The sequence below is a fragment of the Lytechinus pictus genome, chromosome 3, assembly GCF_037042905.1.
Source record: "Lytechinus pictus isolate F3 Inbred chromosome 3, Lp3.0, whole genome shotgun sequence".
Taxonomy (NCBI): Eukaryota; Metazoa; Echinodermata; class Echinoidea; order Temnopleuroida; family Toxopneustidae; genus Lytechinus; species Lytechinus pictus.
Genome location: NC_087247.1, coordinates 40,393,717 through 40,459,082, shown reverse-complemented (window position 1 = coordinate 40,459,082; position 65,366 = coordinate 40,393,717). Strand labels below are relative to the sequence as shown.

The 65,366-nt window shown below is 34.9% G+C and overlaps 2 protein-coding genes and 1 long non-coding RNA gene across 3 annotated transcripts; all 3 read right to left on the bottom strand.

Moving 5' to 3' along the window:
* Positions 1–8,077: 8,077 nt before the first annotated feature.
* Positions 8,078–11,364, bottom strand: LOC135153751 (uncharacterized). The gene is made up of 3 exons (XR_010293255.1): positions 10,806–11,364; positions 10,430–10,508; positions 8,078–8,124 (listed from the first exon to the last, which is right to left on the bottom strand). It is a non-coding gene; the product is annotated as an uncharacterized LOC135153751 (long non-coding RNA).
* A 2,843-nt stretch (positions 11,365–14,207) lies between these two features.
* Positions 14,208–35,605, bottom strand: LOC129255623 (pendrin-like). Its single transcript, XM_054893967.2, has 14 exons — positions 35,499–35,605; positions 34,364–34,590; positions 33,636–33,809; positions 30,771–30,923; positions 24,264–24,346; positions 23,813–23,966; positions 22,479–22,592; positions 21,728–21,805; positions 21,009–21,104; positions 20,336–20,512; positions 18,934–19,155; positions 18,201–18,354; positions 17,607–17,710; positions 14,208–16,392 (listed from the first exon to the last, which is right to left on the bottom strand). Exons 1-14 carry the CDS (start codon positions 35,524–35,526, stop codon positions 16,309–16,311), a joined length of 1,848 nt encoding a protein of 615 aa, XP_054749942.2. The 5' UTR covers positions 35,527–35,605; the 3' UTR covers positions 14,208–16,308.
* Positions 35,606–46,758: 11,153 nt separating this feature from the next.
* LOC129256323 (uncharacterized) lies at positions 46,759–50,204 on the bottom strand. Its single transcript, XM_054894562.2, has 3 exons — positions 49,244–50,204; positions 47,677–47,813; positions 46,759–46,808 (listed from the first exon to the last, which is right to left on the bottom strand). Exons 1-3 carry the CDS (start codon positions 49,834–49,836, stop codon positions 46,759–46,761), a joined length of 780 nt encoding a protein of 259 aa, XP_054750537.2. The 5' UTR covers positions 49,837–50,204.
* Positions 50,205–65,366: the final 15,162 nt, after the last annotated feature.

Sequence of the window (65,366 nt, the reverse complement as noted above, 5' to 3'; positions counted from 1 at the left end):
TTGACGTATTATAAGGGCGAAGGGTGATAATCAGACGTTTATCGATCATTTCAATTCGATTCAATTCATTTATTGACGTATTATAAGGGCGAAGGGTGATAATCAGACGTTTATCGATCATTTCAATTCGATTCAATTCATTTATTGACGTATTTATAAGGGCGAAGGGTGATAATCAGACGTTTATCGATCATTTCAATTCGATTCAATTCATTTATTGACGTATTATAAGGGCGAAGGGTGATAATCAGACGTTTATCGATCATTTCAATTCGATTCAATTCATTTATTGACGTATTATAAGGGCGAAGGGTGATAATCAGACGTTTATCGATCATTTCAATTCGATTCAATTCATTTATTGACGTATTATAAGGGCGAAGGGTGATAATCAGACGTTTATCGATCATTTCAATTCGATTCAATTCATTTATTGACGTATTATAAGGGCGAAGGGTGATAATCAGACGTTTATCGATCATTTCAATTCGATTCAATTCATTTATTGACGTATTATAAGGGCGAAGGGTGATAATCAGACGTTTATCGATCATTTCAATTCGATTCAATTCATTTATTGACGTATTTATAAGGGCGAAGGGTGATAATCAGACGTTTATCGATCATTTCAATTCGATTCAATTCATTTATTGACGTATTATAAGGGCGAAGGGTGATAATCAGACGTTTATCGATCATTTCAATTCGATTCAATTCTTTTATTGACGTATTTATAAGGGCGAAGGGTGATAATCAGACGTTTATCGATCATTTCAATTCGATTCAATTCATTTATTGACGTATTATAAGGGCGAAGGGTGATAATCAGACGTTTATCGATCATTTCAATTCGATTCAATTCATTTATTGACGTATTATAAGGGCGAAGGGTGATAATCAGACGTTTATCGATCATTTCAATTCGATTCAATTCTTTTATTGACGTATTTATAAGGGCGAAGGGTGATAATCAGACGTTTATCGATCATTTCAATTCGATTCAATTCATTTATTGACGTATTATAAGGGCGAAGGGTGATAATCAGACGTTTATCGATCATTCCAATTCGATTCAATTCATTTATTGACGTATTATAAGGGCGAAGGGTGATAATCAGACGTTTATCGATCATTTCAATTCGATTCAATTCATTTATTGACGTATTATAAGGGCGAAGGGTGATAATCAGACGTTTATCGATCATTTCAATTCGATTCAATTCTTTTATTGACGTGTTAGAAGGGCGAAGGGTGATAATCAGACGTTTATCGATCATTTCAATTCGATTCAATTCATTTATTGACGTATTATAAGGGCGAAGGGTGATAATCAGACGTTTATCGATCATTTCAATTCGATTCAATTCATTTATTGACGTATTATAAGGGCGAAGGGTGATAATCAGACGTTTATCGATCATTTCAATTCGATTCAATTCATTTATTGACGTATTATAAGAGCGAAGGGTGATAATCAGACGTTTATCGATCATTTCAATTCGATTCAATTCATTTATTGACGTATTTATAAGGGCGAAGGGTGATAATCAGACGTTTATCGATCATTTCAATTCGATTCAATTCATTTATTGACGTATTATAAGGGCGAAGGGTGATAATCAGACGTTTATCGATCATTTCAATTCGATTCAATTCTTTTATTGACGTATTTATAAGGGCGAAGGGTGATAATCAGACGTTTATCGATCATTTCAATTCGATTCAATTCATTTATTGACGTATTATAAGGGCGAAGGGTGATAATCAGACGTTTATCGATCATTTCAATTCGATTCAATTCATTTATTGACGTATTATAAGGGCGAAGGGTGATAATCAGACGTTTATCGATCATTTCAATTCGATTCAATTCTTTTATTGACGTATTTATAAGGGCGAAGGGTGATAATCAGACGTTTATCGATCATTTCAATTCGATTCAATTCATTTATTGACGTATTATAAGGGCGAAGGGTGATAATCAGACGTTTATCGATCATTCCAATTCGATTCAATTCATTTATTGACGTATTATAAGGGCGAAGGGTGATAATCAGACGTTTATCGATCATTTCAATTCGATTCAATTCATTTATTGACGTATTATAAGGGCGAAGGGTGATAATCAGACGTTTATCGATCATTTCAATTCGATTCAATTCTTTTATTGACGTGTTAGAAGGGCGAAGGGTGATAATCAGACGTTTATCGATCATTTCAATTCGATTCAATTCATTTATTGACGTATTATAAGGGCGAAGGGTGATAATCAGACGTTTATCGATCATTTCAATTCGATTCAATTCATTTATTGACGTATTATAAGGGCGAAGGGTGATAATCAGACGTTATGCACTTTGCAGGGCCCATTCTGAGAACAGTTCATGAAGAGGCTACTTCTGTGTAAAACGAATTAGTAGTACTGATGTTATTATCATTAATAAGGCGATCGCCCATAAATCCAAACTCCATGGAGGGCAGTTGCGAATTGATGCAGAGGTACCAGGTTCGAGCCCCGAATTCAAGTCTTTTAATCTGATTGATACAAGTCTCTTAAAAACTCGATCACACACAAACCCACAATACAAAGTCTGATGGGGGTTTGTGCTTTGTTTCATGGTATAAACGGTCAAGAACTGTTCTTGAGTGTCTGAGTTAATCTCATATCTCCTTGAGTTTTAAAGGTCAACTTTAACTGAACTTTGGATCAAAATGTTATCAGATTTCTTTAATTAATGTGCAAACTTGTTCAGATGGCCTATAATGTCAACACAATATCGCAATGTCATGAATGTAGAGAATGAAAATGACCAAATTTTCAACAATACTGTATTCGTTCCCTTTCCCTTCTTCATTTCCCAATCCAGTTTTTTATCCTTCAATTTACCTCCCATCTCTTCCCTCCAAATATTTATATTTCGGTCTCTTCTGGTTCATTCTTTGTTCTTTCTTTTCCTTCCCCTCTTTAATTCCGTTTTCCGGTCCTTTTTTAAATAATTCTACCCACCTTATCTTTCAATTTCTACTTCTTTTCCCCTTTCTTTTTCCTTTCTTCTTTTTTGCTTTTACCATTCTTTCATCTTTTCCCTTTTCCAGTTTATGTCTCGCCTGCATAGCAGAGCGAGACTATAGGCGCCGCTTTTCCGACGGCGACGGCGGCGGCGGCGTCAACATATGGACCTAGTTCATGAAATCTTGGCCATAAGGTTATTCAAGTATTTACTGAACATTATGCCTGAGTTTCAAGTCACATGACTAAGGTCAAAGGTCATTTAGGGTCAATGAACTTAGACCATGTTGGGAGAATTATTTTCAAAATCTTAACAGAAGGTTAAGTTTTTGAAATGACATCATAACTTAGAAAGTATATAGACCTACTTCATGAAACTTGGGCATAAGGTTAATCAAGTATTAGTAAACATCCCACTCGAGTTTCAGGTCACATGACCGAGGTCAAAGGTCATTTAGGGTCAATGAACTGGTCAATTTGGGGATATTTGTTGAATTACTATCATAACTTTGAAAATTTATGGATCTAGTTCATGAAACTTGGACATAAGGTTAATCAAGTATAAGTAAACATCCTGTCTGAGTTTCAGGTCACATGACCAAGGTCAAAGGTCATTTAGGGTCCATGAACTTTGGCCAAGTTGGGGGTATTTGTTGAATTACCATCATAACTTTGAAAATTAATGGATCTAGTTCATGAAACTTGGACATTAGGTAAATCAAGTACCAATGAATATCCTGCGCGAGTTTCAGGTCACATGACCATGGTCAATGGTCATTAAAGGTCAATGAACTTTGGCCGTGATGGGGGTATTTGTAAAATTACGCTCCTAACTCTGAAAGTTTATGGATCTAGTTCATAAAAACTTGGGACATGAGAGTAATCAAGTATCACTGAACATCCTGTACGAGTTTCAGGTCACATGACCATGTTTAAAGGTCATTTAAGGTCAATGAACTTTGTCCGTGTTGGGGGTATTTGTTGAATTAGCATCCTAACTCTGAAAGTTTATGGATCTAGTTCATAAAGCTTGGGATATAAGAGTAATCAAGTATCACTGAACATCCCCTGTGAGTTTCAGGTCACAAAACCAAGGTCAAAGGTCAGTTAAGGTCAATGAACTGGTCAATTTGGGGATATTTGTTGAATTACTATCATAACTTTGAAAATTTATGGATCTAGTTCATGAAACTTGGACATAAGGTTAATCAAGTATAAGTGAACATCCTGTCTGAGTTTCAGGTCACATGACCAAGGTCAAAGGTCATTTAGGGTCCATGAACTTTGGCCAAGTTGGGGGTATTTGTTGAATTACCATCATAACTTTGAAAATTAATGGATCTAGTTCATGAAACTTGGACATGAGAGTAATCAAGTATCACTGAACATCCTGTACGAGTTTCAGGTCACATGACCATGTTTAAAGGTCATTTAAGGTCAATGAACTTTGTCCGTGTTGGGGGTATTTGTTGAATTAGCATCCTAACTCTGAAAGTTTATGGATCTAGTTCATAAAGCTTGGGATATAAGAGTAATCAAGTATCACTGAACATCCCCTGTGAGTTTCAGGTCACAAAACCAAGGTCAAAGGTCAGTTAAGGTCAATAAAATTAGGCCATGTTGGGGTAATTGTTGAATTGCCATCATAACTTTGAAAGTTTATGGATAGAGTGAATAAAATGTGGACATGGGTGTAGTTGACAAGTCTTAAGTCACCGTTTCAAATGTCATTTATGGTCAATGAACGTGGTATTATGTCATTATATGAACGGTGTTTTTGTGAATGATTATTTTATAGTAGTTTTCAAAGTTAGGACTGCTGCTATATTGAATCGCGTAATGCAGGCGAGACTGGCAGAGGCATTCCACTTGTTTAATTTTCTCTTCAAAAAACATAAAGGCGCACACGCTTACCTCCCTCTCTTTCTCTCTGCTGTAACGCCGCTGCACTGACCGATATCACTGGCTTAAGAAAAGTTTATAAATTATTACCTCCAACAATAAAAATCTGCGTATGATGTATGATGCGGTTGGCTTCAGAAGTGAATTATAAAAATCGATTGGTTTGGTTTTATTCACGATTAAATATATATATATATATATTTAGTTGCAAAAGTGGTTAGGTCCACTTTGGACCATTCCGAGAATAAAACACGTTTTTTTATTCTCACTTATTGCAATATTCTTATGAGAAACCAAATTGCCATGATGTACTACCCTATCATGTGAACAAAAACTTGGGTATAAAAGAAATCTACCTGTCTTCAATTTTTGTCTATATATTTAAAAAAGAATTATCATTGTGGACCTAACCCCTTTTGCAAGCAAACTAAAATGAATCAAATCTCTTTTGATTAAAAAGGTGATTTTTCTTTGTTACTTTCATTCACGTTTTCATTTGAATATCAAATTGTCCTTGGTATCATCAGAGTGACTAAAAATTGAGAGGTTAAGAGACAGAAAACAATAAAATTTATGAAAATTGGACCTAACCCCTTTTGACAAATGAGTTCTTCAGAAAAGTTTGGGTCCACTCCAAGAAAATAATTTTTTTTATTCTCCCGTATTGCAATATTCTTATGCGAAACTGAATTTTCATGATACCCTACCATGAGAACATAAAATTGGATATAAAAAGATCTACCTGTCTTCATATTTTTTTAGATATTTTTTTCCAAAAAATACTGTGTGGACCTAACCCCTTTTGCAACTAAACTGAAATGGACCTAACCCCCTTTGAAAAAAGTACTTTTTCAAATGAGCTCTTCATATATATATATATATATATATATATATATATATATATATATATATATATATATATATATATATATATATATATATATATATATATATATATATATATATATATATATATATAATAAACAAAATATACTTTACATGATCAAATTAATATATCCCAAAATAATTTAACCTAACAATGAATGGTATACAAAATATGAAATTATATCGCAGGGATAAACCCTTTTCAGATTGCAATGAATAGCCAATCTGTTCTTCCCCGGGGTCCCTAAAGATGAATTAATTAAATTAACATTACAATATATATGTAAATCACTAATAAATATAGAACAAATGAATATAAAAATGTAAAAGAATTGATGAATGAACTTGCGGTGGAAGATCACCTACCCCCACCCATCTAGACAGTCATGAATCCTTCATTGTTATTTTACCACTTATTTGCAAAACTTCTTTTTTCATACGTAAAAAAGTTGCTAAGTTTTTGGATGTTAAGAGTTAAATTCTTATATAATTTTCCACAACGATACAGAAATGTACGTTTGCATTTTTCAGTATTAGGTTTGGGCAAGACAACTTGATTACCTTTCCGAGTTTGGTATCTCGATGTCTTGAAAATAATTTTTTGTTCTAAATAGGCAGGCGACATATCATGGAATATTTTATATAAAAGACAATAAGTATGAAAAATGACGTTGCTGTAAAGTTACCCAACTTAAAATATAATGAATTTCATATACTGGTCGGTGCTCTGACAGTTTTAATGATCCTACCTGCACGGTTTTGCAGTTTTTGTAACATGCTTAGACGAGATTTAGTCGCATGAAGACCAAGCGATGTCTGCATAGTCAAAATGTGGCAACATTACAGCCTTATGTAAAAGAGCACATAATCAATACTGATTTGGCGCTTTAGAAATATTCTACATTATTATTATCACTATTCCATTTTAGTTCAAAATCAATAGTAATACCATATATCATGGTGATAAGTTTTGACCTGTTTGATACGAATATCTTGAATATTTAGATTTAATGTATCGTGCTTCGTTTTGTATTAGTTAACATAGAGTTTAGATGGGACTCGAAATTTTGCTACTGAATTTGCTGATGCCCTTGAATGTCTGCCACTTATCACCATGATATAGATAACAAATTTGTCTTTCTATTGTTATATTAAGACATCATCTGAAAAGAAAAACATAAATATTTGTTGTAGGTGTTAACTCTGAGTTAACCGTTAATGATAGCATTGAAGGTTCGAATGATTGTGTGTGCATTAATTTTTTATGAGTAATTATGATTGTATAATGTTATCAATATTAACAGATAAAAGCATTTTAATATAATTATCTACTCTCATTCAATGAACAAGGTTATGATTATAGCCTTGTTCCCTGTTACTACTCCCTGTGTGGCAAAATAAGGTTAGCAATGTTTGGTTTATTTTCTCTTGTTCTTGGGGACAAATGCTGGATTTTTTTTACACTGTCAGTTTCCATTACAGCTTATCATCAAATAACTTGGCTCTTAAGTGAATTCAGCTCTTTTAATTATTTTTTTCTAAATTGAAAATAGATTGAAAGAAAATTTTCTTGAAATTTTATTTTCCACCAATAGAGGGCCTTCAGCTAATATGCCCAAAAATCAAGTTTTTTAGCGCTCTGGTGAATACAAACATGATCCCCTAGTTACTAATGAAAAATAAATTGCAACGGTATGGAAATTAGTATTTTTTATTCCAAAAGAGACATTTGAATGATTTAAAAAAATGTGTTTTATATACTGCATGCATAGATCTACATGTAGATTCCCCACAGGCAGGGTGGTTGCAGTGAACAAGTGATAATGTAAAGTAATTGAGCCGACTAACAAAATGAGTAAATCTTTTACTTAGACCAAGGCCATTTTACCACGGCTGCCATATACATTTGCATTCATTCTGTTCGCCTGTGGTATTTTAAACATGCTGTAAGTGGAGCAAAAGGGCATAAAAAAGACAAAAAACAATCATGATCGGGTTCTTCCAAAATAATGCGCTTTAAGTATGTATCCCGTGGTACGAATGAATCCAAGGCCGTAACGTTCTTTTGAAAAGGGAGCATTATTCAACAGACCCTGTTTATCGGATGACATCACAAAAGAACATTGATGTACTTTTTATTTGCATTTACTTTCTTGCTGTGGGTCTCCGTTGCCGCGACCGGTCATCATATAGTCCTTATGCCAACTATATAGCGCCTTGTCCAGCGAGCAACCAGCTTGAGTATTCTTTTTAATTAACTACATAGAAGACAAACACTTACCAGTATCGGTTTGTAAGGCCCTCTGAGCTTCTCTCTTCTCAGTACACTATAAAGATGTCAGATGTGCAAGTGTTATTTGCAAGTAACAGAAGTCTGGCTTATAAGACGAAATCACTCTACTTTTTGAAAGAAGTTTTAGACGGTGTCGTTTGGCCTCTATAGCTGGAGCCCTCCAGAATTGATTGTGGGTAATATGGCATCATTCGATTTGTGATAGAGGAGGCACAGTCACTCTCGGACACCGAAATAATTCAAGTATTGTTCTCAGGTTCAGAAAGAATGTTAACAAAAGAAATCTGTCCATTTTGTGATTTTGTGCACATTAGAATGCCGTTTAATATACGTAGATTCACTATAAAGCTTTGAGGAATCATGTATGCCCGGATGTATGCGCTCTTGGCTATAGCGTGCTTAGTGACAATGATAAATTAACTACTATACATATACTTGGAATCCATAGTATGCATGCACTACCCTATTGCTATGTTGGATAATGCTTGGACTGGCCTGTAAGCTACCAGAAACAGTGTTTAGGTCATATAAGGATGGTTATCTTGACCTACATTTTTCATCGAACGAAAATGATTTGTTTGGTTGTTGGTGTGATAATTAATTGATTTTAAGTACTTAACCATAACAAGTCATGTTTACTACAGTCTATATTTTGTTTGCATTTCCCAATATACACGTGTATAATAAACTGGGTTAAAAAAAAGCTGTTTCTATCAAACTTTACACTTGCCCCCCCCCCCCCCCCCCGAAATTCCCCGTAAGGAAAAAATGTCCTTTTCACAAATTTTCAGCTCGCGCTTCGCACTCACATTATTTAATTGGTGAGATATTTTTCCTATTCATGAGTCACTAAATGCTGTCTTTCACAGGTTCCTTTTCTGGTCAATTTGTCAGAAATTTTAGCTCGTCTTTTTTTCGTGATTACAAAAACTGCTCGGAATGTTTACTTTTCATGTCTTATCACATGAAATGTCCAAAAGCTTGAGCTCGTGGTTCGCGCTCGCAACACCTCACAAGGATGCCCTTATAACAATTATCAGCGCCACAATTGACCAAAGAGCGAGTTTTACGACTTCAGATTTGATTTTTTTATTCCAAACCGCTCGCACGCGGAAATAAGAAACCGAAATATATATCTTATCAATCAGAAATCACTTTAATTTTTTTTTTGCTCAACTTAATTACTACAATACACACAGGTTCTTCCTCTCTTGGCTTTGCCCCCCCCCCACAAACGAAAGTACGTTCCGCCGCCCCTGATTATTATTATTAGTAGTAGTAGTAGTAGTAGTATTAGCAGAAGTAGTAGTAGTAGTAGTAATAGTAGAAGTAGTAGTCGTAGTAGTAGTAGTAGTAGTAGTAGTAGTAATAGAAGTAGTAGTATAGTAGTAGTAGTAGTAGTAGTAGTAGTTGTAGTAGTAGTAGTAGTAGTAGTAGTAGTAGTAGTAGTAGTAGAAGTAGTAGTAATAGTAGTAGTAGTAGGGGTAGAAGAAGAAGAAGTTGTAGTAGTAGTAGTAATAGTAGTAGTAGTAGTAGTAGTAGTAGTAGTAGTAGTAGTAGTAGTAGTAGTAGTAGTAGTATAGTAGTAGTAGTAGTAGTAGTAGTATAGTAGTAGTGGTGGCGGTATTATACATTTGTGAAAAAGATTTAAGAAAGGATAACTATTCTTAGCAAGGAATTTTTTGGCAGATGATTTAGGTGGGCGAAAAACAAGACGTAACAAAATGAAATCGTGATCTTTATCAAAAAGAAACTTGGCAGTGATCTGAGATGGAGATTTTCCATATAAGATTGATCAGAATTGATTTAAAATACATTGTACTTTAGAGGACTTCTTACTCCCCGAATTAGGTTGGTATACACATTATGTTCCCCATGCAATCAATTATATCATACATATAACATAAAAAGCATTAATCACAGAAACAAAATAAAAGTATGATATTTATTTTGACCTACAACCACAAGCCACTTCCATCTTAATATCATATTCGAAGAAAGTTCAATGGACTCATTTCAGTCATTTCATTGAGACCAAATTACAACATGTATTCCACGGAGTAGAAAAGGAAATTTCAATTTGAAATATTGATATCATCTGTGCAAGTATTTAACAGATTGACATAAGCATCGGAATGCAGTGTGTATTCATCCTGTCTAATATAGATCTGTACTAGAACTAATATACTGTAGATCTGTAACAGTTCCCCCACAATGTGTTCTCAGTTTGGAGCACAATTTGAAATACTCGCTCCATCCCTTATTGTTAGGCACTATGCATCATACGTACCAGATGGTTTGTACGTAATATATATATTTGAAAAAATATATCAGCTTACTTGTAATGCGCCACATCGACCTCCGTATTCGTTTCATGGTTCAAATAATATACTGTTCCCGTACAGATGTAGCATGACCCTGTAAAAAAATGAAGAAGAAAAAAATCATGCTATCATCAATCAACCAGCAATTGCAATAAGCAAAGACTAATCCATCAAAAATGTTACAATTGATAGCAATTTGTACGCAAGAGACTCCATAATAGTGAATTGATTATATTCTTCTTCGGGTTCATCTGCCTCCTTCTAGATCGAAGATTCATGCATGTATATATGATAATACAAGCATATCATGTTGATATCATGTGTTATGATAGTTTATTTGTATGGTATTTATACACTGAACGCAGAAATATATAACACTAAGCCTACATACCATTACCAGGAAGCAATTGGGAAATTAATTATTCATTCTACCCAATATATAGAGCCTATAGACTCCATCCTTCATTGGAATATCGTAATCCAGTGGTCCATGGCACTGATATTGCTAGGTTCTCCGTTCGATCATCTATGGTCTATAAGTAAGTTTTTAATCCACTCTTCTCCATTTGAGGTGTAATGCAGTGCACAGACGACGGTTTATAGTCACAGCAGTTTTAGTTCATGGGACTAAACTTGCTAAAAGGGGCTATTGAACAGGATCTTCACGCTCAGGTTAGTAGGAAGAATGGGGGCTTTTCGAGTGATCTGTTAGGTTTGTATGGATTAGCTAATCGGCGTAAACACAGCAAAAATCTCAGTTTTCCTGGTCAGAGGCTTCCCCTGTATCATGAAATGGAGCTTGTTGAAAGAGACAGTAAGTTCAGAATTGAAAAAAAATCGGACGAGCACTGTTATTCATTACATAAAGGTAAGTTATTCCAAGTCACTCAGACTTCGGGATAAATTAATTTCTCATATTTGATTTGAATAATGTGACTCTCAAAAAATATTGCGTGATATCGAGACAGGCGTTCTTGTTTATTTGAATCCCGGGATTTGAATAAACTGACTCTCAAAGAGTATTGCGTGATGTCGTCCCGGGGTTCGTTCGCCGTGTGAGCGTGAAGCAGGTTGCTTAATTAACCTATACCTGGCGATATCAGTCATAGCACCCTACTTTATTGCAAGTTTGGTCTTCGGTGCTCGATGTGTCTGGGGAAAAAAATCCACACTTGCAGTTTGTTTCATTGGGATGAAATCATAAGAAAATAAAGGGAAGATTTTTACTGCCCACAATAATGTGTCACGGCTATATTTTGCAGATATAGTGTGCTATGTTATTAATTGCTTTGTGTTGTTGAATTACATTCGTTCATCTCCATAGCATGTATTGTCATTTAAATCTAACAAGAACAATAATTGATTCGGACTTTGGAAAAGTTAAGAAATAAAAGTAATTCAACCATGCAGAACAAAATAAAGAGATTAATATGATGAAGATGCTCAACTCTCAATTTGGTTTAGTTCTTTGTGGGGGAGGGGAGGGGCCAACTCTCTGAATCCACACGTGTTCAACAACTTAAGAAATGCACCCTAAATGGTGTGATCGAATCCTGGGGATAACTAGAGTTATGCCTACCCTAAATGTTGAAATCAGTGCATGACAAAAGCAGGGAGAAACGACAACTTCGTGACGTGAACTTTTAAATCCACCCGCGTACTTCCAACCCTCACTGGCGTGATCAAGGAAACAAGTGAATTCCATTCGTAAAAGACGTAAATAGGGACATCGACTAATCCCAAACAAAGGGTCTTTGTTAAAAGGCTCAAAGAAAACATTTTATAAGACTTTTTTTTCTGGAATGAACAAAAGTGTCCCTACATGTGATTAGAGGTGCCGTGGCCGAGTGGTCTAAGGCGCCTGACTAGACATTTGAAAGACCGGGTTCGATCCCCAGCCAGCGCCCGTGAGCAAGGCATTTAATCGAAAGCAGTGGCGTATCTACGGGGGTGGGGGCACGGGGCATGTGCACTGGGCGCCAGAAAGGAAAACAAAAAATGGAGAGAAAAGGCAAATGAATAAAGGCACAGGAAGTGATTACCACTGAAGGGCGATTCCATGCTAGAAAAATCAGCCATTTTCACCACATTTGCTGTCCAAACAAACGAGGAACTTCAATTTGTTTTGTGGTAATATTAAGAACTAACAAAAATAATTACGTAGCATGTCCATGGGTGAATTAGAGTTGAAACGTTGCGTGCCGTAAAGGACATTTCTGAGTCCCGGATGACACACATTTTCACCTTTAATTCAATCGTAATCAAACATTTTTTGTTGGTTATCAGTTTTTTTCACATGACTACCCACTATAACTTTACCGCTGACAAAAAAATATTATTGCTCAAGTATTCAGCTAAGCCGAAGACTAGATAGTGTTGTCGAAATGTCCCTTACGAAACGTATGTAATCGCCCTGAGGCCCCTGAAGGTGATTAATACTCCCGTCCTATGCTATTACCATGGCAATGCAATTCCAAACACATTTAGAAAATGAATCTTGCATGTCTTCACCCAGGGATGAATACTCGTGCCAACTTTGGTTAGTGATATACTTATTTTCTTCAAAAAATCCAAATATTGGGTAAAATTTTTACCATCACGAGGGTAATTCTATGTCCAACTAATATGGGGCAGTATATTGTCCAGTAAGGTTAGAATGGGCAAAATTTTCATCACACTGGATAAATAAATATGCCCGATGTTGGTTGGACACTTAATTACCCTTATGGAACACTTTTACCCAATATTTTTTAGAGTGAACCCTTAAAAAATTCCTTTTTCAAATGCAAATATTAAAATTTTTCACCTTTAGCTCTGGGTTTGCATTGTGTTATTCTTTATTAATTTTTTAAAACAGTTCTGAAATGCATATTTTGAAGGTTTAATTATAAAAGCTTTTCATCACGCGCTATAGGGAAATACAAATGCTCTTCATTAATTTTACAAACAATCATTAAAATGTCCCTTTTAGGTGATATATATATATATATATAATCGGCTCGCACTTCGCGCTCTCATTACGCCGATGAGATACGTATCCTTGTCATGAATTCATACAAATAGTCCTAAAATTCCCCCCTTTCAGGTAAATATATAAAAGATTTCAGCTCACCCCTCGTGCTTGCATTAATTGCTTAATTAGATACGCATAGTGGCACTATTTTTCCCAAAAATGTCGTATAAGGTCATAATAGTATTTTTATTATGTTTTTTATATTTTCTGATCTCGAAGAAATAGTAATATTAATAGGCAGGAAGAAATAGCAATGATATAAGGAGCAAATATTTATTTTAATTAAAATATCTGTTTATATCTTCAATCATAACTATGTATTTCATGTTACTTTTAACTATCTCTTTATACTTTCATGAATGATTTTTATGGTATATTACAATAATGGCAAAGTTACCATTAATTATAAGTTCTTTATGAAAAGGGCCGCATTCTTCATTTTTTGGACAGATGAAATGATTAATCACCATGACTTTGTTGTTAGTCATGATTATTTTATTCGCAGCATGCAATCCTCATACATGTGTGTTATAATGATCATTGTACTTAGGCTATACATTAATCATTCTGTTTGCACTTGTATATTTCATATATCTTTTTTTTTAATAGAATATGCACGGACAATATAAAATCAAGTTTTACATATTTGTATTCGACAGTAGGCCTATTATCTTGAATCTACTAGCGTTACGTAGCATGGGGTAAAATAAATGGAACATGTACTTTAGATGATTTAAGATTGTATGGAACAATAAAAAGGACGATTAGAAACCCACACCGTATTTTGATTACTTCATTTTATTGCATAGTAAAATCATATACATTACATTGTCTCCGAATACAATTATGTTTTAAAACACAATACTCAACATTGTATGACATTTCAAAGAGCAAGGATTTAGGCACATAGGTATTTTGAAATTTGCAATCACAGTGTACAAAATATAATCTTCATCGCAGCTATACATTGAACATGAGGAAAATCATGCTTAATATTGTTTATTTACAAGGATTGAATCCAAAATGAATAGTATAATATAGCACAGAATGACATTTCCAAGTGATTATATATATCATTTATTTAAAACTTGTTTGATATTAACATCAGCCGAGTCACTTTTCGCTTTCCATGAGTGATATGTCAAACCTGCGTACCAATTTCTGTTCTTGATATGTAAAAAAAATAATATTGACCAATAATAAAAAAAAAACGTTTGAAAGTGATTGCTCAAAGTAATAAAATTCCTGGTATATCTTTATAAAATCATATACAGAAAGTACCAAAATTATGGTTATAATGCCATATTTATAGTGCCCACTCTTGTGACCCTCTTTTTAACACGAGGAAAATAGATCCTGGGGTTGAGTGGAGAGATTTATTTATTTTTTTTTTTTTCTTGTAGCAGGGGAGATAAAATGTGACAGATTTGTCTTTATGTTGCTTGTAAACTTTTAGAAAATGTAATCGATTTTGAAATGATAATAGTTTTTTTTTAACAAAAACAAACAATAAGTTGAACTTTTTTCTCCGCACCCCCTACATCCTGAAATCCCGAATCCGTCCCTACAGCATTAATACCATACACATTGCAGAGTATATCGCTCATATCATAGATAATGACATTATCCCAAAAAATTCTTATCAAAATATCATATAGATAAAGATGCCATTTTTACAGCATATATTATTATATAGTAAACAAGAATTTTTCGTACTATGTACATGACAAGTAAACGCGAGATCGATGTAATTACACACCAATACATAGCGGTTTTCTATGGGACTAATTGTTTTACTTTCTGCTGCATTATATCTTATTTATATACTTTCCTGAGTGTTAAATCAATGCGCAGAAATAATCCATGATATCAGTTTCGCTAATTAATTTGAATAAGGAAGGGTTTGTTTTTTGTTACTATGTGCAAATCTCATAACCGTGAATTAAAAAAGTTGATATGTATGATCCGAATACACCTCAAAACCAATAATGTATTTTTTAAGTATTGAGGGACACAATGCTAGTTTTATATTGGAAAGGTGTAGATTTCTACAGATAAAAAAAATCACAGTGTTCCAGCACTTAATACATTTGTAGCGACAGGTGGAATAATATGACATGGAATACCAATACTATTTACAGTATATTACGTTACACACATACAATACATATTACACAATAAACATCCCATAACAATTACTTTGGATTGATAAAATCCAAACCAACCATTTCAAAACTCTTATTGCTTTATGACAACGATTTAAATTGGAAATAAATAAAACACACATCATAAATCAGCCACTTTTAGAATTTCATTTACAGTTTTAAAGAAAAGTTAGAATCAAAATTTTATATCGCCAATTTCTGAAAACATCCATTAAAATCTAATTCAAAATAGTGAGTAACGTGTACAAATCATGCAAGAACAGCTCGGATTTAATTAGTGACTTATACATGCGTTATACAATAATTATTTTGAACTTGCATAATTATGCTTTTCGACAAGGTTCAGATTAGTTGACTTAATTGATGAAAATCAACTTAGAACTTCCTCGAATAAAGGATTGTTTAAAATACTTTTTTAAATCATTTTGAAATGTTTACTATTAATCGAAATAAAACACTGCCTCTTATTGCGTGATAGTTTCCCCCCGCTACCGATTTAACTATGAAATGTTTACATTCCCCTATAATGTTTTAAATCTTATTTTTAATTGAGATCATCCCTCTAACTGTTCTTATTACATAATCCTTTCTTCTTCCGTCTCATTTTCGCTTTCTCCCTATAAGATGGATACCATCGTAGTTCGAAATTTGCATACCATCTTTCATTCTTCACCGTACCCCAATATTTCAATGTTTATTTTCTCTTCTTGACCCCCTTAGATAGTTGCTTCTCGTGTTCTGAATCTCTTCCATCTTGATGGTCGTTTCTTGCGAGGCTCTCCATTCATGATAGACTCCACCTGAAGATAGCCACCGTAAAAAAAAGGGTTGCCATGCAAAGTGGCGAGGGAGGGAAATGAGAGGAAAATTCGGTCACATTAAAGTGAATGTTATAGCACGGGGTATAAACATTAGTAGAGTTTACTACAGGATGGCATCAGGAAATTCAAAAAGTTAAAGTTTGGAAGGAAAACATGCTTAATTTGGGGGAGCATTATATTTCTATTTGGCCGAAACAATCTAAATAACTTAGTAAATAAATAATAACAAATAAATTATTCACACACGTAAGTAAAAGGGAGTGAATTTATACAATATAAACTAGTGTCAATGTCAAAACCCCTTCTCTATTCAAAATGCCCTTGCATTAAATCTGAAGTGAAACTAAGTCACCGTTACTGAAATAATTACTAACAAAGTTATTGAATTAATAGCTTATCAGATGTTCTCAAAATGGTAAAAAGGTACACATTCTTTATTTGGTCCAAGCATTGCTATCTAAAATTATTCAAACTTCGGATGGATAAACATCCATCCCGTGATTCAATTCTTGTAAACTTTTTGGCCACCATGAAATGCCACTATGAAGTTTAAGTCGATAATTATTTTTATTTTCGGCCTGGATGGAGCAGATGTAATGGGAGCGACATTTTGGAAGGCACCGTGAGGGCAGGGGAGTTTTAGTTGCAGAATTTAGTATAGGGTTGATTATCGAGCAATCGTCATAGTTATTAAGGATTCGTACCAAATTTGGGTGAGTAAATGGTATGGTGAGAAAAGGAGTAATAAAATATTGAGTAAATTTTGTCTCATCTTGAAGAAATAAGTAAAAATCATGAAAATAGAAACAACGGTATTTCGGAGGACACAGATAGAAAAATATTCGAGATCGAGTGTGAGTATTGGTACTGGTGACTCAGTGACGAGGATTTACATTGTACTTACATGAGGATGAAGACTTACTTACATTGGATTTAATAAAGAAAGAAGAATTGTTTATTTAGTCACTGATCTGTATATTGATATGCAAATCAGTAAGTATAGTTTATTGCAACATTCTTCATTCCAAGTTTGTAAATCTTGTGTTTAAACTCTTTAAAGTTTAAGAGTTTTCTCCTTTTCTGTGACATTTGTTGTCTATGTGATTGAATAAAAAGAAATGCCTGGCTCCGAAAACTTGCTTTTTTAAAATCATTATCAGCATGTCCAAGAAAATGTCAAGCATCAAACTTACCTGTAATCTGATATTTTGAAGAGACAGCCATGCGTCATGAACAGTCATGTAGAAAAGCTCTTTCCTGATCGAACTGAGGCACGATAATGATTGCATCACAGAATCTAAAAAAATGAAATCAAACATTTAATAGCCTTCATTCTTGATTTAAGCGGAATTTCAAATGACGATTCAGATTGATTAATTCCTAAATTGAATTGATCAATAGAGCTTTCTATGTGACATTGTGCAGTCCTGCATTTTGTTATTCAAATTAATGGCAGGTACAAAATAGGCTATTATCATGTTTATGTACGATTCAATGTTTATCTTGGGTCTTGTTATGGAGAGGACGGGAACTAACTAATTAAACTGAAATTTTAAGACATTGAAAATCAAACAAATTGAGATTTCAACAATTTGGTGCAACGAATTCTACGTACTCAAAGGCGGTCACTAATGCTCATTATATTATCATAGTACAGAACCGCGCCAGTCTTTCTGTCTTTATTTCTATATTTCTTTCTTTCTTTTTTCCTTCCTTTATCAATTTATTTATTCATCAATTTTTCTTTCTATTTTAATCTATCTAAATAATTCCTCAAACGGACTTACCTGAACAGCTGCTTAGGACAACACACACTCCTACAGCTTTAAAGTCTTTGACTAAGGATGCCATCGTCTTAGCTCCCATAGAGTCAACGAAACCAAAATGACCACAATCAATTATGATAGCTTTGATTTTCAAGTTTTGAGTTCGCACATGTTCCTGAGGGGGAGAGAAATAGAAAAAGGACGTCATGTATCAAAGGTCTCGTGTTTTGTGGAACGCCATATTTATTCATACTCATAGGCAGGTTCAATTCATTTCCACAAATTAACAGTATACATTTTGGTCCTCATTATACGCATGCAATACGAAATTTACTTCAAGAAAAAAAAGAAGGGGAAATCGAGTAAATAAGTGACCCAGTGTGGATTGGAATAAAGTGAGGTGAGTGCTATTTTCAACAAAAATTATTATCAAGCCAAACATTTCACTCAATTTGTAATTTTGGGAAATATCGCTTACGATGACATTGCTACAATATTGCAATACTTTGTATATATACATGTATATACCATCATATTTTTTCTTTCAAGTGCAAGATGTTATATAATTTTTTTTTATAGAGCCCATATTTCTGAACAGTATAGGTCGCTGGTTCGAGCTCCGGTCGAGTCATAAAAAACTTTTTAAAATGGGACCTCCTGTCTTTTTCCGTGTATTACAATGGATAATTGTTATTAACTTATATGGGTAGATAGAGTTTTCGTACTTATGAAATCCAAATATCATAAGTCATACCTCGTTTGCACCAGTCAGTTCAATGACGTCATTAGGAATATCAGGATTTTCCTTTTTCTTCTTGAGTTTCTTATCTTTTGCCTGGGCTTTTTGGATCTTGACAAGGACTTTGACGGGATTGATGCCCACGGAATCGTAGACCTGATTACGGAACATCTCGGCATTGGCAAAGTACAATGAACCCTGCATTTGGACGATCTTCACTTGGTCGTATTCCTTAGCCTGTATGTTAAAATCAGAAGTAAAATTTGTGATAAACCAATCAAATACGTGCAGATAATATTATAAAAACAATTTTCCTCAGTGATGAAGAGTTATACTTGAAGTGAAATTTTAGATTAAAAAACCAAAACATATTAACAGCTCTGATGACAGGTTTCCCAAGCAAGGAATGTTCATTCATCCTGTTCATACCATGGAGCCCGGTGGACTCCTGGGGGTGTTTCATGAAAGTTGTCAGCACTGACTAAATTGTCGGTGCTGACAATTTCAGTGAAATCCTTGGTTTTTATTGGCTGTGAGGCACTTGCCTCTGACTGTTACTATGGTAACTGTCGGAGAAAGCCAACTTGTCAGTGCTGACAACTTTCATGAAACGCTCCTCTGGACCCCTTCTTACAGAGCGTTAAGATAGATTCACATCAAACTCAATTTGATTTCCATTTGTATCCTTGAATACACAGCTTGTGATCAATCTCAATTCCAGGTTGCTTTACATCTATTGAATCTCCTTGTATTATGGAACTCTAATATATATAGTTGAAATGTTATCTGACAATATTTTGTTCATAGTGAAGTATCAAAAACCTTTATGACCGGCGATAAACATTTTTTCAGCAATTTCAAAGAAAGGAGATAGTGTATATTAAAAGAAGTATAATGAAAAAGTCAAATAAAGAGAAAAAATATATTAAATAAAAGGAAAGGGGAAATTGGACAATAAGGAATGATGGGTATGATGGGGAGGGACTTGAAATTAGAGCGGTGGGATGATGAGAACATTTATCTGCACCCTTGTTAACACGATAAGTATATTGAAATACTAGTTTTACAATCTTAAATATCAATGCTTTAAGTTGTTTCTAAAAATGATAATCATTTAATCCATGAAGATTAGAAAATGGATAACAATAATTGGGATGAGATATCGAGATATTCTCTATAATAAGCACTGTGTCTCAACAATAAATATCCGTTTTCAGATATACATTGTATATTACTGTCATCCGAAGTCTATGTCACAGGAAGTTTATAATACACTTTATAATGAATGTAAAATATCATAAATTATTTCCCTATGCTGGAAAAGTGATAAGAAAATTCTGGGTCAAGTTCTTTTTTAAGGAAACCGACATTCACAAAATTTTGCTGGAAAAAAAATCTGGGACGCATAATTACTTACACTTGGATATCGTTTGATGTTCTTGTAGAGTTCGGTTCCGTTAACATTTCCCCTGGTTGAGAAGTTTGGTGTTTGTGTTCTAACTACAGTGACGAAGAGGGCGACGATGACACCGACTCCGAGACCGAGATCGACCCCGATGAAGACAACAGCAGCCCAGGTTGATACCCAGATAATCTGTGGAAATTGTTTGGGATGTGCAAGAAAAGAGACGGGTTGTTAGTATTGAATAATAATGATATTCAATTTGCCTATCTGTGAATGATTAGGAGATTAAATTTTGCCATTATGACAACAAAGAAAAAATAATAATTGAAAGATTTGACAAATAATGTAGTTATTCCCTTCCATTGATAATACGATTGTTCACTGATAATTCATATACTTTGATATTGTAGGTCTACGTTATAAAAGTAAGGTCAGTTTTTTATTGAATTTTGACTTCTTTTATGCAAATTTAAAAAATTGCTCTGGATCTATTTCACGGTATTGCCACCTTTTCAGATAAGTTTAACGTTCGCCTTGCAGAAATATGTGATGAGAGAAGTTGATTTCAATGTAATCATGAAACATGAAACTTGTTTTATTATTACATTTTGACTACAGGATGTTTCAATATTCATTAAACTTGTTTCTTTGAATGAGAAGAGCTCGTTCTTTGCCAAATACTTACGAAATCATATTTGGAATATCGGAACAAGAAATGAAGATCCCGGAACTGAAGGAACATGCCCTTTAGACCAGCACAGATGATGGCTGCCAACACAGACTGGAATAATGAGAAGAAACAAAATAATTGGTGTTATACATTCAATACACAATTTGAAGTTACTGCATCGAGTTCTCGAACATAATTGTTTAAGGAATTATTGTCGTCATTTTTCTATTTGATATTACAATTTGAAAAAGTGTTGAATTAAGTACATAATTTTGTTTTTCGGACGCCGAAATGACTTAAACGATACCAAGTCAATTCATAATTAAGGATCACAGGATGTATGAATTTCTTTTTTACTTTTTCAGATTGATCCATTTTTTTCTCTTCGTAATTTGGGGTGTAAGCAATTTTCTGCCTCATTCCCATCTTAGAAAACAGTGACATAAAATGTACAGGTGAAACTGAACAAGAACAAGAGAAATAGACTGGACCGAGGATTGGGGGTATTCGGGGGGGGGGGGGGTGTAATGATAAAGCTGCTGACCCCGACACATTTAAAATGTTATTCTGGCCAGGAAAGATTCTTTTTATTGATTTTTTGTCCACTTTCTGTGTATTTTGTGTCGAAATGGGTAAAAAGTGGAAAGGTGCTTTTGTGAGACCTGGTCAATAACACACTTTCTCAATGAAGTAAGCTTAATAGTTATTCTCTGAATGTTATATAACTAACTCACCTTGGGTAGGGGCTCGAACCATGGGGCCATGAAGAGCAATACCAACATGACCATAGTGGATGAGACTAGGGTGACGATCTGGAAAAAAAGAAGATAATTAAAAAAAAAATCATAATAATTTGGTTGACCAAAAATTCATTAGTGTGACTTCTTTCTTTATCAAGCAAGAATGTTTTCAAGGCTGTCAGGAAATACAGAACAGATGGCTCTAGATCCTCACTAGGGGCCCTTTTAATAGAATTTCGTATCCTGACAGCGGTGCGTCAACTTGCTTTTGAACAGGGGTGATTTAGCACTAAAGAGCCGGTATGTTTTCTTATGTCCTTTCATTTGAGTTTGGAATTCGTCTTTTGTATTCAATTGAGCTAAAGTATAACACTATACATACCATACACTTGAAAAGTGAACAATTATTACAAGGCCTTATGATAAGAGTCCATAAACCTTATAGTTGAAAACTATTGTACTTCATATACTGTATGAATTTATGAAACTTAATGTACCCCTTTGATAATTTAGTATAAGTCTTTATAGAATAATCTATAAAGCTTATACTTGATAAGCAAATACACATAAGAATTGTAGAGTATTATGTGCATCATTATGCGAAAGCGACATAACAACATAAATAGAAATGTATTCTTATGCATTAAAATGGACAAGACTCTTGTAACATTCGGTCAAATAAGTTAAGCGATGACAAGATCATCTTGATTTCATCAGACGATGATTTTGTAAGAAAAAAAAATACCTGTGTCTTTCCTCCAACGGCTTCCTGGATGGATGTACGAGCAAGAGCTCCACAACAGACAAAACAGTGGAAGAACGATGATATGATGTTTGACACTCCATAAGACAACATTTCCTGGTAAGCCGACAAAAACGAGAACAAGTTTGAATTAAAGCAATAAAAGCAACTTTCAAAACTCATATATGCTGCCTTGTGCCCTTTCTTTTAAGAATTTTATTCTGTTGAAATGAATTATAACAATGTTGCATTGCAGTCTATTGTCCAGAGGAAGTATCCTTTGAAATTTTAATTTCAAAGGATATTTTAATCATAGATATTTCATAGAGGTGAAATATTGCTTCAGTATATCATTGCATTGTATTTTGAAGTTGCCTAGAATAGCCACCGACCGTGACTCATGAAGTTATTCGCTAAATTGCTCACAGCGGAGAGGAAATTGGTATAATTGAGAAGCCGAAAGTGAACTGAAAGATGATACCTATGTTAAAGCTTTATTTCAATAGGATTGAATCATGTGATAAATTATTGTTTATTTCTGGAGCTATTGTTTTGAAGAATTAATGTGGCATCTTAAAAAAAACCATGAATGTGCTAGTATATCATTTTGGTGGTGATAACAATGACTGCGCAAGGGTCTTCGTAGTTGTTTTACTCATAGAGTCTAGAACGGGTTTCAGGTTATATATGTAAATAAAATGAGGGTTGGAAATCTCACATAAATAGAATGTTGTCCATTTAAAAATATATTTGATAAGTTGATATTCTCTGATAAACTAATAACATTAGGTTCATTACAGAGGGCCTGAGAACGATTTTGAAAGAGGGGTGCTAGTTTGTAAACAAGCAACAACAAAAATGGTTTTCACTACAAAATGAACATGATGAAGAAGATTGTATGTGGGGAATTTGGTAAGGAGAGAGGGGGGGGGGGGGGTTCACTCTAAAATGAAGGGGATTTTGACATTTTTACCATACCAACCTAATTTCCAGGACCCCCAGCACCCCGCCTCCGATGCAGGACCATGGTTCATTGATATATTTTTCTTTCGTGGCTGGGAATTTGATTGAATTGAATTGAATTGAATTGAGTTACATCTTTTAAGTGAAATATTAAGTACCGGGCATTCCTTGGAGTAATGAACATACTAGCATCACAGAAAATGTTACTATGAAAAAAAATTGTCTTTCATTTAAGGCCCAACTTTGTCTTATATGTCTTTAACTTTAATACCTCAGTCACAGAAATATCGAATGGAATACGCACCACCCCCCCCCTTAATCCCCGCTGTACCATGATAAAAAAAGATTTTTATCCTGTTAATTTATAAGCCTACCTGGTTTGCGTCGATTTCGTAGTTGTTTCTGGTAGCGAAGGTCTTGGAAAGAGATACCGAGAGCGCGAAGGCGACGATGGCGATGGCAAAACTATCACCGATCAGGGAACCGAATAGGGGACCGAACATACTTGGCATTTGTGGGGGAGGGAAACTGAAATAACAAATGAAAAATAAAATTTTAATACATAGTAACAGTGAACATATTCCATGGCTCAACTATGTGGGGCAAGTGAAGTGGCATATATTATTTTGTGTTTTAATTTCTTATTAAATTTGATTAAATGAATTGTAATGGTCGTTGATAAAAGATATGTATGATGTAAAACGAATTGTAACCACATTAGATAACGAAACCACAAGCAATGAAAATGGTAATCATAATTCGTTGCAATATCAAGATACATTTAAAAAAATTACTTTTGAAATGTTAAACGTTCATTTCTCATACCCTGTCTTAATCTCAAAGATAGTGTCCACACCATGTCGGCTGTGCATGTAGGCGAATTTGGAGACGATGATAGAGATAGCAACCTATCAAAGGAATGAAACAGAAAATAAATACATTATCTGTCCCTCGTTGAATCCAATAGATGATTTCTTAAAGATGTTATCACAATCACGAGTATGATTTTTTTTAAATATATGATGATTAACATTCCATTTTACTCTGTCTTATTTGAGCTATTTTCTTTTTCAAGTTAAGGTTTGACTACTTTATGTCTAAAATGAAAAGATAAAAAAATATACCCAATAGTAGTACCTAAATCGGTTCTATATACTTTGTACTACCGCTATAACTATAAATATGCAGTATATGCATATTTAAATATAGGCCTCTATATATATAATTGATCATGGCGAAGAAACACGTGAAATATAGCACGTGTTGCAGTACACACCTTCCTTTCCAAACCCCGCGCTTTCCCTCTCTGATAAATCTAATTTACCAAGCACGGAAATGCCACTTCTCCAGCATGTCTATCTTTCAATCAAACAGAGAGAAAATATCCGAGCTAAAACATGTTGTAACGCTCTTAAATTTGATAAATTTGAATGTCTACCACGTGCTTGAGGACCCAGTGACCATGGTGACCGACGTTTCACCTGGGAGGAGTCAGGGGACCGGGATTTAAAAAAATGGTCAGCAGGGGAGTCTATCAAATAATATTAATAAATGAAGCTATGGTGAGTTTTTCTGTATTGTGAAAACATTACCATTGACAAGAATTGTAACATAATTTAGGTTCACATATATATATAAAATTATTGCATAATAATGTAAGTTATATTGTGGACGCCCCTACAAAACTAAAGAATATCGGACCAATTTTTGTTCAAGGCGCAAGTGAGCTCTCTCACACCGGAGAAACCAATAATAATCATATATTCTTGTTCTCATTTGTTAGTTCATTTTATGTGTTTAAACAGTTCAATATTTGCATTGTTCTGCCTTTGTTTGTTTTTCTTTGTAATATTGATGATATTTTAATTGTATATTTATTTCGTATTATGTATCTTAATTGTATATACATGTAATGTGATTTTAATATGTACGCACGGACGTTCAGAAGAACAGCCATTGGCTGAAGTTCGTTTACCGTGTTGAAATAAAATAAATGAAATGAAATACAGCTAGATAGATTGTAATCAATATTAAAACTTCAACCTTTGTGTTTTCCTCTCATCCAAAATCAATATATTACTTTATCATTCTTCTTTGATATTTTTCGTTTAATAATTTGACACAAAATGGCAATAAGGGAAAGTAATGTAATAATTAAAGAAGTAATAAAGTAAAAATTAGAAGTAATAATTGATAAAGCTTTACAGATTTTTTTTATACAGAAAAGGAAAAGAAATTGGTAAAACCTTTTTCTTATAGATCTGCACTGATCGTATGTTTTTCATGAAGTGGACACTAGACTTTAGTCTTGTTTAATTTGATAAGATTTAAAATCATAAATGGTTCCTATAGGAACTACCAAACTAGTTTATAGACATGATAATGATTTAAAACAACTCTAATGCGTGTTTTGGGAGCTTTAACTGGAAGGTTTATTAGTGCCAAATTTACTTGCTGTATAGCAGGCATGGTATTGGATTCAATTTATTTATCACAGCAGGATTGCGACAATATTCATGTGGTTTCACAGCATGATGTGGAAGGATAACAAATTATATGAACCCGCCAAATATGTCTCCCTCCCCGACCTACATAAGGCGTTTAACTTTTCAGATCTTCACCGTCTGGCAAAGTTTAAAAAATAAATTTTCAACAGTCATGAGGACTGGCGTATACAGGCTCGTACGTCTAGTGATGGCGAATTTGCACTGATATTGTAAGACTTTAACCTAAAGATTTTGAAAACTAATTTACACTAACAGCTGCCTTAATGATGTGACTCATTATAATGTAGTAGCCTTGAGAAGGGGGGTGGGGTAGGCAAACAGACAATCATACAAAGAGATATACATACACAGGGAAGGTGGAAGGTAAGAAAGAAAAGAGGAGACAAAGTGAAAGAAGACATGAGACACTAAAAAATGAACCAGACACATAGAACCCCCGAAATGGCAAAAGATAGGCAGGAGTGTGTGGGTGTCGGTTAGGGTGGGTGTGTAAGTTCGTGTAAGATAGAAGACGGAGAGATTGGGTGGAGAGGGTTGCAGAGAGGAGGGGGGGGGGGTAGACGGGTGAACATGATTATAGGTAAATGCGATGACGATATTACATTTGTGCAGTGAATACCCGTAATACAACCCTCTCGTTGACAAAGTGGAGCCCAAAGTAGAGATAGAACCAACACTGTGGCTTACATAGTTTTGAGCTAGATTACACTAAAGCCAATATTGATGATTCAAACCATCTTAGTCTGTCAGTACTCAAATACAACATCCCACATGCACCTCGATACTATCCCCATAATCAGATTTGACGGGATGGATTTCAGGAGAGAAAACGAAAGATTTGTTTTCCATATCCATATACTTTGAGGGGAAAGGTGGGTTAGAATGCCATGTAAAAAATACTGTCAACTCAGAAGTTCAGTGAGGCATCGAGCTAGACAAAGCCCCCCCCCCCACACACACACACATATATTTCCTCATTATCCTGGCCTCATTATCGCATTGTTAGCGCATGGTAACTAGATAATTCAAAGTCTGGAGTATGCCATACTACATTTCTTTATCAAGTACATTTTTTATACAATATCTATCATCTATCATAGAATATCTAAACGATGATGATAAATAACAAAATAACATTCGCCAAATGTAATAGTTTTTACTCCAACAATAAATGGTACTTTTACATCAGCATTAGATAGCCAAAAGGAGATCTATGTCCATTGGGGCACTGATTATTACGTAATTATGTGTGACAGGAAACAATTATTTCTTGTGCATATTAGACATTTCCTTACTCTTCATGCAACATATGACATGAATGATAGTGTAAAGAACCTCATTGGTTCAAAGAATATTATGTTAATAGTTCATTGGGTATTTATGCAATATCGATAAACTGAATAACACATGTTCCACAAATTCTTGATTTCAGGTTGTAAAGAATAGCGAAAATTAGTTATATTTTTTATTGGATGTTAGATTTTAGTATGATTGATTTTTCATAAAATTGAGGGCGATTTTGCACAAAACAATAAGAGGGCGTGGTCAAGAGGACACATCGCTTATACTTTGGCTCATGTGATGGCATTCGAGTCCCTTTGCGTCACTAGTATTTCTGACATGAAATTTATTTACATAACTCTTTTTGTTTAAAATCATCTGAACTATTGAATATCAACATCAATACCTTCCAAATACACTCTTATGATTACTATGAAATATTTACAGGATGAACTGGAGCATGTGTACGCTTGAGTGGGGCTGGCGATTGACTATTTTTAGGTGTATGATCAGTGGCGTACCGTGGGTCACGGCATTGGGGGGGCACCAGCAAAAATTTTGAGTCACTAAGTGAGCGCGCGAAGCGCGCCCAGTTGCCAGGTATACCTAATAGAGACATTTTAAGGACAGTGCCATTAAACGGATATGTCTCTCACTGGTCAAATAATGCGAGCGCGAAGCGCGAGCTTAAAATATTTAAAATTTTTGATATTTAGACCTAAAAAGGGACATTATAATCAATCTTTTGTAATCATGATATGTACCTGTCTCGCTAAATAATGCGAGCGCGGAGCGCGAGCTGAAATTTTTGTAAATATTGACCCCCAAACAGGAAGATTTTAAGGACTATATTTTAGGAATCCATTAAGTGTATACACATCTCACCATAGTCATCTTATGCGAGTGCCAATAAGCGCTTGCTGATTTTGTTAGAATTACATCTTAACCTGCACATAAAGCACTTGTAATCATTATTAACATATTCAAATCTTGCGAGCGCGAAGCGCGAGCTGAAAATTTAGGAAATTCAGACCTGAAGAGGGGCATTTTAAGGCTTGTTTGTAGAAATTCACGAAGACCATACGTAGTTCACTAACCAAATGATGCGAGCGCGAAGCGCGAGCTGAAAATTTTTGATATTCAGATTAGAAAGAGGGACATTTAAGGACTGATTCTAGGAATTCATGGAGAGCAGACATATTTCACCAATCCACTACTGCGAACGTAAGCACGGAAAGGAAATGTTTTATTTCAAGACCTTAAAATGGGGCAATCACTTTAAGTAGTCATGAAAAAGAAGCATAGGGCCTACTATTGTACATAAAACAATAACTCGAAGTGCGAGGAAATATATTTTGCAGTTTGGTGTATATTGACTTGAAAACGGGAGGTTTTAGTATAACAGGATAATATATCTCGGTAAACAGACAATGCGAGCACCAGGAACAATGAAGACATAGGCCCTGAGCGAATTATGTTTCATAAAGTTATGAAAAAAATGTTTCTTATGTAAATAACATAACATAATTATGATGAACAATTATAATGAACAATAATGTCTTCTTTCCCACTTCGTTTCTCTTCCTTACTCCCTCTTTTTCTCCTTTTCCCCGTGTTTTTTTTTTTTTTTTGGTCAGCCGATTGGGGGGGGGGGGGGCACGTGCCCCCCATGCCCCCCCCCCGTAGTTACGCCACTGTGTATGATATTGTAAAATGTAAAGCCCGTTGAAATTTTCGATAACATATAAGTACTAATTACTATAATTGCTGATTTTTTATTTTTGTAGGCAAAAATTTACTTTCGGTTTTTATTCTCCTCTCCTTTCTCCACAGGTATTCAATTCACCCCCCCCCCAAAAAAGATAATTAATCAAATATAACATTCCTCGAATACAACAAATCCCATAATTTAGCTGTGTGCATGCAAATCACGAAAAAGGTGTCTTCTAGCTACTATACAAATCATCAAAATACGAAAACTTGGCAACTAAAGCAATCACCATCATCAGCATGTCAGGTGATATTAAAGTCACGTGTTTCAGAATGTTTCCTGGCAAAAGGAGAGTGGTTTCTAAATTTATCACCAATAGCTTGCCACCAAGACTTTAAATATACTTGGCAACAGGAAATAATCTTTGCATGACACATTGTCATTCCCACATGTTTGTTAGTATATACCCTAGGAAGTGTCCACATTAATCTCATTTCATACTCGGGTTATCGAGCATAGCAACATTTTATTTTCTTTGCAATGCAATAGTTATGTTTATGCTAATAATTGTTATTTTTCCTTTCATTCAATAAGATGTTGAACAACAGGTGCTGACTCGCGTTTTTGTGGCTCAAAATTTGAATCTGTTCCTTTGATATAATGTTCAGGAATTGAACATTTGGGCAAAGAAGAGAAATCTTGAATGCTGGAATGATCATGCTCGCCCTAATTTCATAAATTCTTTCTCTTTTTTTGTTATCATTTCTTCTGAAATGCCTTTGTTTGTATTGTAAAATGATTGAAATGTCCCACAGCTCCACGATATTTTAAATCATTTCCCGATAGTATATATATTCAAAAATCGTACATCAACTTACACTCTAAAAAACGAAGAGCTAATTTAGCTCTTAAAGAGCGTGTATACTGACTGCACTTCGGAGTGCTGATTTTTCTCGTTCAAATTTGAACTTAACAAAATCAGCACTCCGAAGTGCAGTCACTATACACGCTCTTTAAGAGCTGAATTAGCTCTTCGTTTTTTAGGCCCGTATTCTGAAGTCAGGTTTAACTTACACCATGGTCTAACCCTGTGCTAAAATTATGGAAAGCCAAAGGTGTCAAAATGTTTGTATGTTTCTTATGTTTACTCTGCTCTTTCCTGATTCATCGATGGTGAATACAATCATTTATTTATACTTCCTAGCCAATTATGAATGATTTGAGAGCCAAATGAGCTGAAATATGATATCTCTCCTGTTAGTTATTTATGTAACAAATGGCTATCCATACTTAAACCACAACTTTAAACCTGAGTTTAAGTTAAACCCGACTTCGGAGTACGGGCCTTAGTATGTAGTTAAGTAAACAGTGACTTTTCTGTGTGGCACGACCTTGGAAATTAATATGACACTGACTCTATCGACATCACCTTTATTCATAGAGTAATTTAGGAAATACTAATTAATGGAAGGATGAAACTCAAACGGAAGTGACGTCAAAATGCTTGTCAACTATCCAAAATGTCACATAGTTGACGCCTAAAAGGGTAATGTATTAGATATCAAACCATTCTTCCCCCAAATGGTCAACAGATTTTGTAGACGAGAATAAATTTGTTTTACAGTGATCCCCCTTGTAATTGTACGGGCATGAACCTTTCACTTCAAGAATTAAGGTCATACTAAAAAATAAAATATACAGTAATTGACATTTCATCTCTCCTAAAATACTATATTATTTCATCAAGAGGGCTGTGCCGGACAAAATTCTTTCGCTGCATGTTGTTGATAGATTTTAATGACCTTTTCAGTAAAGTCTGATGTTAGAACTTACCACGATGAGTTCGATTGGGATGTTGAAGTTAATCCGGTCTTTGAACTTTTCAATGATCTCCTTGGTTAGAAAGATCACAGCAAACGATATCATGAAGATGATGATTGTTGCCGTGTTACTTTCTCCCAGATGAGTCAAGAGATGACGCCATACCTAAATACACAAAACCAGAAAGAGTGAATGTTGGTCAGGAAAGGGTTTATCAGCTTCTACTGACGTCACAACCGTCATAAGACGATGTGACGTAGCATCGGTCAAAATAACAAGTCTGATTTGAGGGTGTTTCTTTCAGAGATATATGCAAGTGAAAATGACAAAACAAATTCGAAAGCTCCCCACTGAAATGACAGTAAAGGCCATTACAAAGCAAAATTATCGCCCATTTATTTCTTGAGACAATGTTTCTCATATTTTCTATTCTTAAATCCCAGTTTTTGATAAATAATTGTTTTTTTTTGTATAGCCTAAGAAGACTTCTCATCTATGGTTTTATTTCATGATTATCTTGGTGTCAAACGCATGTTCCAGTGATTTTGCGTCATCACTCTGTCATGTTAAATACATGATAATACATGTTTCATGTGCTAAGCCCCATGAACAGTTGACACGATCTGTTTTAAATCAAGGTGGCATTTACGGGGCATTTATCGGGAGGTTGCGGGGGACTATATGAGGTCAGAAAGAGGTAGGGCAAGATATGAATAATACCCCTCACAATCACGGGACAAACACAAATTAATGTGAGCCGGACTACATCATGGGGTGGAGTGCGGACATTCAACTGGATAACCATCTCTTAAACTCCTGAAAATAGCTCTCATCCGCTAGAGATAAAGCTTACTATTCCCATTGACTGAATAATATGGTCGCAGTAATAGATCCAGTTATGGAAAAGGGGGATTTAAATGGATTCGGGATAAATTCTATTTTTTAACAGACAGTGCTGTCGTTTCTAAAATGATGTTTGCTTTTTAAAAGTCAAACTGGCAAGTTTAAAGCTTTATCCACAATTTTGCATGTAGCTTGTCATAAAAGCAGATGATCCAAATAAGGTTTACGATTGCTTATTTGTTTTTCTTATCATAATTCACCAAAATAAACCATAGGGATAAAGACTGAAAGACTTATTCAAAATCAATTAAGGCATATTTGAAAATACATAAAGCATGATTAAGATAATAAATTTCGAATTGTGTTCATTGTTCTTGTTAGATATATTGTAGCAATAAGATGTATGGGATTATGCTCACATTGACACAATTCTGAAATTAAAATCCATAATTTGAAAGGATTTCCATATTTGTGAGTTGATTAAATGGATTATAAAAATATCAAATCACAACTATATCGCTGGCAAATATGGCTAGTTATGAAGCTTCAAGGACTAGGTTATCAAAGTACACACATTTTTAGCATTTAAGATCGTGCTTGCATTCAAGCTATCTAGCTTTATCGCCGAGTTTATCACTATCAGTTACATCATTTAGATGAGATAAGAGCTAGAGGAAATATCATAATTCTGTTTGCATTCCATATATGATACAGAGAACGTGAACTGGAAATCGATACTCCATTGTCATTTCGAGACAATCCAGTAATTTGAGGGGTGAAAGCCGAAATACGATCCAATGTAATGAGTAAAGCACAGTGTGTGACGACAATGTGTACTGATTAAGGACGAATGCAACGACTTTCAAAAATTAAAGACTCCGAAAGCTAACTTAAGAGGGTATCCCACAAACCTATAAAATTATAGACACATTAGAATCATTAACAAGTTTTAAAAAATAATCTGGATACCTTATTAACCAAATTTCATCCACGAAACCAGAACCGGACAGTTCTATTGTCATCTTACAAAAGCATCAGATCTCATATAAAGAAATACGCCCTTTTAGCTGGCTATGTTGATTACATTGTCTTCTTCGTATACTATATCACTTACATGTAATATGAAATTTGTATTAGCCATTGACCATTCCACATTGTCCATGAGAAATTGCAAGTTTCTGTCAAAACAACTACAAGTAATGATCCAAATTAGACACAAGTCTTAGAAGAAAAAAAAGATGGTATAAAAACAAAATATGGTTGAAATGGTGGCTTCAATTTCTGTTCTATAGTCCGGACTTATTATACGTACTGCTTTGAAGAAAAAAAAACTGAAATCAATTATAAATAAACCCTGTATACTTTAACATACCTTAACATACTTTAACATTGAATGTACCATTCTAACCTATTTCCACGAATTTCCTCCAATAATAATTGTGGAAATACTGGATTAATTCATTTCAGTTCCCTTTCTTCCATTCTTCCGCATGTGCACTTAATGCGGTCTGCATGAAACATGACTCAGAATCTTACGAACTTCATGTGCTCATGCCATAAATAGCATTTATCATATCTCATTCTATCTCAGATTATGAAGATTGCAGCGCCCTCTAGTTTGTTTTTATTTTCTCTCAGGATTAACGTCAACACAATAACGTCATGCCAGTCGATATATTCTCCCTAAAGAACTCGTAACTCTTGTGCAAACAAAAAGCAATAATAAATGCAAAAAGATCATGACACTATCATCCAGTTGACTTCGGAGAAATATTGAATTTGAAGGGAATCCTACACAAGGTTTAAAAGAAACTCTTCTCATTCCTCATGTCCCTGATCTAGAAAAGTTTACTATTAAAACACTTGAGGAATACTAGATGGAACGCAACCTTGGTGATAAATTTGCATGGATGAGGTCACTTCCTTAGTAAACCTCAAGGGTAGCACACTTTTCAATTTGGTGAAAGCCCAGAGTCAGAGATGTGAGGCTCATTCCCAGAACCCTGACTACGGGAGAAAAGAACGTCTACTTACGAATATGATTTCCGGGGTCTTGTCACCGAGCGATCGTCCAGGAACGTTGATACCTAGTGCCGAGGGAACCTGACTGGTGAGAACATGGAAGGCTGCTCCTGTGGTGAAGGCTCTCACAAGGGCTTCGGACAGATATACAGTCACAAAGCCACATCGAAGGATACCCATCACAACCTGGATTTTATCAAATCAAATTTATCATTTTTTTAATGACACACGTATTACTCTTTCCATTACGCTCATATTTTTCTTTACTTTCTTTATTTTTTTTATCATATTACCTTCTTCTTCCTCATTCTTTCTGCAGCTTCTGTTTATTATATACATCCTCATTCCCAATAAACACCACCACCATCACTACATCTTTGTCATCACCAAAATTGGCATTAGTGCTATTATAGCCATCATTATTACTACCATCGGTACCAGTACTCTCATAGCCATTATCATCACAACCACCCCACAACTACCAATAACATCCCCATCATCCCCACTCATGGTTACTTATTATCGATACCATCTTCTTTCTTCTCATCATTGACCATCGCGGCCCCATTATACGTTTAATTTCACCATCTTTATTAATCCCTTTCCTCCCCCCAAGTCAATTCATGTTCACACTTCAGTCTTGGCTTAATGAGCCACTAATGATGAATGGAACTCTGCCTGGCAGAATTTGGGCAGAACTAAGTTGATAACTGTCGGTGTATCATTGACAAGATTCGTACCTGTAGGATACCGACGATGAGGCAGAGGGCGACATGTATCTTCACCCTTTCCGCTTCGATGTCGACACCGCCAGGAGCGGCTGTACTGTCCGTATTCGTCCCGTTGTCATTTAGATGAAAATTTTCTCCAGGAGGACCCATCTCCAGCGCCGAGGCATGGGGGAATCGCTCCATGAGAACACGACCAACAGTTTCACGACACATCAGACTCACCACAGCAAAGGTACCTGTAATTAATTCAAGTTATGAAAGGTGTTGTGCAGAGATAAGAGAGGAAATTTAAACATATCACCATGTTCACACAGACATGACGGAGGATACCAATACACAAAATAGACATAGGCAGTTGGACAATATGAAACTTTAAAATATTCTAATGAACTCAAATACTCCGAAATTATAATTTAGTATGGAGCCTATTCTTCGACATAGGTTTAATATTCTTAGGTTATTTGGTGATTTGGAACACCCACAATACATATACTACTGAACATCATACCTCCTTTTACCCCCCTTCCTTAGAGTTGATCCACCTTCTCAGAGGATGTGATGAATTCGGTCAATTAAACAGTCCTTTGGAAGGCACAATGTCTCACATTAAAGATTCACTCAAGACACTGAATATTGCACACGATATCCTTCAATTCAACGTTACCATTGAATAAACAAACAGAAAAAAGTTACGCATCATGTACAAAAGTTGACAGTTCAAAGGGAAAGTCCGGATGAAAACTGATTAATGTAGGGTCAATGGCATTGAAATTAAGAAGGTGTGTATATACCCCATGTTGAAAATAAAACAGGAATGTTTCACCGGTTGGTAGTCTTCCTTGAATAAGAAAGAAAGGTTATGAAGTATTTAAAAGGGGAAATAACTAGGATTTCACTGTGGTGATTGTGTGTGTGTGTGTGTTTAAGGGGGGGGGGGTGGACTAAACAGTTTCTCGTGAAAAGTAAAAGTTGCCTCTACTTTCATGGAACTGATCACATTTTTTTGCAAACTTTTTTTCTGTAGTGTCTTTTTTCTTTATGATTTCCAGGTTAGATTAGGCCTAAGTTTTGTCATGTTGTGTATATATTTTTAGGCTTTTTAATGACTTGAAATGAATAAATTGAACTGCAATACTCTTCTTACCCATAGACAGATGTTTAGAAGTGCCCATGAAGAAATAGATCAGAACGGGGAAGAACGTCGTGTAAAGACCATATACGGCAGGAAGTCCGGCGAGAATGGAGTAGGCGAGACCTATTAGAGATTGGGATAAAAGAACGATTGTATTATCATCTTTACATTTTATTTCAGTTGCATATGTAGGGACTACCATGAAAAATATCGAACCATTTTAATGAACAAACCGTTTGAAATTCGAATGATTGGTTTAGAATTCATGTCAATATTAAAATGGAGAAATGTTTTTAATATTATCACAGTGCAGTAAAGGTCAATTATACGAGTGAATGTTAATTAAATCTGCATATTCGCATGAAAGATGTTAAAACCCCAAAATTATTGAAGAACAAATTAATCATGGAAATTGTTTCGCACCCCTTTTAGAGCATTAAATTTTAAACCCTTTTTGCCCCTTTTCGAATGTTCAAGAGCGGGAATTTATTTTTGTCTCCTATTTACATTCACAATGACGACGCTATAATTTTGGGTGAGATCTCACATTATTTGTCACCTTGGATCGCATCCTTCGACAGCTGACAAACTCAAAATCGAGGGAAAGGCTGATCGGTTCGTATCGTCTGCTTCTCGTTCTGATATTATTAGTATCCTTAATCTATGATTCAGTATTCATCATGGCAATGATGTATGTCAAAGAGAGGTAGTCAGAAGCCAAGGATGGGTGAAACATTAGTGGGCCCATGTGTACTATCCTTGAACCTACAGGGTTTGCTTATAGAGGCGACATTGATCTAAAACGATGGATTGAGACTACATAAATGTTAGTGTCTGAAGATCTTCGGTAGATTATGGCGCCTTTTGAATATTTGTAATCATATTTTGTTAGTGGGAGGGTAGGTAGGGTTTGTACTCTTGTTTTAAGCCCTAATGCCCACCTCAATCGAATACAGAAATGACAAAAGATGGACATGGCATGTGGGGCGAAGTGAAATGAAGGTGATAATGACCCTTCCGATTGCATCCTTCCCTTATACGTAAGACGTTGTACAGTAAACCCCCCCCCCCGGCAAATGACGCCAGTGTCCTTCTGGCCTCTGTATCCTCCCTCCCTCCCCCACACACCCACTCACAACACACACACATACACCACTGATTACATGCCATTATCAGTAATGTTACCGATGTATTTTGAATGTGTGAAATATGACTTCTAAATTACAAAAAAAAAAGAAATCCTAGAACAAAAATCGCAAAGAAACAAACCTGTTATAGCAAATCTCGATGTTTCGGTAATACCACGGAATGTAAAGCGCTATCGGCAGCTATTCAGACGTTATGAATCATTGACTAAATGGTTATATTCAAGATATTTCTCTTGTCTGAGAATTCAGCTTAACTGGATAATTGGATGTTTGAATTAGACATTGATAGTCTGAATAGGAGCAGTATGTCACCAAACTGATGAAAGGATTAAGAGGGGGTGTAGGAGATTAGAAGGAGTGAGGAAGTCAAGTTAAACGGATGCTTCACCTACATCTTTCTCATATACTGTCTTGAGAGAGAACAACTTCTGTAGGGTGCCTCATTGAGATCATGGATTAGGGGAGCACACGTAGTGAAGTTCTATAAACTCCTTATTCTGTATACCTTTTGAAAATCTCTCTTGCTCTCTTGTCTAATTTATTTTTATTTTTTTCCGAGATTTTCAATACGGATGCGTATTGTTATCTTGTAATACGCTTCCTTGAAAATATTTATTTGTAAGTGTTATATTCTTTATTTTCATTTTTATTCTATTAATCAGCTGGCTTTGCTCGAATCACACCAGATCTCCTTTGTATGATGCGATTTATTTATCATTGATTATCACCAACACTCGTCTAAATTGGTACATATTTCTGACATATGTGTTTGTCTCTAGCTGTCTTTTTGTTTCTATCTTGTTTCTGTCATTCTATCTGTATTTGTCCTCCACTTCTTTGGGTCTCCATCTTCATATACCTCTACCCTCTTTAATTTCGTCATATTATCCTCCCACATGTGCAACCTTGTCTAGCTGTTCAGAGTTTATTTAATAAATGAGTCACGGTCATGCAAGGTTTGCAAAGATTAGTTTTTTTGCATTTGAAAATCTGTTATCTTTTAACAAACTCCCAGGGATGCGTGAACATGAAAGTTCTCCTATAAATATCCTTAGTTGATAGAAGCAGAGGAAATTCTTGTCGAGGACGATCAGTTATCGTCGAGATTCATTTCAACGTGGGAAATAATTTTTGTGAAAGTTTTATGGCCCAAATATCATATCAATACACAGTATTTTATATGAAATAAGAAAAGAAAAGACGGGTGGCAAACTTGTGTCACCAAATATTCCTTTTTCCATGTAATAAAGTAAGTAAACCGGCACACAAGGTCAACAACAACAACAATAATAATAAAATATATTTAATCGAAGAAATAGGCCAATATATGTGTACAGAACGGCACATCGGGAAGGAAATTAAGACTAAATACATGCCAAAACTATACGAAGATTAGACTATACTATACATGCTAGAGGAAAAATTGAAATTAATCTATAAGGAGGGAGACTGGTAATTATTACGGAGGAATTGCTGTTTTGACCTCATCTGAAATCGGAGGTGTTGGATCACAGTGATGGATGGAGCTATTATAGGGCTGTAATTAGGATGACACTGACGGCAGTTTGACCTTCAATTGACATGACTTTGAAGTATGGCCATACGCAGCAGATGGATGGGTATCTTGATTCACAAAATTTTCAAATGTTTTACTTTTCTATCGTGTTTTTTTTTTCAATTACCAGATCCTTCAATTTCAGTTCTTAACTACATTTTTTTAGCTCGGTCGATTCGCTCGCTTGTTTATGGGCCTATGTATTCTTAATAATTGTTTGCGTATCTTTGTCCCTCCCTCACCTTGGAAGAAAGTCCTACGTATGTACCCATTTTCAAGGATTATTAACAATCAAGACCATGACAGTGAATAGAGGAACAAAATCTGCATAACCAAAAGAAAATCAGAAAAAAAAAATACGAATTCAAGTCCAGTTGCTAATGATATCTGAGCGGTTTTTATAATTAATATGAGACCGTGATATCTAGAGGCTAGACATAATTAATCTGATATTAGAGATTGAATTTCGAGAGGACAGACGAGAATATTGAAAAGTAGGTCGAATTATAACCTCAAACTCAAAGACCGGAAGTTCCCCTCTCCCCTACTCACAACGTACTACAGTATGTTGTTTGAAGGTTTGCATGGTACGTGGCATGTACAATCGCTGATGTGGTTTACGGTGGAGTATTATAAAAACAGTGGATAGAAGAAGAAAAGGAATGGATAGGCGAGAAAGTGGAAATTTGAGAGTAGAGTAATCTTTCTTGAATGTAGTCCTGAAAAGGACTGTAAACCAGAACAGATTGATGAGATAAAACGTCCTGAAGACGGACAGTCAACCTGCCCGAAATTTCGAGTCTCTCTACTACTTCTGCTCATCATCTCTACTCGCCGACTCAAGCTAGCATCTCCTCATCCATCCTACTACTCAAGCTGTTTCAACTCATCAATCTCTACTGGTTTACAGTCCTTTTCAGGACTACATTCAAGAAAGATTACTCTACTCTCAAATTTCCACTTTCTCGCCTATCCATTTCTTTTTCTTCTTCTATCCACTGTTTCTATAATACTCCACATGGTGTACCGTAAACCACATCAGCGATTGTACTACAGTATATAGGAATTGCATTGGGTGTACAGAATGTTGATTCACAAATTTTCATATCTTTGGAAATGACTTGTGTTAATATATACAAAAATATCATAGAAATTATTTACAAATGCCTTTTAACAGATGTCATTGAATACGTTTTTACGATGGAATTAATAATATTCCCTTCCACAATGTAACATACCAGCTGTTTGGCAGATATGATGCATATTGAGATCAGTATTTCACAATAATATCGTGACAATGCAATTCAAAGGGACACTCCGGGCTGAAAAATATTTATATCTTAATAAATAGAGTAAGATTCACTGAGCAAAATGTTGAGAATTTCATTAAAATCGGATAACAATTAACGGAGTTATTGAATTTTAAAGTTTAGCAATATATATATATATAATATATATATATATATATATATATATATATATATATATATATATATATATATATATATATATATATATATATAATATATATATAATAGTTACCATATATTTATAACATATAATTATATGCACGTCATCATGAATATTCATTAGGTGGGCTGATGATGTCACATCCCCACTTTCCCTTTTCTTATGATATTAAATGAAATCATAATTGTTTGATATTATCATACATGTGTGAATAATGTGTTCTTTTAATATAAATGAATATCTAAGGCATTAAATCTGTTGTCAATCCAATTTTTTTAGTTCCTGGTAGAAATATTGAATAAACCTAATTTCATATAATAAAATACAAAAGAACAAGTGGGGATATTACATCATCAATTTGCTCATTGAATATTCATAAAGACATGCCTAAAACTGTTTCATCGGAATAATGCAAATCTTTAAAATGCCATAACTTTGTTATTCCTTGTCCGATTTTGATCAAATGTTTAGTGTTTTGTTTGTCTGATTTTCTTTATCTGTTTATATCCAATTTTTTTCAGACCGGAGCATCTCTTAAATGTCAAATAGTGAAGTGGCTACCAACCGCGTAGCCAGGATTTCATTTTGGAGGGGGCGGTAAATGCATGCGAAGCGTGCCAACACTTACAGACCGCGCTCCCTAGGGGGTGGGTGCAGGGAGGAGGAGTTTCCCCCTCCCTTTGCGAAGCGCGAAGCTTTTGGTGTTTCATAAATTAAAAATGAAAAGGAGCCGTCTCTCTTGTCTCTAGTACCTTTATCAGCTCCTATGCAGTTGACTATATTGTGATTTTGAACCTTGTTTTCAAAAGTGATTGTGAACGCACAAAAAAAGGAATACAATGGAGGAAATTAATATGATAATAACCCCGCGCGAAGCGCGGAAGCTGAAGCGTTTTATCATTTTTTTGCCATGAAAAGGGTCCCGAGAAAAGGGTATTCTCAATGATATATTGAATAATTCCCTGGGAAAGATCAGATTTGATTACAAACAATTTAGCGACAGTGCATATCTTTAACTCGCAAAACAGAGGAGAAAAAGTGTATATGCCGGGAGGAAGATATTCCTCCCCGCGCAGAGCAATGAAACTCTGGAATTTCAAAGAGCGGACGTTTCATCAAATGCAGATATCTCTAATACCCCATCGGCTCTAAATCAATTGATTTTCTAAGATTATTGAACTTCATTACAAGGAAAATAGTGCGCAAAAAGTGGAAACTTCTGTGATTTATTGAAATTATATAAAAAAGGATGCCTAATTTCTTTGACTTATCCTGAAGCGCTTCATTTTGAATTATAAAGAAACTTAAGTGTCATTCAAATTTCAAACTGAGGGCGCAAAACAGGACAGGAGATGAATGTGCAGGGAAATGACATGAAGTTTAATAGAATTTGATAAAAAATATTGTACTTTTTCATTTAATATGACACGAATTTTATACCTTCCTCTTTTAAAATTAGGAACCTGTTTGCCCCAAAATTATGGTTATTTACTAATGAGCTGAAAAGCGGGAGAAGTTGACTTTATGGAGGTGACAGCAGAAATTGATATAAAGATTTTACAGGCCAGTAGCCGACCCGACCAGAAGTTGCGCGATCAATTAAAAAAAGAAAGATAACTTCATAATTACTTCGGCCTAACCTTTCTCTAATTCCATGCCCTTATGTATACATTTGAACTTTAACTGGCAAGAAACACATATAGCTGAGGTGAAAAAACAGGGTTGGGAAACAATGGAGAACTTCAGTATTGTCATTTAACCGCGCGCAGCGCGGAAGCAAAATTCATATATAAATTTAGAGCAAGAGTGAAGGAGTTTCTCTTTTGAGAAAAAAAAGAATAAAAAGAAAAAAAAACACAAAGCTACCTTTCTTCCCTTTCCTCCCTTCCCTTTTCCTTTTCCCCTTCTTTTTTCCCTTTTTTTTTTCTTTTTGGGGACGTTTTTGGGGGGCGACCGCCCCCACCGCCCCCCTGGCTACGCGCCTGGTGGCTACACAGATTTAACATCTTTAGGACAATGACAATGCAAACAGCAAAATAGTAATATCGCCTCCAGACTTTTGTTTCACCAATGGGATATTACACTCAAACTCACGCGAACAAAACTATCACCACCTGGAGTTCATGCATCGCGATTCTGAAATTGGAAGCCGACATATCACGGGTCAGCGGTGCTCAAAGTGTCTCGAATGAGAGCTACCGAATGGATGTATAATGACCACTCAACAACCTCTGAGGCTCATCCTCAACAGGATATTAGATTAGTGAGAATAATCGTAGTGATGACCATACGACCCCAAACACCGTGCCCTCTTTATCCATCTTCCAGGTCACACAAGCAAAAGAAAGCAAGGTCAAATTATGACTTGTAGTCCCCATTGAAAACAAGAGATTTTACTTGTTTTATTGTCCATAATATAAGAGCAATTAGGGCTCATATACTGACCTCAAATGACAGGACATGTGACGTAGGTATGAAAATAGTAGACATTGATAAGGCAGTATAGACGAAGTGGATGTGAATCATAATAACTTTGTCATTGCAAAAAGGTTATCGGTATTGTTTTATTATAGATCCAGTATTATCGTAATTAGACATTTTGACGTTAAGATACACACACCCACATCGTTTACATGGAGATGTTTATGAAAACACCGGCCAACATAAGATGAAGGTGATGTTCAGAAACATTTGTATTTAATAGAAATATTATACTCTTACGTCAGAGGTTTAGCATAATATTTATTGTTGCTACTACGTCACTCAAACTTTGTCAACTGTATATCTTCTTGAAAAAAGTGTTTAAATTACAATTGACCTATGGGCGACACTAAAAATCAAGATCTGAATATGTTATTATGAAAGATCAATGACTGCAATGTTTTTTTTTCTCCATCGTAGAAACCAATACATATATGAAATTAATATTTTCATGACATGTAGTACCTCTGGAAAATTGTACAATTTAGAATGAAAAGATATATCGGAAGTATTGTGTGTAGTTTAAAAAAAATTGTTAAACATTTATGCATTCCTCTTTCTTTAAGTTTTCGGAAACTATGTAACTAACACATTGTCTTATATGAACATGGCTGATTCGCCATGTTCGCTGTAATAATTAGCATACCATAGTCAGACATTACAGCCGTATGAATGGTACTAGTCAAGCTGTTTAATGGCATATCCCTCCTTATGTTAATAATCATGAACCAAGTCTACGTCATATTTGCGATTTTGTATGAACACAAAACAATCGAGATTTCTTTATGTTCTCTTTGTGTACGCATATCAGTATAAGTAAACAGAATCCATCTACCGTAAGGAAAAATCTGCAGTTCAGCACAGAGAGCAAGTAAAAAATATACCTTTCAAATTAATTATCAATAATGATCAATTTCGTAAAATAAATTAGCGGCCAAAAATCTAATCGGCCAGTTATTAAAGGGCAATCCGTGACAATCAAAAGGTTGCAAAATACATCTCAATTGTTGTAACACCGAAAACACCACTTTTGTGAAAACTTTGGAGGAACAGTCCCCCCACCCTTCCCCCCGCCAACCAGTGGGCCAGTGCAGGTTGGGATAGAGGGGGTTGGCACCAGGGTGTTCGATTCAGAGAAGGTGTTTTAAAATTACAACACTTTATAAAGCCAACCGCAATCATTAAGAGAATACGTTGATATCAAGTCACTCCATTTTGACACGGATCAGGATAACAAACATGTCGGTCCATACGCCAGTTCTTTTGCGCCCTACACGTTGGGGGTTTTATGTCATTCGCATGATCATGCAGGCTCTTTGTTTCCTCATAATTCCTTTCTGCTTTTATAATCATGAGACCATATAAATTATATGATTAATTCCCCACTTAATGATTTTTTTTTCTCAATCCCTTTTCTATCTTTTTATTCACATGAATCGCAGGCGCCCTCCTTCCCACGATAACGTTGGAACGGGTTGATCATGTAATTTTATTTAGTGGTCTTTGATAGAGACATTAATTTTGGTATCTATTTTTACATTTGAAGCAATCATACGCCAAACATATATTTTGTTCAAAGTAAATCCGCTAAGGGAACATATCAAACCTTTTTTTTCTGCCAAAGATGTCCGTGTTTATGGTGAAATTTACAACCCTCCAAATCCGAGGGCAGATAGACTCGATATTAACCACAGCATCATGTGACTATGCATGTCAGTGTCTCGGTAATTTCCATGGAAATTCCCCTGAGGACTTTTCTTCAAAAAGCCATCCGTCTCTAACTAATTTATAGAACATCGGAAGCTCGTTTTGTATCAACTGATACTGGGGGTCAGAGGAAAGGAATAAGGTAATTTTCTGATGATTACCAATATCATGACCACGTGACGGACTTTCAATTTCTTTCGTCTGCTATCTAAGGGTCAGAATGTCAGCATCGGTTTCCCCCTCCTACTGTGACGTCACAGACGACCTGTTGGTTTATCCCCCACCACATACCCTGTGGCCTTGCCTACGTTAATGACGTTGGCAAAAAAAATGCTCAAGAAAGAGATAAATTAGTACGATCATACTTTTGCACTTTTAGGCTTAGCGAATGATTTAATATCTGCCCCTGATTGTTATTGGTTTGTATGATAAAACTCCCAAACGTATAAAACACTCTTTTTATGAAGACGTTCATCTGATACTGAGTTAATAATCAGGGGTAAAGAACTAAAGAATATAATTATTACGATAGGTGGTGACGCAGAACGTTGTTCTCTTATGAAATACTTTTTTCTTAGTTGCAATAATACATTTATTCTAAACCTTGTACAATCTTTATGTAGGCTATAACAGTCAAAGTTGACATACGGTAGCTTCAACACTCGCAAAGACACCATCAAGTTCATAGGAAGAGCATTCTAAATACATTAATGAAGTCCCCCCGGGTGTTGCCATAGAAACACTTCCGGGTAAGGCTAAAATAACCAGCTTCAAATCGGCTGGGCCATGTTCAAATTGCGTTCCATTCGAGGGAATTTCCTTTCTATAATTACAGACAGTGTGTGTTAGGATATGGTTGTCTGCCTGCCACAACGTCTAGTAACGATATGTCATCTTCCTGATCAGAAACAAACCAGGGCGATGAGGAGGTGATGCTAAAAATATAAAACATTGTTGGAAAAACTAAAATAATGTTTTGCAGCCCCAGGAAATGTTTTTATTTTAAGGTCGATTTTTTTTTTAATTTTCATCTTTGCGGGTACGATAATAATGATGGTGATGATAGTAGTAATAATATCATAGAGTTGATATAACATAGAGACAAAAATACTACTAAATAATGATAACAGCAATAACAATAGTGATAATAGTAATGATAATGATGATGATATAATCATCATAATAATACTACGTAAATAATATAGAATAGTCAAAATTATACCAACAAAAACAATTATAACAATTATCATGGCATGACGTTATCGTACGTGAAATACGTTCTGATAAACGCAAGTACTGTAAGAGAAAAAAACAAAAAAGTAGTGACTTGTCCGAGTGTGCTAGGGAGAGACATGCTGCTTGAAGAACTAATGCCTTTTCAGAGCTGCCCCCTCTCTCTCTCTCTCTCTCACCTCTCCCATCAATACCTTTGTCAAGTAATCCCTGTTGTTATCATCCATAAAGCTCACGTGTACTGACTCATATCCTTACCATTCAACCTTCTCTTTAGTTCATTCTCCCTGTCATTTCCACTTTATGTCTTTGTAGTCCTGAACCCCTGTTAGATTCGTAATAGGTCCATGGTTAGATTAACGTATTCGACAGGGTGTTCTTTTTACGACATTATGTTTCTATCTTTAGCTCTTTGGTTTGCGGGTGATACAGTAGGGGCGTGTGGCATTTATTCCCAAGGGCTTTTAAAACTCCTGACTTAACACTCACTCAGGAAAGGCACTCCTCAAATTAAAAAAATGAAACTGATCTCACTAACGAAAGGCTTGAGTATTACTGTTTAAACCACTTGATTTTGTTCAAACTTTGTAAGTTATTCTACTTGTAATGACACAATTACGATAGATCATTTTAACACGTTCTTGTCATCACAGATTAGAGATAACAACCCGTTTCTGTTTATTTCATCCCCATATATACATAAAAATTGATACTTTCCTTTTGTTTGATTTTTATATTTGGTTCCGAAATACATATTTTTTTCTCGGATAATTTTTTCTCAAGGAAATTTGACTCACAGAGCTTTACTTTTACAGTTACGTAAGATGTTTAAGATCTTTACAAAATTGTATTGATCACGTTTTGTAATGAAGAGGTCATTCAAAATTTATAGCAAAAACAATTAAAGTATTATCTGATTCTAGAATAGTAGACATTCAAAATACACGTACGTGATGTAACCACCCTTATTCGTCTCTAAAAAATAACATCCTTTCCGAATCAAACGACATAAGCCTATTATCGTAACGCCTATTCAGTCGTAGTATTGTGTTCTGTTTAAAAAATATCCCTTTTCCATTTATTGATTTGATCTCATAAGTATCATATCACATTTCCGGACAAAAAAAAATCGAACTTATTACTTTCTCGTATTACATGATAATCTATAACAATCACTGCTGTTATGAAACAGACAATTATAGCAAAAGGCTTATCTATATTATACTGATTAAAAAATGGCCCTTGCGGATTAATTCGTTCTGATGAAGTTTCAGATTAGTACCTAGTACTTATATACAAAATAAGCTTACTGTTTCTGTTCTGTTTATGTATGGTTTAATCATCTAATCTAACGTAAATATTTTCGCATTTCCATGGAGCTTATCATGGGTTCATCTATTAAAAGTATACACAACATAAATAAACAAATAATTAACAGGGTCATACAATTTTAGTCTCATCCAAGATGATAGTGATCAGAAATATGTCACGGCAACAGGCACAGGAAAGTTGAAAATATATAAACAAGAATATGAAGTTAAAATCGCTTTCATTTTATGTCAGCGTCTTCTTCGGCTTAAAAAGGTATTAATTCCCTATTCTGTACCTCAGCAATGTAAGACCACATCATGTTGAAGGATATTCAGTTGGGGATTATGAGTAAGCTTTAAAGATCTCTTTATTTTTCTACTGTAATGTGTCTGTCTGGTTTCTTATTGAACATTGACGCTATAGGAAGATGAGAAGGGATGTTACAAGAGCTTTACAAGCAAGGTTAAAAAGATAAACAAAAATTTGTTAAGAAACTATATTAAACATTATTTTCATTCTTCACACCCGCGTGTTTTTGTCTCATGATATTTGAAATAGTGACCTACCTTGGATTTCTCTTTGTCTGCACGTCTGTCTGTCTTTCTCTCCTTGCCAATCTCTGTCTCACATACCCCCCTTCCCGAAATATTCCCTTCTCTGTGTCTTCTATCTGAATACGGCCCCCCACCGGATCCCTATTTTTAACCAGTGGTAATATACCCTTTAATATTAATACAATTTTTGCAAGAAGCTCGTCACTAACTTGATGTTGAAAGATTTGCATTTGCACATGCGTTATTATAACGTCATCTCGTATGATGAACGTGTAATTTTTATCCAATAATTTAAATTGCTTTCACTTGAATGATAAATAATTGTTTCAAATAAATACTTTAATTGGTGTTTAATTGTTACTACTTCCTAATGAATCATAATTATGTACCCCTATCTATGTTTGTCTTTCCCCTGCGTACCTATCTCCTTACCTTCATTCTTCCCACCCTCTCAACTTTTCCCTTTCCTCCTCTCCTGTTACACACACACACCCACACACACATTATATTTCTCCCACAACCCTACCCCTAAACACCTAGTTCCATGCCCCCCCCCCTCTCTCTCTCGCTCACTCACACACACACACCCAGCCTCACACACTCATCCTTCCCATCATCAAACCGCACACACACACACATGCCCCAATATACCTCACACCCGTCAGTATACCCCCTTCACATATTTTATTATCTTCGCTCTCCCTTTTTTGTGTGTGTACAGTACGTCTTACCTTGTGGGATATTGACGATACCCATAGTAATTCCTGCGATCAAATCAGCTGAAAGCCACTGCCTGAATTTATAAGCAGGTAACCACTTGCAGACCGGTAGCACCGACTGAACAGATGATTTTACGGCTTCCCCACAGCTGAAAAAAAATATATATATATTATTTACTTGACAGTGAACCACGACACCACGATGAATTGAATAAATAGAGAAATATCTCGAATGCATTCAATTCAATTTCAGTTTATTAGAAATTCTATCAACAGTGGATGTAAAAAAAGGATGTCTCCTACTTGAAAGTTTTACCCGCTTTAAAAAACAATGAAGAATATACATAAATATATATATATATATATAAATATATATATACATACATACATATATATATATAAGAAGCACTTTGTCATGTCTGTAGAATCACAAAGAGTTTTATTAACGATCATTTCACAAGTTTCATGAGAAATCAAACCATCATGGCAAAAAAAGGGGACAAAAAGAAATATTTGATGCTTTAATAAATGTACTAAAACTTTGATTGTGTGACGTCAATGAATCTCTGAATAACATAACGCCGTATGATGCATCTTTCATTTTTCATAAGTGATTCATGTAGAAATGATGTTGGGGGAAGACTGGACACTTATTCAAGAGGAATCAAATAAATGAACATTTTATTTAAAAGAGAATTTGGTACTAAATCATTTAATAATGTTTTCTATATGGGCGTCTATAACGTTAAGTTCTAGATATCTGTTAATATTACCCACCAATTAGCATCTTTAAAAAGTCTTTTTAGGAAATAAACTATTTCAAGAAATATTTTCACAGATTTATCCTTAAATCTTAATGTTCATTTGCAACTAAATCTAAATTGTTGAAATTCATTTATGCTGGTATCAATAAAAAAAAAACCCATTAAACTCAACTCGTTTTATCAATGCTAACCACCGTTAATTGCGCGATATGAATTTACAAAGTAGGCCAATTGATTAACCGATGATAAATACAATACATCTAAACCTGAAGGGATTCCTTATGGATCTAGTAATGAAATACCTGTCTGTTTAAAATCTGTTTCTTATCTTTATAGATCTGGGATGCACACTGCGTCCGATAGTGTGATAACTGAAAAAGTGGTGTAATGAATGCTCTATTTCATTTTGTTGATCGTAATCAAAGCGCGAACGTCGTTTGATCTAGTATACTCTTATCATGATGCCTCTTAAGTAGAACGTAAAACGTTATTCTTATTTGGGATAATTTTGTATTTTCACTCAAATACTAGTTCTGATTTTTAAAGCATTTTCCCTGGCTGAAACTAAACGTTCAAGGATGCATACAAGCGAGGGACCAATGCGACCATTTTCACTTTGAAGGTGGATTTTGATATCGATTTCTTTTAGATTAGAATGAAAAGATCAGGTGAATCCTTTAGGATTAATAAATGTGAAAATTTGCAATAAAAATCGGGTTTTAAGAATACATGAACGGTTTCATATGTCAGGATTCTTGCGAATTACCATGTATCATCAAAAATATGTTCTTTTACATTCCAACTTTATGACTTACTGGAATTGCTTGAATCTCTTCTCTATCCTTTGCCTCGCTGTCTTATGTTCTTGATGCGGCGTATACTTGTGATTGAACTCAAGGTTAGTATACACCGGTCTGCTGACATTCATCTTCAGTTGTCCTGGGGAAAGTGGTTTAGTGGGACGGTCTTCGGCACTGGAGACGGTATCCTTACTCTGACGCTTTCGTCGATCTCGTCGATCTCTACGATCTCGACCACCTCCATTGCCATCACCGTCGCCATCACCTCCTCCTAACCCACTACTTCTTCCATCACTACCACCATCACCTCCACCTCCACCTCTACCTGCATCATAACCACCGGTACCAATTGTATCAAGACCTGTTCCTAGACTGCCATATCCGTAGTTAGCATTGCCATTGAGTGGAAAGTTGTTGGTTCGAGTAATACCATTACTCATGGGTATAGCCACACCGCCACTGCCGCAGCGCACATCTCCTCCCATTCCTCCATTCCGCTGGGTGCTTAGATCTCCATTCCGAAATTCACAGAAATCGGGAAGATCACGAAAATCGCTCAAGTCTGGGTGCGAATTTTCAACTTTAATTGTAAAATCCCGATTAGACATGATGCATTTGTCCCGTCTAGCCAATCTTTTGAGTATAAGAAAGAATGAATCACGGCTGCGCTTAATGATGGTGGATGAACAGAAGCCTAGCTTCCTTAATATGTAAGTGATCAATCAAGAGCTTCGAATTGGTGAATTGCTGATGCACTGGTTAGTAAGCTGTAATGTCTTTGCTTTATCTCCAGACTAACGCGTATCGAAGAAGAGCCTAGGTCCAGTTATATACTGACGGAGAACATAGCTGTTGCAACTGAAATCTAAACTCGGGAGATTGAAAATAATTAACAAAGAAGACACAAACCAAACAAAGTTAGGTTTCCTTTTAGTCTCAGACTACACCTGGTAGCAGCGAATGTTCAGTCAACTGTGTTCCAATGCGAGTAAAACGCAAATGAAAACCTATATGAAACATTTCAAATCATGTGTTGCTTCCAGGACGGTGACTCCTGTCAAACCCCCATCCCTCTGCGGCAACAAAGGAGGTAGAAAGATCGGCTTGCTGACGGGTTTCTATGACGAATATCAAGGGTTGTTTTTGATTCGCTGTGGTAGTTACACCAAGTGTAAGCATGCGCGGTGGCAATGATGGGCGGGGCCTACAAGGGGTTCCTCATCCGATCCGTGTGTACCCCCTAACAGGACGTGAGGGTGCCCGTGTGTGTACGTGTGAATACTCTCGTTGAGTGGGTGGGGAGGGGGTGAGCTGGCCAGGGAAGCCAAAAAGACCTGGAAGTTACAGAGAGATGAATAATATATCCATGACTTTCTTTGATAGGACTGAACTCAAGCGAAGTTCGAGGACGCCTGTTTTCCCTTTTGGGATGTAACGCGTGATCATGAAAATGACAATGTGGTTGTTGATTAATTAATACATTAACCCAGTACTAATTATATTCATCCAGGTGATATACAAAGCCTCGTTTATTTATTTTGGAGCCGAATATTCCTATCATAAAAATAGTTTTAGTATTATAAAAAAAAAGTTTTAGCAGATACATTGCACTATTCATGTAGGGAGAACCAAATTTCCAAGTGACATTTTTTTTGGCAACCTGTTGGACTGATCCGTGAGCCAACACCGCATCTTGGTTTTCTTTAAATAGCTTTACCGCACTGTGGTTATATCCATTAATAAAGTTAAATTTATCTCAACATACTGACCCCTCCCCCACTGACATATCCCCCTTCTTTTAATCTAGAATTCGCTTCCATTTCCCCCTTTAATAACGTTTATCTTAGTTGGAACATGTCACATATTGACAGATCAGAGAGGCTGCAATGCTATTTGTTCTTTTTTTGTCTTATATATTTTCGTCATAAAAGTTGCATAATAAGAATTGAAAAGTGACAGACTAATGAGTATCACTAGCTGACGATGGATAATTGTTGTGTAGTCTGACATAACTCTTTTAAAATATCTTTTAAAGGTAGATGCATTCGCTCATAAACTGTAATGAATTGATTGAAATGTTATATCATTAAGTAATCTCCTATCAAATTGGAGAGTGGAACTGATCCCACTTTTTATAATAATTTATTTACTTTAAAGGTAATTTTCGTGCTACGATAAATCTACTACTACTACTACTTCTTCTACTACTATACTAACGTATACTACAACAACAACAACTACTACTACTACTGCTGCTGCTACTACTACTACTACTACTACTACTATTACTACTACTACTACTACTATACTATTACTAATACTACTGTTGTTACTACTATTTCTTCTTATTATATACTGCTATTTCTTCTTCTCCTACTACTATTGTACTACTACTAATACTAATACTACAACAACAACAACTACTACTACAACTACTACTACTACTTCTACTAGTACTTCTACTACTACTACAACAACTTCTACTACTGCTTCTACGTCTACTAATATGCTACTACTACTTCTTCTTCTTCCACTTCTACTACTATACTTCTACTTCTACTACTACTACTACTACTACTACTACCACTACTACTACTACTACTACTACTACTACTACTACTACTACTACTACTACTACTACTACTACTACTACTACCACTACTACTATATACTACTACTATGTATCCCTCTTGTCTTATGTTCTCATTTTGATATGCACTCGGTTCTACGATACAGCTTGTAATTTTTGTTGACAGAAGTCCGATAGGGGTTCGATCCATCCACTTCCCCTTCATGCATCCGGTCGGCTACACCAACGTAGTAAACTAGATTTGTCATAGAGTGATGTATGCAATTATCACCTATCACCATTAACATGCATTTAAGTTATGTCACAGTCAAAATGAGAGAGCTAGTAGATATATACCCTAAACGTTTGCATGTTAATGGTAATGGTTACCATAGACATTTCTACTATATCAGTTCTAAACAAGACAAGAACGTAATTGAACTAAATTCTAATTTATTTTATTTATTATTTTCTTTTGCATTCATAACATTCGTATATCATACTTTCACTACATAACAAACATAATCTATTGGTTACTGTTTTTGTCATGAATCATAGAGAAAAAATGGACTAAATAAAATTTCATTTTAAACATACATGATCTACTACCAAACAATTTTGATATTTACGATTTGCTGGAGAAGGATTGTCATTGTAAGCATTTTTACATCGATATTATTAAAAACTGTATTTTTTATTTTGAGGGTTTTTTTATATTGATTTCAATTTTTAATGAATCCATTTTACTGAAACAAAAATATTAAACAAAGTTTACTTTTAATATATTATAACAAAGACTCAAAAGTAGAATATTACCAAAAGGTACATTCATGATATTTGTATACAGAAAAAAAATATCCCTATCAGAAACCTCGATGTATGTCACTGACAAATTCGATAATGAATGCCAACTAAAATTTCATAGAATTCGACTCAATGTTCAGTTAGTTAATGTTTGAATAATGCTTAGGCTCGGTCACACCGCTCGAACTTTGTTGGAGCGTTCCTTGAACGGTAGGGAGAGGGGGGCGAATTTCGACAACGCTCGTCACCGCGCAAAAAATGGGGAAAAGTTTTGAAAACACGGGCGTTGCCTTAGCGGTGCACCGCTGAAGCCGGCGTTGCTTTAGCGTTGGTTTAACGGTAGCGGGCGGTGGTTAAGCGGTGACGCGATCGAGCGTTGATAGAGTGTCGTTCTGTGCATGCGGGCGTTGGCTCAGCGGGGATTTAAAGTTGGTTTAGCGGCATAACGCTTTTGACCGCAGAGCTGAACGGATCACTTTGATAGAAGTTCAGCTCGATTCCAAATGGGCTCCTGGTCCTTTTCTCCTCGTATTTATAGCCAAATTCTGGTCCCGCTCCGACACCTCCATACCAACGCCAACCCAAAGTTCATCACCGCAATGGATCGCTGCTTCAACGCCCGACACCGTTCCAACAATCCCGTGTCCGCTCGTAAAACGCTTACAACCGCTCCACCAAAGTTTGTGCAACGTATAATCACCGCCCGAGCAAAGCTGGCGAAGCAGCGGTGGTCCAGCGTTTAAGATATCTGCGTTGGCCTAGCGGACCCAAGCGTCCACGAACTTGCGTCTAGCGGCGCCAAACTTTGACTGCGCGTTGTTGGAGCGCAGGTGAACTATGCCGGAGCGGAAAATTACCCGCTCCTCACTGCTCGCAATATTTTGTGCAGCTCAAAACTTTCGGAGCGGACCATCAGCGGTGGCCGAGCGTATACGGCGTTGCCTTAACGGGGGGGGGGGGGCACTGTTAAACGGTGGTGAACGGTAACGAGCGGCGATGATATTGTTCACCGCTCCAGGAAAGCTCCAGCAAAGTTCTAACGGTGTGACCGAGCCTTTGAAGGGATGGTCCGGGCTGAAAATATTTATATCTAAATAAATGGACTAAAATTCACAAAGCAAAATGCTGAAAATTTCATCAAAATCGGATAACAAATAACGAAGTTATTGAATTTTAAAGTATATCAATATTTTGTGAAAACAGTTACATGCACATCGTCGTGAATTTTTATTAGGTGGGCTAATGATGTCATATCCCCACTTTCCTTTTTCTTATGCTATTTCATAAAATCATATAATTGTTTCATTTTTTATACATGAGTAAATGATGTGTCTCCATTATGATGAAATAAGTTGCGGAAATAAATAACTAATGCACTTAATCAGTTGTCAATCCAATTGTTTTAGTTCTTGGTAGAAAATTTTTGAATAAGCCTAATTTCATATAATAAAATACAAAAGAACAAGTGGGGATATGACATCATTAGGCCACCTAATGAAAATTCATAAAGACGTGCCTAGAACTGTTTCACCGGAATAATGCCAATCTTTAAACTTCAATAACTTAAATTCAATTCAATTCAAAAATGGTCTTTATTGATAATCAATCATTGTTAACAATGATACATGAAAAAACAGCAGGAGCTGGAAAAATCATGTTTACAAGTTGGTGTCGGCACAATTGAATACATAGTAAAAATACAGTAAAATGCATTAAAAAGGCTATACATTTAAAAGTTAATACAATCTAGATAAAGCATAAAAGGCAATGAATGAATGAAAGAATGTAACACGATAATGGCAGACTTGAAGGAGAGGAGACTGACACTTATTTCAATGACAAAAATAATTGTATGGTGGGGTGGGGATGACCATTTTGCATTGCTTTCCTGGTCGGCACACTCATCTTTTGTTGAGTATGTCAACCAAAAAAGGCAATGGACAGTTTTCAAATCTTGTTGTTCTTATTGGAAATTGTTGATAGTTGTTTTTACGACGAAGTTATTTCTTATCCGATTTTGATAAAGTTTTTATAATTTTGCTCTGTGAATTTTACTCTATTTATTGAGATATATATATTTCCAGCCTGGACCATCCCTTTATAGAATATAACGAGACTATATATACTCCTGTAATGCAAGCTAAAATGGGGGGGGGGGGTTGTGGATTAATGCAGAGGTTCTAGGTTTGAACTCCGGTCACGTCTTTTGGGTGGTGACGTTAAAGGTCAGTCGCAGACGTATATAAATAATCATTATCTGATTGATAAACGTCTGTGAAAAGTCAGAGGGGCTTTAACGCATTAACTTTGGACAGTGGTGTATCTACATTTTGTGTTCGTTCTTGACTGCCCCTATAATATACTTTCGAATAATGGGGAGGGGGGCAACGTGACAAAGCTTGGAAAGTTAAACCATAAAACATATTTCTCTTAAATTTTGCCCTTGAAACTAATACAAAAAACAACAAAATTGAAATTGAATGGTAGATGTTATATATAAGAAGAATTGTAGGAGCAATTACATTCATTTATTTAGTTATTTCCTCTTTAAGGATATTCATAGCATATAATGATTAAGAATGTTCCGGAATGTCTTAGTAAAGCTTTGTTAGGTATGTCTACACATATTGAAAGGCTGAGGAATTTTGTTATTTCTGAATAGAGACTGCAACACAAAAGGGATTCCTAATGGTAGTGAAAAGGACAATAGAATTAGCTATTTTGTTTACATTATTAATTTCACTGAGGTCATTCAAGAATGTTCTAAAATCAGACTGCTCTAGAAATTGGCAGAATGTTCTTTTTGTAGACAATACTAGAAACTTCCAGAATAGTGAACACTAGAAGCTTCCAGAATAGTGAATAATTTGTATATAAGCTGGCAGTTTCTTCAAGGACATCATCACATCACATCAGATCAGAACTCAGAGTTTCACGCCAGACTTTATGTCAGAGCATGGTTTATTTTCAACTGGAATACAACATTTATCTTCTGTGGAATTATTTGCACGCCATCAATGAACTGTTTGCAGTTACTTTGAGAGAGGAATTGTCAATTCTCATCGAGATCATCAACCTGTTTTAATGAACGCTTTTCAACCCAAGGATTGCTGAAATTGACTGTTAATCATCATCAACATCGTCTGCACGGACATTTCAACTCGTTACAGTGACTTTTGTTATTCATCGTGCTTCAACATCAATTTCATCATCAACATCATTGCGAACTTTAGGAATCTTCGCCAACTGACTTGGATTTTATTTGGACTATCATAACCTTGTAAGATGTTTTTGTTTTTGTTTTTTTGATTGATATATTTCCTTTAATAAAAGAAAGGAAATCAAATTTAAAACTAAATTTTCATTGTTATTTGTTGCAGTATCGTAACATAGATATCATCATGATTATCAAAAACTTGACATTATTAAACGCTTTCTGTTCTTTAATATTAAAAACTAAGAGTAAAAGAAACGAAGTCCTTGGCAAATGCACATGACCTAAAAATCCCACGGCGATAAAATTAATCTTTTAAATTAACCTTTACAAATCTTATCTTATCTCAAATTATGTAGAATTTTATTGGTCATGAAAACAAAGCTATTCTATAACGAGAGAGCAAAGCGACCGAGCCCCAGGACCCAAGAAAACTGAGCTAAACCCTCAATACCTCCCTAAGGTTTTTCTCTGTCACATTCTCTTAATTTCTCCACTTTCTTTTTCCAGTTTTGCGTATTTTGCACCCCCCCCCCTCAAATTGCTACTTTCACATTTGTATTGAACCTTTAAAATTGCTCCAAACTCTGGACCCTGATCAACAGGGCACTGGGAACGATTTTAGAAGAGGGGGCGCTGGTTTTGAAGAAAAAAAATGACAAGCAAGTGAAAAAAAAAGTTCTCGTTACAAATTGAAGGTGATTTGGTCAGGAAAAAAAAATGACAAGAAAAAAAGGGGGGACGGTTCTCGTGTTACAAAATGAAGGTGATTTTGGTCAAATTTCTACTTTTTAGCACACCAACCTTATTAGCCGGGGTGCTGCCTATGGCATGTATGGTGTATAACATACGCAGCACCCCTAGACAAATCTTGGGGTGCTTCAGTACACCAACTTCTCAGGGCCATGCCGATTTAAAGTATCAATATGTTTCATGTATTCACTTATGGAGGGCTTTTTGCGATCCCTAAAAGTGCAGCCAGGAGCACTTGCCCCCTAGATACGCCACTGAATTAAAACATTTGGAAAATTAAATTCACTACATATATTTGGTTATCATTCTCACATACAATATATGTCCATATTCTTTTATTGCCAAATAATAGAATGCATTATTTAAGAGTCTTTAAGAATGATGAATCCCACAACAATTCCACAGACACTCATATATTTCTATTTGAATTATATATTGAACATCGTCTACAAAATAATCTATGCTTGTCAATTTTCATTTATATCATTGAATGTTACACATGTCTGCAAAAATTTTGTATATTTTCGTTTGGAAATAAACTTTGATTTGCCGCGAAATGTATAAACATTCATGCCTTTAAAAAAAATCATTTGATTTTGACAATACTGCACCACTATTTCAATCATAATATTCGATCATTTTTGTTCATCACTTACATGTTCATTTTAAATCAAGGTGAGAACCCCGCCCTTGATTACTCTTTTTTCTGTTTGGAAAAGAGATCACATTTATTGCATCACACAAGGGATCTGATCAAAATCTTTTTTGTTAAATTTGTTTGCCTCATCCCTCCCGATGTATGACGCTAAGTGTTCTTTTCACCCAAGTTAACCATGTTAAACTAAATTGTTGTTCTGCTCCACGGTATATGTAGCATCTTCAAAGAGATTATGTTGAAAAAATATCAAAGTCAATAGATATATATGAAATATTGGATTAGTTTATTCATCGTAATCTGTAAACTGCACATCAAGTTCATTTCTGTATATAGCATTGCAGTACAAGTTGTACTAATTATAGAAACCGCCTCTGTACGTCAAGCCTCTGAGAGGGTGAATTTCGTTCCGGTGAACTATACTAAGATTTGGATGTCTCATTAAGATTAAGTCATTGATTTTCACCATCAATTTTGGCAACCATTTAACTGATTTTTTTTTCAAATTTTCTGGTGAAAAAAATAAGTCATTTCAAATTTTTGCTTTCAGGAAATGTCATGATAAAGATGACCTTTCTTCTCCTCTGACATCCACACACCCCTCTCTATTCTCTCTCCTTTTCCTCCTTAAGACATTCCTAATGTTAACCTCGCTCCTTGCCTATACATTTCCCCCACTCTCATTTTTAAATTATTTGTGTGTGTGTGTGTGTTCTTGTTTACAAACCCCTCCCCCATCTCGCCGTGACCCCCTTGTCTCTGCTCCTTCGTATACCTGTTTCCCCCTTATTTGGCCCTCTCCCCCTTCCTCTTTCACTTCAAACTCATTCCACCCTACTTTTGACCTTAAAAATAGCTGCCTTCCTTTTTTCTTGAACTTGTACACTTGCCAGCGTTGCCTGGCCTTTCCATGCCATTTTTGGAAATCGTTTAGGCATTTCTCGTGATGCTGAACAGGATGAACGAGTGCCTTGATATAATCAATATGGACTGGCTAAACAGGGGCTCCTATAATCACTCGTAATACCTTTACCCGGCCCTTTCCTTAGTAGAATCGGAACTTACTCTTTTATTATTTTCGTCTACTTCTTTCTGCTTGTCCCCGCTTCCTGTGATCCCCGTTTTCTGCACTCTTTCAATCATTACACATTGATAGATTGCATATCGATAGATAGTCACTTGAAAAAGTGTTGTAAAATATTTTTTCAACAAGAAATATACTTCCACTTTTAAAAAAGCTGTCTCGATCGTAGTGGCGTATGTGAACAACTATCACCATATACGTGTTTAAATGTTTAAATGTATAAATGATCATAGTATACGGAAAGCAATTGGAGCATATTGTTTTGGAGGAATAAAATTGTTACGAATATCTTTTATATACAGTTATCGATATCGTTAATATTTGAGGGTGAATGCATTGAGTTCAAATTACTTCCAAATGAAAAAGTATTGACGAGTAAGTGTATGATACATGTTACTAACGTAAGGCAGATAACATCGGGAGAAATAACAACTCATCGCAAATACCGATTAAAGGGTTATCCTTTACATTCAACAATGAAGGCCCATTATAGAGATTGAAATTTGCAGCTTATTCAAAATCAAGAAACATCAGAGCTATGAGCTAACTTTTAACCCATACATGTGCAAAGTCGCATCCCTGTAAAAGTTAAAGGTCTACCGTTATAAGTGGTGCTGAATTATAACCTTTATGCGGATTTACACTCCTTGCACGCTGAATTAATTTTGGGGAATAATAATGACAACTGTTTCAATGCTAAATTCTTTGAATGAAGATCTCTACATTGCAGCATTGATACTAATGATTATCATATAGATGTTATCCAAGAAATATTGTAATTTATAAGCTTTTTTTCTAATATGTATGTAGAAGATAAAACTAATAATTACAATTGTTGAATTTGATTGTACGAATGTGCCAAAGTGCAACATCAGCGCGCAAAGAATACAATTAATACCCTGTCAGGTGCGATACGTCTGAATTTCAAGCATTATTAATTGAGCTCCAGACTTATGAAAAAAAAAGAAAATTATTATAGGATGTATTTATAGAGTCCCAGGTTCAAACATTGACGTATTCCTAGATAAATTAAACAGTTTACTAGAAAAAATAAATAATCAGAATTCTGATATTTTCATAATGGGTGACTTTAATATAAATTTATTAAACATAGATTCACACGAAAAAACAAATGATTTTTTAGAATCAATGTTTTCTTTTAATTTATATCCATAGATTTCGAAACCTTCAAGAATTACTCCTACTTGTGCAACCTTAATTTATAATATTTTTTGCAATTGCTTGGATAGTAGTTTTGATTCTGGGTTGATTATTGCTGATATATCAGATAATTTTCCAGTTTCTTGTCTGAAGATAAATTACAAATTAAAATCTTTAAATAACATCTCATGTACATTTAGACGATTAACTAATGATAATCAACTATCAAAGTTTAAATCTAAATGACAAGATGTTGACTGGTCTTTAATGTATTATGCTAATGATGTAAATATTTGTTATGATAAATTTTTGCAAATCTTTTATTCACTTTATAATGAATGCTTTCCAATAATAAAATCAAAACCAAATACAAAATATATTCGTAAAAAACCCTGGATAACAACAACTTTATTACAATCTATTAACAAGAAGCAAAGACTTTGGAAAAAATATTTGAAAACTCCAACAAATGCAAATGAAAGAAAATACAAACAATATAAAAATAACTTAGTACAATTACTTCGTATAGCAAAATCAGATTATTATTCACCCCTCTTTTCTAAAATCAAAACTGATACCAAAAAGGTCTGGGGTGAAATAAACTGTATTTTAGGAAACATTAAACATGAAAAAACTTCCCTCAGTTATGTATAATGGAAATATAAAATTACATTCCAAAAAAGATATCATTGAAGAATTCAATAATTATTTCTTATCAATCGGAAAAACAGATAAGTCTTTCTATGATTATTTACCAGTGAATAGAACACTTAATTCACTTTTTTATGAATCCTACATCCGTATATGAAATCATTAGAATTACTTCAAATATTCGACTATCTAAGTCTTACAGGGCCAGATGAGATATCATCAAGGGCTGTTAAGTCTTCTATTCACTATATTGCAGAACCTCTATGTTATATTTTTAATAGATCATTATTTTGTGGAGAAGTGCCTGATAAACTCAAACTTTCTAAAATAGTACCCATTTATAAGAAAGGAGATTCAAGTGATATGTCTAATTATCGACCCATTGCAATTCTTCCTATTTTTTTCAAAGATTTTGAAAAAGTAATTTATTGTCGTCTTTATAAATTTTTGCAAAATAATGATATATTAATAGATGAACAATTTGGCTTTCGTAAGCAATTTTCAACTGATTTAGCTATTTTCAATTTATCTCGTTGTATTCAACAGGAAATGGAAAAATCTATTTACACTATTGGATTTTTCATGGACTTATCAAAGGCCTTTGACACCATCGACCATCACATCTTGTTAAAAAAACTTGAACAATATGGAATCAGAGGAATAGCATATAACTGGTTTGCAAGTTACCTAAACAATAGAAAACAATATGTGGTGGTCGATGGTGTAAAATCATCTGTAAAGAATATTGAGCGCGGAATTCCTCAAGGCTCTGTCCTTGGTCCCCTTCTCTTTCTTGTTTACATAAATGATATCATCCATTCTTCTGGTTATTTCAAATTTTCCCTGTTTGCTGACGACACTGTATATAGCAACGATGAGTCAAAAAAATTTACATACACTTTACTCATCAGCAAACAGGGAAATCTCAAATGTGTCTTTATGGTTCAACTCAATTATTAATTGATGGTGTTCCAATCTCACAATTACATGATGTAACATTTTTAGGTGTTATAATTAATAAATATCTTGATTGGACTCCACATATATCTGTAATATCTAAATCTATAGCTACAGGGGTGCTGGTATTCTACGAAAATTAAAATTTGTACTACCTTGTAATGTGTTGAAAATTATTTATTATGCAATTGTTCATCCATATATCAATTATTGTAATCATATCTGGGGGAATACATATACATCCCACCTGGGCAAATTACATATTTTACAAAAGAAATCAGTAAGAGTTATTACTAAATATAATATTAACTCGAGCTCTACCCCTTTATTTAAAGAACTAAATATTTTGCCTATTCAGAAAATTACTATTCTTAATTCACTAATATTTATGTATCTAATTAAAAACAAAATGTTTCCTCTACAATTTTGCAATATATTCATTCATAATTATAATGTCCATTCCTATTCAACTCGCCAGAAAATTCAATTTCATCTTCCCAAATTACGTTTAACCTCGTCATTAATATCTCTTTCCTACAATGGTATCAAATATTGGAATAATTTACATAACTCAATCCAGGAAAGTACTACTTTATCTAGATTTAAAAAACTCTGTAAAAAACAATTACTTAATGAAATATAGGATCCTTGTTTGTATGTGTGTGTGTCCCTGTGTGGGTGTGTGTATGGGTGTTTCTAGGTTGTGTATGTATGTAAGTATTTTTTAATCGATTACTTGTTAATCTATTTTATTGACATTGTTTTCATAATGTATTTTATATATTTATGTAAAGTGCCAATATTCACGAGTTTCGGCTTCATTTTGGTCCTAACCATATTTTGATATATATTTTGTTATTGATTTTATATTGTATATTGGTTTTAATAAACGAACTTGAAACTTGAAACTATAAAAGTGCAAAGTTACACCCTTCATGTCTAAATGGGAAGATCTACATCCTTTATAATGTAAATATTTCTGAACCACCTTGAATAGCATCAACCCCAAAACTAATCATAGCCTCCCCGATTTCTTACCCAATATTCAACAATTTGTTTTATCCCATAATGATAAAGTCTTATAATATATCATCAGCTACGACTTCCACCATTACAAGTTAAGTCCCGAAGAACTAAATGATTATGCAGGGGGCTCAAAATTGTTTTATATAGTGGGTAGGGGCTAATATGCGAAACATTCCGACCAGATGGATGGTCATTTTGCGTGTCTGTACACACCTTCCGTGAAAAAGTGCCCCTCCAGCAGGCCCCTTTCCTTGGACACTGATATGGCTTTCAATTCAATTTCAATGCCATGTTATCAGAAATTCACGTTTATTATAGGCCTATAAGACAAGTACTTGTACATTTATACCAAATTCACTATACTTATATTGTTTTATTAAAAGGTGGGGTTTATTATGAAATCATGATAATAATAATAATGAAAATGAGCCTATAATGAGAGGACACTTGCTCTTAAAGAAATCAAAAGAATTGTAATGTATTTCCGGATGGAAACATGTTTTAAGATAATCTTTGGACCTTTTCTATGTTTCAGAATTTACTATCACGGTACTTTTTTACCTCATTAAAAACACCTCTTATATCGACATTTATAGTAAATAATCATTGAGGTTTTTTTTTCTTATCAGAAATCTGATTTCGGAAATGGTGATGATCTTGACATGAAAGTGCTAACGGAATTGAGGTGACCTTTGACCTTTATTTTAATTTGTCCAGAAATGTTTTACGAGATTGAGTCATATGTTATTGCCCCCTTGAATCAGGGAAGTGGGAGTTCCTGCTTGAATTATTACGTTGAAAATGGGTGGGGATCAATTCTAAGTAAATATAAATTTAAACCTGAGTAACGGGATGCATTTTTTTTTCTTATCATGGTAAACACAAAATTAAACCAAAATATGCGTAAAGCTTACTATTTTGTTTAGAGTTAAAATTCTCTAAAACAAATCTAAACCTGTTATGAAATTACTTCATGCGTCGCCAGCATTTAGTTGATGACGTAGAACCGAATGGATTATGACATTTAACTCTTGAATGTGTCAGCGTGCCCAAGAAAACAAGGTGCCAGGTCTCTCTCAAGATAAAAAACGAAATTTCCTTTTGACGTAAGAAGTGTTTGACATGGATGCCTTTCAAAGTTATTATCAAGTGTTCAATAGAATCCCATGGGATGCAACACACTTGTATCTCTTAAGTTTGCAATATGAATCGTTTTATACTTAAGATTGAATGTACATTCTATAAACAAATCTGGTCATATACAAAAACTTGTACTTGTAAAAAATAACACGATTCATATGAAAGAAATAAAAGGATGTACGCAGTTCAATCGGATGAAAAAAGAAAATAAACGTTGCTTTGATGCTAATTTATTTAACATCTCTAGGGAATGTTTGAGTACAAAAAAATCATCTTAATGTTAACAAGTACTCGTGTATTTTTATTTGGGGGGGGGGTGTTTTACAAAACTAGACTTTTAAACTAGACCTTTCTTAACTAGGTCAATTATTCATATGCAGTCTTTTACCAGAAAGTTCGCATATTCAACTCGTGATTATGTCAGTTGTGCCGGAACGAATGTACGTCATTTTATAGTCACAATTATAATTAGTTCCATTTTGTATCCACCCCAAACCCTCAGCAGTAGACACACGACATTGGGCCTATTGTGCATATTTATGGATAAGACCATTATGATGGGATTTATAATTATTGTTGTATTAGACTCTTTAATGCTTTGTTTAAGAAGAGAATAATAAAGATAGGTACAGCTGTATAATGATTCATAATTCGCTTAATGACACTGCACTATGTTACTTTTCTACGATAATCCCAATTACCAAATACGGATTAGTAAAGCAATAGCTGAGTTTAGTCTATTTCAATCCCTAAAATTTAAATGAATTGCTTTCAGATTATTTGCTTTAGATTAACATAAATAATGAACTTAATGTAAATTTGCATTTTGACAATGAATTTCTGAGGTAGACTCGGTGGTGATGGTGGTAATGATGATGACGATGATAAAGATGGTGACGATGGTAATGATGATGATGATGACGATGATGACGATGATGATGATGAGATTATGACGAAAATAATGATGAAGATTTAGTATAGTTTACCACAGTGATAATTTAGATCAACGTGATATCAGACTTAGAAGCAATTTTAATAACAAAGGACATTTGATGTCATGTTTATTTTCTCTCAATTAATGTTACTAAACTTACGGGATGTAATCGATGTTTCGAAATGATATTTCTAAATAAAATAATTTTAACACGTCTTTCAATAATTATGGTGTCTCTTGTGAATTTGCAGGTTTTAGTGAAAGGTATGGTCATTTGGTATTATTGTATAACCAAAAATTTGATCTCTTTTAACGAGAATTGTGACATGTTCTTTTTTTACTTGAAAGTGTTAAAGGGGTGAGCTTGGTATCATTATACAAATACATGTAGTATTAGATAATGACTAAACAACATAAAAAGATTAAGACATTTATGATGTCTACGATATTTATATTCAAAACGCCACGCAAAGTAGAAAAGTCGCATTTTGTGCATTATTATACAAATTAGACACATTACTATAAACATGGGCGGATCCAGCTTCCGCCAATAAAGGGCCCAATTTTTTTTTCACCCATATTTTCTACAATCGGCCGCTCAAACTTGATTTTGTTTGTTTCTTTTAAGGGGTAGTCTTTACAGTCACTAAGCTGTATTATTACAAAACAACACAAATGTGTAATAATCTCATAAACCCTATTTAAAATAGTTCGAGCGCAAAGCGCGAGTTAAAACCTTTCGAAATTTTATGTATTTTTTCCTGAAAATTGAACATTCTGGGCAATTTTTGTGATCCTGAACAAGATGGGTATATATAATAATTACTGCGCGCGCGAAGCGCGAGCAGTTACTTTTAATATGCGTTCTGGCCTGATCGAAAAGGGACCTGTTAAGGACCTTTTTGCAATTAGCTATTAAGACGATAATGCGAGCGCGAAGCACTGAATATTTTTTTACATTCCGACCTCAAAAAGACATTATATGATTCTAAGCACCTTTTTTAATGATGAACTAGATAGGAATATAACTAAATAATTGATGCGAGTTATAGAGTTAGACAGAGTCTGGACATTCTTAATGCATTTTAATCATGAAAATCAATAATGCGAGTGCGAAGCGAGAGCTGAAAATATTTGATATTCCGATCTGAAAATGGTCGATTCAAGCACTTTTTCAAGCACTGTATATG

Coding starts and splice junctions, on each gene's coding strand:
- LOC129255623 (XM_054893967.2), bottom strand. CDS start 35,526: ATGGGCACTTCTAAACATCTGTCTATGG. Junction 23,967..24,263: donor ATCTTTGAGATTAAGACAGG/GTATGAGAAATG, acceptor TTGTTATTTCAG/TTTCCCTCCCCCACAAATGC. Junction 22,593..23,812: donor ACGAAATCGACGCAAACCAG/GTAGGCTTATAA, acceptor TCGGCTTACCAG/GAAATGTTGTCTTATGGAGT.
- LOC129256323 (XM_054894562.2), bottom strand. CDS start 49,836: ATGTCTAATCGGGATTTTACAATTAAAGTTGAAAATTCGCACCCAGAC. Junction 47,814..49,243: donor AAGAGATTCAAGCAATTCCA/GTAAGTCATAAA, acceptor ATTTTTTTTCAG/CTGTGGGGAAGCCGTAAAAT. Junction 46,809..47,676: donor TATCGTCAATATCCCACAAG/GTAAGACGTACT, acceptor ATCTTCCTATAG/CGTCAATGTTCAATAAGAAA.